General features: G+C 42.2%; 4 protein-coding genes across 4 annotated transcripts in view; all 4 read left to right on the top strand.

Moving 5' to 3' along the window:
- Positions 1-8,923: 8,923 nt before the first annotated feature.
- Positions 8,924-14,062, top strand: LOC115116464 (extracellular calcium-sensing receptor-like). The gene is made up of 7 exons (XM_065000570.1): positions 8,924-9,219; positions 9,663-9,957; positions 10,464-10,753; positions 10,999-11,279; positions 11,541-11,749; positions 12,176-12,521; positions 12,790-14,062. Exons 1-7 carry the CDS (start codon positions 8,936-8,938, stop codon positions 13,704-13,706), a joined length of 2,622 nt encoding a protein of 873 aa, XP_064856642.1. The 5' UTR covers positions 8,924-8,935; the 3' UTR covers positions 13,707-14,062.
- A 12,550-nt stretch (positions 14,063-26,612) lies between these two features.
- Positions 26,613-31,777, top strand: LOC115116462 (extracellular calcium-sensing receptor-like). Its single transcript, XM_065000569.1, has 7 exons — positions 26,613-26,925; positions 27,363-27,657; positions 28,125-28,414; positions 28,660-28,940; positions 29,277-29,485; positions 29,848-30,193; positions 30,460-31,777. Exons 1-7 carry the CDS (start codon positions 26,642-26,644, stop codon positions 31,374-31,376), a joined length of 2,622 nt encoding a protein of 873 aa, XP_064856641.1. The 5' UTR covers positions 26,613-26,641; the 3' UTR covers positions 31,377-31,777.
- A 25,204-nt stretch (positions 31,778-56,981) lies between these two features.
- LOC115116475 (extracellular calcium-sensing receptor-like) lies at positions 56,982-63,620 on the top strand. The gene is made up of 7 exons (XM_029644961.2): positions 56,982-57,282; positions 57,662-57,956; positions 58,522-58,811; positions 59,040-59,320; positions 59,445-59,653; positions 59,995-60,340; positions 60,593-63,620. The coding sequence occupies exons 1-7, from the start codon at positions 56,999-57,001 to the stop codon at positions 61,507-61,509; spliced, it is 2,622 nt and encodes an 873-aa protein (XP_029500821.1). The 5' UTR covers positions 56,982-56,998; the 3' UTR covers positions 61,510-63,620.
- A 1,414-nt stretch (positions 63,621-65,034) lies between these two features.
- The window catches only part of LOC135559705 (extracellular calcium-sensing receptor-like), a 4,728-nt gene continuing 380 nt past the window's right edge, over positions 65,035-69,382 (top strand). The window contains exons 1-5 of the mRNA XM_065000573.1: positions 65,035-65,295; positions 66,003-66,292; positions 66,718-67,420; positions 67,780-68,125; positions 68,277-69,382. The exon at positions 68,277-69,382 is cut by the window's right edge and continues 380 nt beyond it. Of these exons, the coding sequence (XP_064856645.1) occupies positions 65,035-65,295; positions 66,003-66,292; positions 66,718-67,420; positions 67,780-68,125; positions 68,277-69,193 (2,517 nt within the window). The 3' untranslated portion in view covers positions 69,194-69,382. The remainder of the gene's footprint in view (positions 65,296-66,002; positions 66,293-66,717; positions 67,421-67,779; positions 68,126-68,276) is intronic.

Below are 69,382 nucleotides of genomic sequence, written 5' to 3'. Positions count from 1 at the left end.
CTACGCACCACACTGTGTCCCTCCGTCCAAGCTGTGTGTGTGTGTGAGTTTTCTTGGAAATTTTATGGGAGACATGACTGATTTACAGTTCATGAGGGTTGCCTAATCACACATATGAAGTTTTGGAAAGATCAGACTTTTTTAACCCTTCGAAACAGCCCCTATGACACCAGTTATGGCACTTCCGGTTGGCACAGGAAGCTATACGTAAACACATATCCTGACTGGGGTATGCTGCTACAGAATCCTGAGTTTTAATTCTTTACGTTAAGAACTGACTGATTTACACAGGGTTGAATGCACTATTTCTATCAAACATCAGGTTGAGTATGGAAAAACACTTTTAGGGTGATTTTAACCACTTCCAGTTGCTCCAGGAAGCTTAAAATCAACACAGGTAGACCTCAGAGTGGCCTGATGGACTGTCATGGAAAACAGGTTCATAAGACATTCATAACCCACATAGGCTTCAGGTTGAATTTAGAGGTGCAGGCAATGTATTCCTATGGGGAGAGAAATCATTGAAAACTGTTTGATGTAAACACCTTCTTTTAACTGTTGAGGGTTAATGCCACATGGTCAAAGTTAGGCTTGCACAGATCGGGAGGACCTCAGGGACGTACCTGAGGTCTCATTGTGCATTATCACCCTAACTGTTCTCCCACTGTCACCCAAAAGCACCTGCAATTTAGGGCCAGGCTTCATTATGAGCTCAGACCGAGCAAGCTACGGTCTAGCGGGGCATCTTGTTGAACTCGGCACGGCCTAGATATTATGGTAATGCCCTTGCAGGCTCTGAGTGTCTTTAAGCACCGCACTTTGTCACTCCATCCTTGCTGTGTGTGTGTGAGAGCTTTTCTTTGACATCTGTTGGCAGAAATGACTGATTTACAGTTCATGAGGGTTGCCAATAACACATTTTGAAAAGATCAGACCCTTTTTTTTTTTTTTTGAATTTTCCCCTTTTTCTCCCCAATTTCATGGTATCCAATTGTTTAGTAGGAACTATCTTGTCTCATCGCTACAACTCCTGTACGGGCTCAGGAGAGACGAAGGTTGAAAGTCATGCGTCCTCTGATACAGACAACCCAACCAAGCCGCACTGCTTCTTAACACAGCGCCATCCAACCCAGAAGCCAACCGCACCAATGTGTCGGAGGAAACACCTGCACCTGGCAACCTTGGTTAGCGTGCACTGCGCACGGCCCGCGACAGGAGTCGCTGGTGTGCGATTAGACAAGGATTTCCCTACCGGCCAAACCCTCCCTAACCCGGACGATGCTAGGCCAATTTTGCGTCGCCCCACAGACCTCCCGGTCGCAGCCGGTTACGACAGAGCCTGGGCGCGAACCCAGAGTCTCTGGTGGCGCAGCTGGCGCTGCAGTACAGCGCCCCTAGCCACTGTGCCACCCGGGAGGCCCTAAGCTCAGACCTTTTTAACCCTGCGAAACAGCACCATTTTAAGTGCACCATTTTAAAATGACACCATTTTAAGGCACTTCCGGTTTACTCAGGATGCTGAAAGTGAACACATATCCTCCTTGGGGTAGGCAATTATAGAATATTGAGTTTTAAGTCTTTAGGTTAAGAACTGACTTATTTACAGAGGGTTGAATGAGTGTGTGTTATTTCAGAAAATCACAGAAAATCGCATAGTTCGGAAACACAATTCAAAAAGATTTGTCTGAACACGCTGCAAGTGGATCTGTAACTTAAAAATAAAAATTAACTTATTTTCCACCATAATTTGCAAATAAATTCATAAAAAATCCTACAATGTGATTTTCTGAAGAAAAAAAATCTAATTTTGTCTGTCATAGTTGAAGTGTACCTATGATGAAAATTACAGGCCTCTCTCATCTTTTTAAGTGGGAGAACTTGCACAATTGGTGGCTGACTAAATAGTTTTTTGCCCCACTGTATATACTGTATTCTATACCATCTACTGCATCTTGCCTATGCTGCAGGGCCATCGCTCATCCATATATTTATAGGTACATATTCTTATTCATCACTTTACATTTGTGTAAATAAGGTAGATGTTGTGAATATGTTAGATTACTTGTTAGATTTTACTGCATAGTCGGAACTAGAAGCACAAGCATTTCGCTACAATTGCATTAACCTGTTGCTTCTACCCTCTACTTTTTTGAACATTCTGTTAAAAATCGCGCAACATTTCAGCGCCCTGCTACTCATGCCAGGAATATAGTATATGCATTTGCTTAGTCTGTGTGGATAGAAAACACTCAGACGTTTAAAAAACTGGTTAAATCACTGCTGTGGCTTTACCAGAACGGCATTTACATCGAAAAGCACAGGAAAAACTGATCACTGAAAATGGGAAAATATATCCATGCGCTACTTGAACCCATTGATAAACGTGAAACACAATTAATTGACTGAGGTTGCAGTACCTACAGCTTCCACACGGTGTCTAGAGTCTTGTCATTTCCCTTCAAGTTTTTTCTTGGTCAAACACATACAGGACACCGTATCTCCTCCGGTCTAGGACCGGATATTTTCGTTGAGTTTCTAGCCGGACATTTTTCCAGACGGACAGCTAATGATCTTTACATCGCCTCCTGATTAATTTTTTCGCTTATTAACGTTTACTAATACCTAAAGTTGCATTACAAACGTATTTCGAAGTGTTTTGTGAAAGTTTATCGTCGACTTTTTGAATTTTAAAAAATGACGTTACGTTTTGAAACAATGTTTTTTTCGTTTATCACACAGTCTACATATAACGATATCTAGGCTTTATATGGACCGATTTAATCGAAATAAAGACCCAAATAGTGTTTATGGGACATCTAGGAGTGCCAACAAAGAAGATGGTGAATGGTAATGAATATTTTCTATTTTATTGTGCGGTTTGTGTAACGCCGAAATGCTAATTATTTTGTTTACGTCCCCTGTGGGTCTTTTGGGGTGTTGCATGCTATCAGATAATAGCTTCTCATGCTTTCGCCGAAAAGCATTTAAAAAATCTGACTTGTTGCCTGGATTCACAACGAGTGTAGCTTTAATTCGATACCCTGCATGTGTATTTTAATGAACGTTTGAGTTTTAACTAATACTATTAGCATTTAGCGTAGCACATTTGCATTTCCAGAGCTCTAGTTGGGACGCAAGCGTCCCGAGTAGAGGGAAGAGGTTAACTTCTTGCGTCGAGCCATCCCGGATCCGGGATCATGACTACAGCCTCAAGTCCATTACCATAACGCAACGTTAACTATTCATGAAAATCGCAAATTAAATGAAATAAATATGCTAGCTCTCAAGCTTAGCCTTTTGTTAACAACACTGTCATCTCAGATTTTCAAAAATATGCTTCTCAACCATAGCAAAACAAGCATTTGTGTAACAGCATTGATAGTTATAGCATAGCATTTAGCGTTAGCATTCAGCAGGCAACATTTTCACAAAAACCAGAAAACCATTCAAATAAAATAATTTACCTTTGAAGAACTTCTGATGCTTTCAATGAGGAGACTCTCAGTTAGATAGCAAATGTTCAGTTTTTCCTGAAGGATTACTTGTTTAGGAAAAATCGCTCCATTTTGTGCGTCACGTTTAGCTAAGAAAAAAATCTGTATCCAGGATTGTGTAAATCTATCCGCAAGCTTATTAGCATAACACAAAGTTAACTATTCATGAAAATCGCAAATGAAATGAAATCAATATGCTAGCTCTCAAGCTTAGCCTTTTGTTAACAACACTGTCATCTCAGATTTTCAAAAATATGCTTCTCAACCATAGCAAAACAAGCATTTGTGTAACAGTATTGATAGCTAGCATTAGCATTTAGTGTTAGCATTCAGCAGGCAACATTTTCACAAAAAACAGAAAACCATTCAAATAAAATCATTTACCTTTGAAGAACTTCGGATGTTTTCAATGAGGAGACTCTCAGTTAGATAGCAAATGTTCCGTTTTTTCTGAAAGATTATTTGTGCAGGAGAAATCGGTCCGTTTTCTGCGTCATGTTTGGCTACCAAAAAAACCCGAAAATTCATTCATCAAAACGCCAAACTTTTTTCCACATTAACTCCATAATATCGACTGAAACATGGTAAACGTTGTTTAGAATCAATCCTCAATGTGTTTTTCACATATCTCTTCATGACATATCGTTCCTGTAAGTCTCCTCTCTGTCTCAATCACATGGATGAATGCGAGCAGCTTGGAGATTACGCAGCAATTTCAACAAAGGACACCGGATGGACACCTGGTAAATGTAGTCTCTTATGGCCAATCTTCCAATGATATGCCTACAAATACGTCACAATGCTGCAGAAAACTTGGATAAACGATAGAAAGGGCAGGCTCATTCCTGGCGCTTTCACAGCCATATAAGGAGACAATGAAAAACAGAGCCTCAAAAATCCTGCTCATTTCCTGTTTGAAGTTTCATCTAAGGTTTCGCCTGTAGCATCAGTTCTGGGGCACTCACAGATAATATCTTTGCAGTTTTGGAAACGTCAGAGTGTTTTCTTTCCAAAGCTGTCAATTATGCATAGTCGAGCATCTTTTTGTGACAAAATATTGCGCTTAAAACGGGCACGTTTTTTTTATCCAATAATGAAATAGCGCCCCCATAGGTTGAAGAGGTTAACATCTGCTAACCATGTGTATGTGACCAATACAATTTGATTTTATTTAATTTGATTTGACATACACAATCCATGTCCCAATTGTCTCACGGCTTAAAACTATTCCTCTTCATCTACACTGATTGAAATGGATTTAACTAGTGACATAAATAACGGATCGTATCTTTCACCCTGATTCACCTGGTGAATCCTCATGGAAAAAACATGTATTCTTAATATTCTTAGTATTCTAAGTATCGAAGATCCCTCACTGCTGCTCGATCATCCTATTTTTCCAACTTAATTGAGGAGAGTAAGAACAATCCAACATTTATTTTTGATACTGTCGCAAAGCTAACTAAAAAGCAGCATTCCCCAAGAGAGGATGGATTTTACATCAGAAGTGATACATTCATGAACTTATTTGATGAAAAGATCATGATCATTAGAAAACAAATTATGGACATTGCTTTAAATATGCGTATTTCTCCAAAGCTCAGTTGTCCTGAGTCTGCGCAACACTGACCTAGGATCAAGGGAGACACTCAAGTTTTTTAATCTCTTGACACATTGATGAAAATAGCAATGGCCTCTAAACCTTCAAGCTGCATACTGGACCTAATTCCAACTAAACTACTGAAAGAGCTGCTTCCAGACCCCATCATAGGACTGAGACTGCACTAGTGAAGGTGGTCAATTACCTTTTAATGGCGTCAGACCAAGGCTCTACATCTGTTCTCGTGCTCCTAGTCCTTAGTGCTGCTTTTGATACCATCAATCACAGCATTCTTTTGTAGAGATTTGAAACGCAAATTAGTCTACATGGACAAGTTCTGGCCTGGTTGGTTTAGATCTTATCTGTTAGAAAGATATCCGTTTTTCTGTGGGGGGTGGTTTGTCCTCTGACAAATCAACTCTATTGTTTTCACTATTTATTTTACATCTTGGTTGATTTTCACTGCTATGCGGATGATACACAGCTATACATTTCGATGAAACATGGTGAAGCCCCAAATTTGCCCTCCCTGGAAGCCTGTGTTTCAGACATAAGGAAGTGGATGGCGGCACAGGTTTTACTTTTTAACTCAGAAATGCTAGTTCTAAGTCTCAAGAAACAAAGAGATCTTCTGTTGGATCTGACAATTAATCTTGATGGTGGTACAGTTGTCTCAAATAAAACTGTGAAGCGCCTCGGCGTCAATCTGGACCCTGATCTCTCTCTTTTTTTTCTTTTTTTTTACCTTTATTTTACTAGGCAAGTCAGTTAAGAACAAATTCTTATTTACAATGACGGCCTAGGAACAGTGGGTTAACTGCCTGTTCAGGGGCAGAACGACAGATTTGTACCTTGTCAGCTCGGGGGTTTGTACTTCCAACCTTCCGGTTACTAGTCCAATGCTCTAACCATTAGAACCACTAGAACAGCTTTTTCCATAACATAACATTGCAAAAATCTGAAACTTTCTATCCAAAAATGATGCAGAAATATGTTTTTGCCACTTCTAGATTAGACTACTGCAATGCTCTACTTTCCGGCTACCCGGATAAAGCACTAAATAAACTTCAGTTAGTGTTAAAACCGCTGCTAGATATGTTGGACGGTAGCGTCAACAACAAAAATCTCATAATTAAAATTCCTCAAGAATACAAGTATTTTACACCATTTTAAAGATAAAATTCTCGTTAATCCAGCCACAGTGTCTGATATCAAAAATGCTTTACAGCGAAAGCAACACAAACGATTATGTTAGGTCACCACCAAGTCACTGAAAAACCCAGCCATTTTTCCAGCCAAAGAGAGGATTCACAAAAAGCACAAATAGAGATAAAAATGAATCATTAACCTTTGATGATCTTCATCAGATGACGCTCATAGGACTTCATGTTACACAATACATGTATGTTTCGGTTGATAAAGTGCATATTTATATCCAAAAATCTAATTTTACATTGGCCTGTTATGTTCAGTAGTTCCAAAACATGCAGTGATTTTGCAGAGAGCCACATCAATTCACAGAAATACTCATAATAAACTTTGATGAAAGACACAACTGTTATACATGGAACTTTAGATAAACCTCTCCTTAATTCAACAGCTGTGTCAGATTTCAAAAACACTTTACGGAAAAAGAACACCATGCAATAATCTGAGTACGGCACTCAGAGACCAAAACAGCCAAAGAGATATCCGCCATGTTGTGTAGTGAACATTAGTCAGAAATAGCATTATAAATATTCACTTACCTTTGATGATCTTCATCAGAATGCACTCCCAGGAATCCCAGTTACACAATAGATGTTTGATTTGTTCGATAAAGTTTATCATTTATGTCCAAATACCTTCCTTTGTTAGATCGTTTGGTAAACAAATCCAAACACGCGTGCAAGTCCAGCCGAAAGGTCAGACGAAAAGTCCAAAAAGTTCCGTTACAATCCGTAGAAACATGTCAAACTAAGTATAGAATCAATCTTTAGGATGTTTTTAACATAAATCTTCAACAATGTTCCAACCGGACAATTCCTTTGTCTATAGAAAAGCAATGAAACGCGAGCTATCTCACATGACAGCGCGTCACGAGCACAAAGCATTCTGCCAGACCTCTGACCCATTCCCCTCTCATTCAGCCCCACCTCACAGTAGAAGCATCAAACTAGGTTCTAAAGACTGTTGACATCTAGTGGAAGCCCTAGGAAGTGCAACATGACCCATATCCCACTGTATCTTCTATAGGGAATGAGTTGAAAAACAACCAACCTCAAATTTTCCCCTTCCTGGTTGGATTTCTTCTCAGATTTCTGCCTGCCAAATGAGTTATGTTTTACTCAGAGACATCATTCAAACAGTTTTAGAAACTTCAGAGTGTTTTCTATCCAAATATACTAATAATATGCATATATTAGCAACTGGGCCTGAGTAGCAGGCAGTTTACTCTGGGCACCTTATTCATCCAAGCTACTCAATACTGCACCCCAGTCACCAAGAAATTAAAACTTTATTGAATACTCATCTCTTCAGTAGGGACTATGATTGAGTGTAGTCTGGCCCAGTGGTGTGAAGGTGAATGGAAAGATACTGGAGCGATGAACCGCCCTTGCTGTCTCTGCCTGTCCGGTTCCCCTCTCTACACAGGGATTCTCTGCCTCCAACCCTAAGTCACTGGCTTACTTGTGCTCTTCCATGCCTTCCCTAGGAGGGGTGCGTCTCTTGAGTGGGTTGAGTCTCTGACGTGATCTTCCTGTCCGGGTTGCCTGGGACCATCCCTCCGGACTACCTGGCCTGATGACTCCATGCTGTCCTCAATACACCTGGTCGTGCTGCTGTTCCAGTTTCAACTGAACCCTGACCTGGTCACCGGAAGTGCTCCCTTGTCTCGGACCTGCTGTTTTTAACTCTCTCACTCTACCACACCTTCTGTCTCTTAACGTTTGAACATCTTGGCCATGTACTGTTATAATCTCCACCTGGCACAGCCAGAAGAGGACTGACCTCCCCTCAGAGCCTGGTTCCTCTCCAGGTTTCGTTCTAGGTTCCAGTGTAGAGCCAGCGTGCCAAGAGGACTAGACTGTCGGGGAAATACTGTGTAGAGCCAGCGTGCCAAGAGGACTAGACTGTAGAGGAAATACTGTGTAGAGCCAGCGTGCCAAGAGGACTAGACTGTCTGGGAAATACTGTGTAGAGCCAGCGTGCCAAGAGGACTAGACTGTAGAGGAAACACTGTGTAGAGCCAGTGTGCCAAGAGGACTAGACTGTAGAGGAAACACTGTGTAGAGCCAGTGTGCCAAGAGGACTAGACTGTCTGGGAAATACTCTGTAGAGCCAGCGTGCCAAGAGGACTAGACTGTCTGGGAAATACTGTGTAGAGCCAGCGTGCCAAGAGGACTAGACTGTCTTGGAAATACTGTGTAGAGCCAGCGTGCCAAGAGGACTAGACTGTCTGGGAAATACTGTGTAGAGCCAGCGTGCCAAGAGGACTAGACTGTCGGGGAAATACTGTGTAGAGCGAGCGTGCCTAGAGGACTAGACAGTAGGGGAAATGTAAGAGAACCAGATGGTTATAGTGTGTCTACTGTATGTTTATGTCTATATAAACCATTACAGTCTACTTAGGGCTTACGCTGGTGCATGCAGTCTCTATATCTGAAAGAAGCAGGACCTGACTGAGTGAGCAGAGCAGCTTCTAACCCCTCCCTCCCTGGCATGGCCATACCCACAGTGTGGCCCCCAGAGGAATCCCCACAGAGGTACGGTGGGTATTTAACCCAGAGAAGAGAGTTATCCTGACCTATATGGGTCTGTGTGGCGCTATATTACTCCATACCTTCCACACATCAGGGGAATGAGGCTCTCTCCGTCTCCTGCTCTGGATCCAAGTCTGGCTGGTAGTCTGGTTCTACTACATCTAGCTGTGGTGGCTGGTGGGCTTGCCTTGCTCTCGTCTGCCTCTGTCTCTGCCCCTGGGCTGGAGTCTATCAGATGCAGGCTCCAAGGCACCCCTCGTCCTCCAGCGTTCTCCCAGGACGGGGACTTTGTCATCGGGGGTGTTTTCTCCATCCATTACTATATGCACACTGTGGATCACAGCTACACCAGCCTGCCTGAGCCCCTGAAGTGCACAGGGAGGTCAGTGAGTGCTAGAGGGAACAGGGGACAGGACTGCGGCTGTGTGGGTAGACAGATTAATTGTGTTTTAAAGACAGAGAAACAGTTTGTTTAAACACAGGTAAACAGTGTGTTTAAAGACCGATAAACAGTGTGTTTAAAGACAGATAAACAGTGTTTTCAAGACAGGTTAACAGTGTTTTTAAAGACAGATAAACAGTGTTTTTAAAGACCATAATCAGTGTGTTTGTGTCTCAGAGAGTAGGTAAAGACTACTGTTACAAAGGATCACATTTTCAAATGCAGGCTATTCTACAATGTCCTCAATTACAAACAACAAAAGTGTAGTCATATACACGGTATGGAAAATAATACTAGATATTAGGCTGTTTGCCATGGAAACATTCTATAGGCTAGTTTATGATTTGTCAGGAGGTGCTCACTGACCTATCTTCTATTTACAGTATGGATTCCCGTGAGTTACGCTTCTCGCGCGCCATGATCTTCGCAGTTGAGGAGATAAACAACAGTTCTTACCTTCTACCGGGTGTCACGCTTGGTTATCAAGTGCACGACTCCTGCGCCTCGGTCCCTATAGCCGTGAAAGTGGCCTTCCAGCTGGCTAACGGCCTGGACCCCATGTTTGATACCGGAGAACAGTGCTCAGGGTCGGCTACAGTGACAGCTATCGTTGGCGAGTCTGCTTCCACACCTACCATCAGCATGTTGCGCGTCATCGGCCCTTTCGGCATTCCTCAGGTAACTCCTGTGAAAATAAATCATTCAGCTTCTTTTAATTTACTGTATTCCTAATGTATATTCTCCTCTCTTTCAGGAATATACATTTCTGTGTGAAATTATGTGGAGAACACCATTTGAACATAGACTGAGGACTATGAGTCTGGAGAACTTCTCCAGGCATTTGAACATAGACTGAGGATGATGAGTCTGGAGAACTTCTATAGGCATTTGAACATAGACCGATGATTATGAGTCTGGAGATCTTCTGTCGCCATTAAAACATGATCTGAGGACTATCTTTCATAGGCTAGGTTGTTATGGGAGACCAGGGATTTGTGTCACAGTTTTGTGTACCTTTTTCACTCTGGCACAATGAAAAACAATGAGTTGGCTTATTATTATTAATGTCTCCCTAACATCAAACTACATAGCAAAATAAAAAAGCAGAAAGTAGCCAATAACTGAGACTCGTTTGGTCAACATGATGTTCTTTCTCATGTTTTCGACTGTCTGTTTTTACCAAGGTGAGCCACTCTTCCACCTGTGCGTGTCTGAGTGATAAGAAACAGTATCCAACCTTCTTCAGAACCATCCCCAGTGATCAGTTCCAGGCTGCCGCTCTGGCAAACCTCATCAGGCACTTCGGCTGGACCTGGATTGGGGCGGTCCGTTCCGACTCTGACTACGGTAATAACGGGATGGCTACTTTCCTACAGGCAGCACAAGAGGAGGGTATCTGTGTGGAGTATTCTGAAGCGTTCTCCCGTACCAGCCCACTCAGCAGAGTGCAACGGGTGGCCGACGTGATCCGCAGGTGATCCGTGATTACTTGTGAACTTTTCATTCATACAAATGCAAGACCATAATTATAAAAAATACAATTGTTTTTAATTTCTCTCTTCTCCCAAAGCTGACCTGTGAGACCAACATGATTTGCATATCTTAAGCATGTCAAAAGTGTTGATTAATACTAATGTTCATGTTGACTTCACTGAGACATTCCAATGGATGACAAACATGACCAGCATATTAAGCATATGATATAATCATGTTCCCCAGCTCCACAGCCCGGGTGGTGGTTGCATTCGTATCTTCTGGAGACATGAGAATCCTGTTGAGGGAGATGGAACGCCTGCCCTCTCCGCCCCGCCAGTGGATCGGGAGCGAGACCTGGGTCACTGACCCAGATATGCTGCGTTTCGGTCTGTGTGCCGGGGCCATTGGATTTGGCATCCAACGCTCTGTCATCCCCGGTCTTAGGGACTTCCTCCTGGACCTCTCCCCACAGAAGGTGTCCAACTCTCCCACACTCACTGAGTTCTGGGAGGGAGCCTTTGGCTGTCGGCTGGAGACAGGTATCTATGTATCTATCTGTCCATCCATCCATGCATCCATCCATCCATCAGTCTATTTACATGTCTGTCTGTCTGTCTGTCTGTCTGTCTGTCTGTCTGTCTGTCTGTCTGTCTGTCTGTCTGTCTGTCTGTCTGTCTGTCTGTCTGTCTGTCTGTCTGTCTGTCTGTCTGTCTGTCTGTCTGTCTGTCTGTCTGTCTGTCTGTCTGTCTGTCTGTCTGTCTGTCTCTCTGTAGGGACCTCTACAGGTGTTGGGGTTGAAGAGAAGGTGTGTGATGGCAGTGAGGATATACAGCAGCTACAGGCCCCCTACACAGATACATCCCAGCTGCGTGTCACTAACATGGTGTATAAAGCTGTTTATGCCATAGCACACGCCATCCACAGCATCGTTTGTGAAGAGAGAGAAAACTCCACTGTGAACTGTGACAAAAACCTTAATGTGAAGCCAACACAGGTGAATGACAAGTCTGTAGTATCATTTCCTGATAAATATGTTCATTTAGACTACATGTATGAAGGCCTAGGAGTTCTCATTATACTTTACAACTTCTTCTGAAGTAACACATCTGATAAAAATGTGTTGAATTAATTTAATTTTTCTCTCTGCATCTTTCTTCGATTCTCTCCATTTCTCTCTTTCCATCTTTCTTCCCCTTTCTCCATCTCTCAACTCTCTCTTCCCCTCTGTCCATCTATCTCTCCATCTCTCATCCCTTCTCTCATCTCTCTCTTCCCCTCTCTCCATCTATCTCTCCATCTCTCATCCCTTCACTCATCTCTCTCTTCCCTTATCTCCATCTCTCCTCACCTCTGTCCTTCTCTCACATCCTCTCTCTCTCGCTCTCTCTCTCTCTCTCTCCCTTGCCCTTCCAAACCCCAGGTCCTGGAGAGATTGAGGAGGGTGAACTTCTCTCGTAACGGGTACCAGGTGTCTTTCGATGCCAACGGGGACCCAGTGGCCACCTATGAGCTGGTCAACTGGCAGAGACGGGAGAGTGGGAAGATGGAGTTTGTGACAGTGGGGCGCTATGATGCGTCCCTGCCTCCTGACCAGAGGCTTGACATGGAGAAGGAAATCACCTGGGTAAAGAACAGTACACAAGTACCTGTGTCAGTGTGCAGTGAGAGCTGTCCCCCAGGCACTCGTAAGGCTATACAGAAAGGAAAGCCTGTATGCTGTTATGACTGTATCCAATGTGCAGAGGGAGAGATCAGTAATAACACAGGTAGGACTATAGCAATAGTTAGCATAGAATGTGTAGTAAATTCTATCACGGTTTACTAAGTAGTGGTTTATTCATTATACCAGCACTACAAAGGTAGTGTCTGTAAATCATGTTCCTGTTCATATTATCTGATGTAAGCTGCATATTAATTCAACTTTCTTTATTGTAAACTGACAAAGTGCAGCATTGTGGGACACGTATTTGTAAATAAATAAAACCTGAACCTATTATTATTAACATTTGATGTTTGTTGTTTTGTCCTGGTCAGATTCTTCAGACTGTCTGATCTGTCCCGAGGAGTACTGGCCCAACGCCGAGAGAGACCTCTGTATCCTTAAGCCTGTGGAGTTCCTATCCTTCCACGAGGTCCTCGGAATCATCCTGACCGCCTGCTCTGTGGGCGGGGCTTGTCTGGCCATCGCCACGTCAACTGTCTTCTACCACCACCGAACGTCAGCCATCGTCAGGGCCAACAACTCTGAGCTGAGCTTCCTGCTGCTCTTCTCCTTGACTCTGTGTTTTCTGTGTTCTCTTACTTTCATTGGCCGGCCCTCTGAATGGTCCTGTATGCTGCGTCACACAGCGTTTGGGATCACCTTCGTCCTCTGCATCTCTTGTGTTCTGGGGAAAACAATAGTGGTGTTGATGGCCTTCAGGGCTACGCTTCCAGGCAGTAATGTCATGAAATGGTTTGGTCCTCCACAGCAGAGATTGACTGTAGTGTCCTTCACGTTTGTCCAGGCTTTGATATGCACTCTGTGGTTGGTCCTGTCCCCTCCCTTCCCCATTAAAAACCTCACTACCTACAAGGAAAAGATCATTCTAGAGTGTGATGTTGGTTCAGCTATTGGTTTCTGGGCTGTGTTGGGCTATATAGGTCTCCTGTCTCTCTTGTGCTTTGTGCTGGCTTTTCTGGCTCGGAAGCTACCTGATAACTTCAATGAGGCCAAATTCATCACCTTCAGCATGCTCATATTCTGTGCAGTCTGGATCACCTTTATCCCAGCTTATTTCAGCTCTCCAGGGAAGTTGACTGTAGCTGTGGAGATCTTTGCCATCATCACCTCTAGCTTTGGGTTGTTCTTTCTATTATTTGTTCCTAAATGCTTTATTATTCTGTTCCGGCCGGAGAAGAACACCAAGAAACACCTCATGGAGAAGACATCCAATGATATACATTATTAAGAAAATATTGACGGGAACAGACATTGTAACGTACAGTTATATGGTTTTTCATACAGTTAGGGAGGACTACTCTGACAGAGATAACCAACATTTAAGCAGATAATCATTAGTAACATTGTAACTGGTAACATGACACAGGTTCACTTTAGATATTCCAATGTTATGAGAGATTGTTCAAATCTAGAGTGTTAAAATCTAATTAGTCCTGCTAAATGATGTGATTAGCAGTAGCCTACAGAGTGGAACCACTTCCATGTTGTTGGAGAAAAGCTTTATTCCTATATGAATTGATATAACATTGAAGTGCATGTGTTTAATTGATATTGTAATTCATCATATTATGTATTATTATAATATAATAAACATTTTCAGATACAGTTGAAGTCGGAAGTTTACATACACTTAGTTTATAGTCATTGCAACTCGTTAGGATGGAGTAATTAAAACTCGTTTTTCAACAACTCCACACATTTCTTGTTAACTTCTTGGATATAGGGGGCGCTCTTTTAATTTATGGATAAAAAACGTTCCCGTTTTAAACAAGATATTTTGTCACGAGAAGATGCTCGACCATGCATATAATTGACAGCTTTGGAAAGAAAACACTGACGTTTCCAAAACTACAAAGATATTGTCTGTGAGTGCCACAGAACTAATGCTACAGGCGAAACCAAGATGAAATTTCATACAGGAAGTGCCCCAGATTTTGAATGCGCTGTGTTCCAATGTCTCCTTATATGGCTGTGTATGGGTCACGAATGAGCTTAGACTTTCTGTCGTTTCCCCAAGGTGTCGACAGCATTGTGACGTATTTGTAGGCAAATCACTGGAAGATTGACCTTAAGAGACTACATCTATCAGGTGGCCGCTTGGTGTCCTCCGTTGCAATTATTGCGAAATCTCCAGCTGCGTGTATTTTTCGTTTGCTTTGAGGAGAAACACAGCTGCCACGAATGATTTATTATCGAATAGATGTGAAAAACACCTTGAGGATTGATTCTAAACAACATGTTTCTGTCGATATTATGGAGTTATTTTGGTAAAACATTCGGCGTTGTAGAGACTGCATTTTCAGATTTTTTTCTTAGTCAAACGTGATGAACAAAACGGAGCGATTTCTCCTACACAAATAATCTTTCAGGAAAAAATGAACATTTGCTATCTAACTGAGAGTCTCCTGATTGAAAACATCCGAAGTTCTTCAAAGGTAAATTATTTTATTTGAATGCTTTTCTTGTTTTTGTGAAAATGTTGCCTGCTGAATGCTAGCGCTAAATGCTACGCTAAATGCTACTCTAGCAATCAATACTGTTACACAAATGCTTGTTTTGCAATGGTTGAGAAGCATATTTTGAAAATCTGAGATGACAGTGTTGTTAACAAAAGGCTAAGCTTGAGAGCAAATAGATTAAAAAAAAAATCATTTGCGATTTTCATGAATAGTTAACGTTGCGTTATGGTAATGAGCTTGAGGCTGTAGTCACGATACCGGATCCGGGATGGCTCGACGCAAGAAGTTAACAACACTGTCATCTCAGATTTTCAAAATATGCTTTTGAACCATAGCTAAACAAGCATTTGTGTAACAGTATTGATAGCCTAGCATAGGATTTATGCCTGTCTTTCAGCATGCAACATTTTCACAAAAACCAGAAAATGATTCAAATAAAATCATTTACCTTTGAAGAACTTCAGATGTTTTCAATGAGGAGACTCTCAGTTAGATAGCAAATGATCCGTTTTTACAAAAAATATCATTTGTGTTGACAAATCGGTCCGTTTTCTTCATCATTCTTCATCACGTTTGGGTAAGAAAAAAAACAAAAATTAAGTTATTAAAACGCTAACTTTTTTCCAAAATAACTCCATAATATCGACAGAAACATGGCAAACCGATGTTTAGAATCAATCCTCAAGGTGTTTTTCACATATCTATCGACGATAAAATCCTTCGTGGCAGTTGACTTTCTCTTCTGAAGAAATGGAACGCGCATGGACCTACAGATTACGCAATAATTTCAACACAGGACACCGGGCGGGACACCATGTAAATGTAGTCTCTTATGGTCAATCTTCCAATGATATGCCTACAAACACGTCACAATGCTGCAGACACCTTGGAGAAACGACACAAAGGGCAGGCTCATTCCTGTCGCATTGACAGCCATATAAGGAGACATTGGAACACAGCTCCTTCAGAATCTGGGGCATTTCCTGTATGAAACTTCATCTTGGTTTCGCCTGTAGCATTAGTTCTGGGGCACTCACAGATAATATCTTTGCAGTTTTGGAAACGTCAGAGTTTTGTCTTTCCAAGGCTGTCAATTCCATGCATAGTTGAGCATCTTTTTGTGACAAAATATTGCGCTTAAAACGGGCACGTCTTTTTATCCAATAATGACATAGCGCCCCCATAGGTTGAAGAGGTTAACAAAAGGCTAAGCTTGAGAGCTAGCATATTTATTTCATTTCATTTGCGATTTTCATGAATAGTTAACGTTGCGTTATGGTAATGGGCTTGAGGCTGTAGTCACGATCCCAGATCCGGGATGGCTCGACGCAAGAAGTAAAAAAAAGTGCTTCTGGACCGTTTTTTGAAATTCTTTTGATTTCTTATGTCAATTACACATGTGTAAGAACTTTATGAATATACTTTAGTCCAATTTTAGTATCATTCTTATTTTTTTATACATTTTTTAAAACTTGTGCATAAAGCATATGTTTTGTCCATTTGCAATATGATTTCATAGGAAATCAAAAGTCAAAAGTCAAAAATAGCAAAACATTTGAAAAAACTTAGCACCCCCTTAAAAAAAGTGCTTTCTGGACCGTTTTTCGAAATTCTTGCAATTTTTGTGTCAATTACACATGTATAAGAACTGTATCAACATACATTAGTCATATTTTATTATCATCATTTTATAATTTTTTTTACTTGTGCATAAGGCATATGTTTTGTCCATTTGCAATATGATTTTATAGGAAGTCAACTCTGCCAGGACCTAGGATCAAGAGAGACGCTCAAGTGTTTTAGTACTATATGTCTTGACACAATGATGAAAATAATCATGGCCTCTAAAACTTCAAGCTGCATACTGGACCCTATTCCAACTAAACTACTGAAAGAGCTGCATCCTGTGCTTGGCCCTCCTATGTTGAACATAATAAACGGCTCTCTATCCACCGGATGTGTACCAAACTCACTAAAAGTGGCAGTAATAAAGCCTCTCTTGAAAAAGCCAAACCTTGACCCAGAAAATATAAAAAACTATCAGCCTATATCTAATCTTCCATTCCTCTAAAATTTTTTAGAGAAGGCTGTTGCACAGAAACTCACTGCCTTCCTGAAGACAAACAATGTATACGAAATGCTTCAGTCTGGTTTTAGACCCCATCATAGCACTGAGACGGCACTTGTGAAGGTGGTAAATTACATTTTAATGGCATCGGACCGAGGCTCTGCATCTGTCCTCGTGCTCCTAGACCTTAGTGCTGCTTTTGATACCATCGATCACCACATTCTTTTGGAGAGATTGGAAACTCAAATTGGTCTACACGGACAAGTTCTGGCCTGGTTTAGATCTTATCTGTCGGAAAGATATCAGTTTGTCTCTGTGAATGGTTTGTCCTCTGACAAATCAACTGTAAATTTTGGTGTTCCTCAAGGTTCCGTTTTAGGACCACTATTGTTTTCACTATATATTTGACCTCTTGGGGATGTTCTTCGAAAACATAATGTTAACTTTCACTGCTATGCGGATGACACACAGCTGTACATTTCAATGAAACATGGTGAAGCCCCAAAATTGCCCTCGCTAGAAGCATGTGTTTCAGACATAAGGAAGTGGATGGCTGCAAACTTTCTACTATTAAACTCGGACAAAACAGAGATGCTTGTTCTAGGTCCCAAGAAACAAAGAGATCTTCTGTTGAATCTGACAATTAATCTTAATGGTTGTACAGTCGTCTCAAATAAAACTGTGAAGGACCTCGGCGTTACTCTGGACCCTGATCTCTCTTTTGAAGAACATATCAAGACCATTTCGAGGACAGCTTTTTTCCATCTACGTAACATTGCAAAAATCAGAAACTTTCTGTCCAAAAATGATGCAGAAAAATTAATCCATGCTTTTGCCACTTCTAGGTTAGACTACTGCAATGCTCTACTGTCCGGCTACCCGGATAAAGCACTAAATAAACTTCAGTTAGTGCTAAATACGGCTGCTAGAATCCTGACTAGAACCAAAAAAATTGATCATATTACTCCAGTGCTAGCCTCTCTACACTGGCTTCCTGTCAAAGCAAGGGCTGATTTCAAGGTTTTACTGCTAACCTACAAAGCATTACATGGGCTTGCTCCTACCTATCTCTCTGATTTGGTCCTGCCGTACATACCTACACGTACAAGACGCAGGCCTCCTAATTGTCCCTAGAATTTCTAAGCAAACTGCTGGAGGCAGGGCTTTCTCCTATAGAGCTCCATTTTTATGGAACGGTCTGCCTATCCATGTCAGAGACGCAAACTCGGTCTCAACCTTTAACCTCTTGCCTCTACTTGGGATGCTTGCGTCCCAACTAGAGCTCTGGAAATGCAAATGTGCTACGCTAAATGCTAATAGTATTAGTTAAAACTCAAAAGTTCATTAAAATACACATGCAGGGTATCGAATTAAAGCTACACTCGTTGTGAATCCAGGCAACAAGTCAGATTTTTAAAATGCTTTTCGGCGACAGCATGAGAAGCTATTATCTGATAGCATGCACCAATACACTACAACACAAAAGCACAGCAGGGGACATAAACAAAATAATTAGCATTTCGGCGTTACACAAACCGCACAATAAAATAGAAAACAGTCATTACCTTTCACCATCTTCTTTGTTGGCACTCCTAGATGTCCCATAAACACTATTGGGTCTTTATTTCGATTAAATCGGGCCATATAAAGCCAAGATATCGTTATATGTAGACTGTGTGATAAACGAAAAAAACAGCGATTTCACAACGTAACGTCATTTTTAAAATTCAAAAAGTAGACGATAAACTTTCACAAAACACTTCGAAATACGTTTGTAATGCTACTTTAGGTATTAGTAAACGTTAATAAGCGATAAAAATCATCCATAGGCGATGTAAAAATCATTAGCTGTCGTCTTGGAAAAAATTTCACGAGAGAGCTCTTCCGGAATGATCTGGGCGGAGACCGGAGGTAAGTGGTGCCCCTGTTTCGGTTCAACCAAGAATCAAAGATGATTCAATTCACAAGACTCTAGACAACATGGGGATGCTGTGGGAGTTGAATGCTCGGTCTTATCTAATTCGGCTCACTGTTAACAATTGCTGGAAGTGGCGCAAGGATATTTATTTCCATTTTCTGTGATCAGGTTTTCCTGCGCTTTCCGATGTAACGCACGTTATGTAATAGCCACAGTCGTGATTTAACAAGTTTTAAAAACGTCCGAGGGTTTCCTATCCACACATTCTAACCATATGAACGTACTATATTCCTGGCATGAGTAGCAGGGCGCTGAAATGCGATTTTTAACAAAATGTTCAAAAAAGTAGAGGGTCGACTGAAGAGGTTAAGTCTTTACTGAAGACTTATCTCTTCAGTGGGTCATATGATTGAGTGTAGTCTGGCCCAGGAGTGGGAAGGTGAACGGAAAGGCTCTGGAGCAACGAACCGCCCTTGCTGTCTCTGCCTGGCCGGTTCCCCTCTTTCCACTGGGATTCTCTGCCTCTAACCCTATTACAGGGGCTGAGTCACTGGCTTACTGGGGCTCTCTCATGCCGTCCCTGGAAGGGGTGCGTCACCTGAGTCGGTTGATTCACTGTTGTGGTCATCCTGTCTGGGTTGGCGCCCCCCCCTTGGGTTGTGCCGTGGCGGAGGTCTTTGTGGGCTATACTCAGCCTCGTCTCAGGATGGTAAGTTGGTGGTTGAAGATATCCCTCTAGTGGTGTGGGGGCTGTGCTTTGGCAAAGTGGGTGGGGTTATATCCTTCCTGTTTGGCCCTGTACGGGGGTGTCCTCGGATGGGGCCACAGTGTCTCCTGACCCCTCCTGTCTCAGCCTCCAGTATTTATGCTGCAGTAGTTTGTGTCGGGGGGCTAGGGTCAGTTTGATATATCTGGAGTACTTCTCCTGTCCTATTCGGTGTCCTGTGTGAATCTAAGTGTGCGTTCTCTAATTGTCTCCTTCTCTCTTTCTTTCTCTCTCTCGGAGGACCTGAGCCCTAGGACCATGCCCCAGGACTACCTGACATGATGACTCCTTGCTGTCCCCAGTCCACCTGGCCATGCTGCTGCTCCAGTTTCAACTGTTCTGCCTTATTATTATTCGACCATGCTGGTCATTTATGAACATTTGAACATCTTGGCCATGTTCTGTTATAATCTCCACCCGGCACAGCCAGAAGAGGACTGGCCACCCCACATATGCTCTCTCTAATTCTCTCTTTCTTTCTCTCTCTCGGAGGACCTGAGCCCTAGGACCGTGCCCCAGGACTACCTGACATGATGAATCCTTGCTGTCCCCAGTCCACCTGACTGTGCTGCTGCTCCAGTTTCAACTGCTCTGCCTTATTATTATTCGACCATGCTGGTCATTTATGAACATTTGAACATCTTGGCCATGTTCTGTTATAATCTCCACCCGGCACAGCCAGAAGAGGACTGGCCACCCCACATAGCCTGGTTCCTCTCTAGGTTTCTTCCTAGGTTTTGGCCTTTCTAGGGAGTTTTTCCTAGCCACCGTGCTTCTACACCTGCATTGCTTGCTGTTTGGGGTTTTAGGCTGGGTTTCTGTACAGCACTTTGAGATATCAGCTGATGTACGAAGGGCTATATAAATAAATTTGATTTGATTTGATTTGGTTTGCCATGTTTCTGTCGATATTATGGAGTTAATTTGGAAAAAATTTGGCGTTGTAATGACTGAATTTTCGTTTTTTTTTCTTAGCCAAGCGTGATGAACAAAATGGAGTAATTTCTCCTACACAAATAATATTTTTGGAAAAAATGAACATTTGCTATTTAACTGAGAGTCTCCTCATTGAAAACATCCGAAGTTCTTCAAAGGTAAATTATTTTATTTGAATGCTTTTCTTGTTTTTGTGAAAATGTTGCCTGCTGAATGCTAGGCTTAATGCTATGCTAGCTATCAATACTCTTACACAAATGCTTGTGTAGCTATGGTTGAAAAGCATATTTTGAAAATCTAAGATGACAGTGTTGTTAACAAAAGGCTAAGCTTGTGAGTGTATATATTTATTTCATTTCATTTGCGATTTTCATGAATAGTTAACGTTGCGTTATGGTAATGAGCTTGAGGCTATGATTATGCTCCCGGATACGGGTTTGCGCGACGCAAGAAGTTAAGGAGAAGTTTATCTAAAGTTCCATGTATAACAGTTGTGTCTTTTATCAATGTTTATTATGAGTATTTCTGCGAATTGATGTGGCTCTCTACAAAATCACTGCATGTTTTGGAACTACTGAACATAACACGCCAATGTAAAATGAGATTTTTGGATATAAATATGCACTTTATCAACCGAAACATACAGGTATTGTGTAACATGAAGTCCTATGAGCGTCATCTGATGAAGATCATCAAAGGTTAATGATTAATTTGATCTCTATTTGTGCTTTTTGTGAATCATCGCTTTGGCTGGAAAAATGGCTGGGTTTGTCAGTGACTTGGTGGTGACCTAACATAATCGTTTGTGGTGCTTTCGCTATAAAGCCTTTTTGAAATCAGACACCGTGGCTGGATTAACGAGAATTTTCTCTTTAAAATTGTGTAAAATACTTGTATGCTTGAGGAATTTTAATTATGAGATTTTTGTCGTTTTTAATTTGGCGCCCTGCACTTTCACTGGCTTGTTGGCTGGGTGGGACGCTACCGTCCAACATATCCCAGAGAGGTTAAAGGTTGAGACCGAGTCTGCGTCTCTCAAAATGGATAGGCAGACCATTCCATGACATTTAAGCTCTATAGGAGAAAGCCCTGCCTCCAGCTGTTTGCTTAGAAATTCTAGGGACAATAAGGAGGCCTGCGTCTTGTGACCGTAGCGTACGTGTAGGTATGCACGGCAGGACCAAATCAGGTTAGCAGTAAATCCTTGAAATCAGCACTAGCCAGGAAGCCAGTGTAGAGAGGCTAGCACTGGAGTAATATGATCAAATTCTTTGGTTCTAGTCAGGATTATAGCAGCCGTATTTAGCACTAACTGAAGTTTATTTAGTGCTTTATCCCAGTAGCCGGAAAGTAGAGCATTGCAGTAGTCTAATCTTTGAAGTGGCAAAAACATTTTTCTGCATCATTTTTGTATAGAAAGTTTCTGATTTTTGCAATGTTATGTTATGGAAAAAAGCTGTCCTTGAAACAGTCTTGATATGTTCATCAATAGAGAGATCATGGTCCAGATTTACGCCGAGGCGCTTCACAGTTTTATTTGAGACAACTGTACCACCATCAAGATTAATTGTCAGATCCAACAGAAGATCTCTTTGTTTCTTGAGACTTAGAACTAGCATTTCTGAGTTAATAAGTCAAATCTGTGCCGCCATCCACTTCCTTATGTCTGAAACACAGGCTTCCAGGGAGGGCAAATTTGGGGCTTCACCATGTTTCATCGAAATGTATAGCTGTGTATCATCCGCATAGCAGTGAAAATTAACCAAGATGTAAAATAAATAGTGAAAACAATAGAGTTGATTTGTCAGAGGACAAACCATCCACAGAGAAAAACTGATATCTTTCTGACAGATAAGATCTAAACCAGGCCAGAACTTGTCCATGTAGACTAATTTGGGTTTCAAATCTATACAAAAGAATGCTGTGATTGATGGTATCAAAAGCAGCACTAAGGTCTAGGAGCACGAGGACAGATGCAGAGCCTTGGTCTGACGTCATTAAAAGGTAATTGACCACCTTCACTAGTGCAGTCTCAGTGCTATGATGGGGTCTAAAACCAGACTGAAGCATTTCATATACATTGTTTGTCTTCAGGAAGGCAGTGAGTTGCTGCGCAACAGCAACATTTTTGAGAGGAATGGAAGATTCGATATAGGCCGATAGTTTTTTATATTTTCTGGGTCAAGGTTTGGCTTTTTCAAGAGAGGCTTTATTACTGCCACTTTTAGTGAGTTTGGTACACATCCAGTGGATAGAGAGCTGTTTATTATGTTCAACATAGGAGGGCCAAGCACAGGAAGCAGCTCTTTCAGTAGTTTAGTTGGAATAGGGTCCAGTATGCAGCTTGAAGGTTTACAGGCTATGATTATTTTAGAATCGTTGTTTAGAATCAATCCTCAAGGTGTTTTCACATATCTATTCGATGATAAATCATTTGTGGCAGTTGGGTTTCTCCTCGGAAGCAAACAGAAAAATACATGCAGCGGGAGATTACGCAATATTTGCGACGGAGGACACTAAGCGACCACCTGGTATATGCAGTGTAAAATGGTCAATATTCCAATGATATGCCTACAAATACGTCACAATGCTGTCGACACTATGGGGAAACGACAGAAAGTCTAAGCTCATTGGTTTCGCCTGTAGCATCAGTTCTGTGGCACTCACAGACAATATCTTTTCAGATTTGGAAATGTCAGTGTTTCCTTTCCAAAGCTGTCAATTATATGCATAGTCGAGCATCTTTTCGTGACAAAATATCGCGCTTAAAACGGGAACGTTTTTTTATCCAATAATGAAATACCGCCACCAGAGTTCCAAGAAGTTAATGCAACAGCTGTGTCAGATTTCAAAAAAACTTTACGGAAAAAGCACACCATGCAATAATCTGAGTACGGCACTCAGAGACCAAAACAGCCAAAGAGATATCCACCATGTTGTGTAGTCAATATTAGTCAGAAATAGCATTATAAATATTAACTTACTTTTGATGATCTTCATCAGAATGCACTCCCAGGAATCCCAGTTACACAATAAATGTTTGATTTGTTCGATAAAGTTCATCATTTATGTCCAAATACCTTCCTTTGTTAGATCGTTTGATAAACAAATCCAAACGCGCGTGCAATTCCAGCCGAAAGGTCGGACGAAAAGTCCAAAAAGTTCCGTTACAGTCCGTAGAAACATGTCAAACTAAGTATAGAATCAATCTTTAGGATGTTTTTAACATAAATCTTCAACAATGTTCCAACCGGAGAATTCCATTGTCTATAGAAAAGCAATGGAACGCGAGCTATCTCACATGACAGCGCGTCACGAGCTCAAAGCATTCTGCCAGACCTCTGACTCATTCCCCTCTCATTCAGACCCACTTCACGGTAGAAGCATCAAACTATGTTCTAAAGACTGTTGACATCTAGTGGAAGCCTTAGGAAGTGCAACATGACCCATATCCCACTGTATCTTCAATAGGGAATGAGTTGAAAAACAACCAACCTCAGATTTCCCACTTCCTGGTGGATTTCTTCTCAGATTTCTGCCTGCCAAATGAGTTATGTTTTATTCACAGACATCATTAAAACAGTTTTAGAAACTTCAGAGTGTTTTCTATCCAAATGTACTAATAATTGGCATATATTAGCAACTGGGTCTGAGTATCAGGCAGTTTACTCTGGGCACCTTATTCATCCAAGCTACTCAATACTGCCCCCCAGTCACCAAGAAGTTAAAACTTTATTGAATACTCATCTCTTCAGTAGGGACTATGATTGAGTGTAGTCTGGCCCAGTGGTGTGAAGGTGAACGGAAAGATACTGGAGCGACAAACCGCCCTTGCTGTCTCTGCCTGTCCGGTTCCCCTCTCTACACAGGGATTCTCTGCCTCCAACCCTATTACGGGGGCTAAGTCACTGGCTTACTTGTGCTCTTCCATGCTGTCCCTAGGAGGGGTGCGTCTCTTGAGTGGGTTGAGTCTCTGACGTGATCTTCCTGTCCGGGTTGGCGCCCCTTTGGGTTTGTGCCATGGAGGAGATCTTCGTGGGCTATACTCTGTCTTGTCTCAGGGTAGTAAATTGGTGGTATTTAGTGGTGTGGGGCTGTGCTTTGGCACACTGGGTGGTGTTATATCTACCTGATTGGCCCTGTCCGGGGGTATAGGCGGATGGGGCCACAGTGTCTCCCTACCCCTCCTGTCTCAGTCTCCAGTAATTATGCTACAATAGATTATGTGTCCGGGGGCTAGGTTCACTGTTATGTCTGGAGTATTTCTCCTGTCTTATCCAGTGTCCTGTGTGAATTTAAGTATGCTCCCTCCTATTCTCTCTCCCTTTCTCTCTTTGTCTTTCTCTTCTCTCGGACCATGCCTCAGGACTACCTGGCCTGATGACTCCTTGCTGTCCTCAATGCATCTGGTCGTGCTGCTGTTCCAGTTTCAACTGAACCCTGACCTGGTCACCGGAAGTGCTCCCTTGTCTCGGACCTGCTGTTTTTGACTCTCTCACTCTACCACACCTGCTGTCTCTTAACGTTTGAACATCTTGGCCATGTACTGTTATAATCTCCACCTGGCACAGCCAGAAGAGGACTGGCCTCCCCTCAAAGCCTTGTTCCTCTCCAGGTTTTGTTCTAGGCTCCAGTGTAGAGCCAGCATACCAGAGGACTAGACTGTATGGAAATATAAGAGAAGCAGCGTGCCAAGAGGACTAGACTGCATGGAAATATAAGAGAGCCAGAGTGCAAAGAGGACTAGACTGCAGTGGAAAGATAAGAGAGCCAGAGTGCAAAGAGGACTAGACAGAAGTGGAAATATAAGAAAAGCAGCGTGCCAAGAGGACTAGACTGTAGGGGGAAAACGTTGTAGAGTCAGCGAGCCAAGAAGACTAGACTGTAGAGAAAATACTGTGTAGAGCCAGCGTGGAGAGAGGACTAGACTGTCTGGGAAATACTGTGAAGAGCCAGCGTGCCAAGAGGACTAGACTGTCTGGGAAATACAGTAGAGCCAGCGTAACAAGAGGACTAGACTGTCGGGGAAATATTTGTAGAGCCAGCGTGCCAAGAGGACTAGACTGTCTGGGAAATACTGTGTAGAGCCAGCGTGGAGAGAGGACTAGACTGTCTGGGAAATACTGTGTAGAGCCAGCGTGCCAAGAGGACTAGACTGTCTGGGAAATACTGTGTAGAGCGAGCGTAACAAGAGGACTAGACTGTCGGGGAAATATTTGTAGAGCCAGCGCGCCAAGAGGACTAGACTGTCTGGGAAATACTGTGTAGAGCCAGCGTGGAGAGAGGACTAGACTGTCTGGGAAACACTGTGTAGAGCCAGCATGGAGAGAGGACTAGACTGTCTGGGAAATACTGTGTAGAGCCAGCGTGCCAAGAGGACTAGACTGTCTGGGAAATACTGTGTAGAGCCAGCGTAACAAGAGGACTAGACTGTCGGGGAAATATTTGTAGAGCCAGCGTGCCAAGAGGACTAGACTGTCTGGGAAATACTGTGTAGAGCCAGCGTGCCAAGAGGACTAGACTGTCTGGGAAATACTTTGTAGAGCCAGCGTGCCAAGAGGACTAGACTGTCGGGGAAATATTTGTAGAGCCAGCGTGCCAAGAGGACTAGACTGTAGAGGAAACACTGTGTAGAGCCAGCGTGCCTAGAGGACTAGACTGCAGAGGAAATATAAGAGAGCCAGCTTGCCAAGAGAACTAGACAGTAGGGGCAATATAAGAGAACCAGGTGGTTATAGTGTGTATACTGTATGTTTATGTCTATATAAACCATTACAGTCTACTTAGGGCTTACGCTGGTGCATGCAGTCTCTATATCTGAAAGAAGCAGGACCTGACTGAGTGAGCAGAGCAGCTTCTAACCCCTCCCTTCCTGGCATGGCCATACCCACAGTGTGGCCCCCAGAGGAATCCCCACAGAGGTATGGTGGGTATTTAACCCAGAGTAGAGAGGTAACCTGACCTATATGGGTCTGTGTGGCGTTGTATTACTCCATACCTTCTACACATCAGAGGAATGAGGCGCTCTCCGTCTCCTGCTCTGGATCCAAGTCTGGCTGGTAGTCTGGTTCTACTACATCTAGCTGTGGTGGCTGGTGGGCTTGCCTTGCTCTCGTCTGCCTCTGTCTCTGCCTCTGGGCTGGAGTCTGTCAGATGCAGGCTCCAAGGCACCCCTCGTCCTCCGGCGTTCTCCCAGGACGGGGACTTTGTCATCGGGGGTGTTTTCTCCATGCACTACTACATGCACACTGTGGATCACAGCTACACCAGCCTGCCTGAGCCCCTGCAGTGCACAGGGAGGTCAGTGAGCGCAAGAGGGAACAGGGGACAGGACTGTGGCTGTGTGGGTAGACAGATGAATTGTGTTTTAAAGACCGGTAAACAGTGTGTTTAAAGACAGAGAGACAGTTTTAATCACAGATAAACAGTGTTGTTAAAGACGATAAACTGTTTTCAAGAGACAAACAGTACGTTTAGAGACAAATGAACTGTGTTTAAAGAGACAAACAGTGTTTTAAAGACAGATAAAAAGAGTAGGTAAAGCCTACTGTTGCAAAGGATCACATTTTCAAAAGCCGGCTATCCTACAATGTCCTCAATTACAAACAACAAAAGTGTAGTCATATAGACGGTAATAGAAAATAATACTAGATATTAGGCTGTTTGCCATGGAAACATTCTATAGGCTAGTTTATGATTTGTCAGGAGGTGCTCACTGATCCATCTTCTATTTACAGTATGGATTCCCGTGAGTTTCGCTTCTCCCGAGCCATGATCTTCGCAGTTGAGGAGATAAACAACAGTTCTTACCTTCTACCGGGTATCATGCTTGGTTATCAAGTGCACGACTCCTGCGCCTCGGTCCCCATGGCTGTGAAAGTGGCCTTCCAGCTGGCTAATGGCCTGGATCCCATGTTTGATACCGGAGAACAGTGCTCGGGGTCGGCTACAGTGACAGCTATAGTGGGCGAGTCTGGCTCCACGCCAACCATCAGCATGTTGCGCGTCATCGGCCCTTTCGGCATTCCTCAGGTAACTCCTGTGAAAATAAATCATTCAGCTTCTTTTAATTTACTGTATTCCTAATGTATATTCTACTCTCTTTCAGGAATGAGTTCAACTTTTAAATTACCGTATTTCAACTGTATTCTCCTCTCTTTCAAGAATATACATTTCTGTGTGAAATTATGTGGAGAAAGGCATTTGAACATAGACCGAGGATTATGAGTCTGGAGATCTTCTGTCGCCATTAAAACATGATCTGAGGACTATCTTTCATAGGCTAGGTTGTTATGGGAGACCAGAGATTTGTGTCACAGTTTTGTGTACCTTTTTCACTCTGGCACAATGAAAAACAATGAGTTGGCTTATTATTATTAATGTCTCCCTAACATCAAACTACATAGCAAAATAAAAAAGCAGAAAGTAGCCAATAACTGAGACTCGTTTGGTCAACATGATGTTCTTTCTCATGTTTTCGACTGTCTGTTTTTACCAAGGTGAGCCACTCTTCCACCTGTGCGTGTCTGAGTGATAAGAAACAGTATCCAACCTTCTTCAGAACCATCCCCAGTGATCAGTTCCAGGCTGCCGCTCTGGCCCAACTCATCAGGCACTTCGGCTGGACCTGGATTGGGGCGGTCCGTTCCGACTCTGACTACGGTAATAACGGGATGGCTGCTTTCCTACAGGCAGCACAAGAGGAAGGCATCTGTGTAGAGTATTCTGAAGCCTTCTCCCGTACCAGCCCACTCAGCAGAGTGCAACGGGTGGCCGACGTGATCCGCAGGTGATCCGTGATTACTGGTGAACTTTTCATTCATACAAATGCAAGACCATAATTATAAAAAATACAATTGTTTTTAATTTCTCTCTTCTCCCAAAGCTGATCTGTGAGACCAACATGATTTGCATATCTTAAGCATGTCAAAAGTGTTGATTAATACTAATGTTCATGTTCACTTCACTGAGACATTCCAGTAAATGACAAACATGACCAGCATATTAAGCATATGATATAATCATGTTCCCCAGCTCCACAGCCCGGGTGGTGGTTGCATTCGTATCTTCTGGGGACATGAGAATCCTGCTGATGGAGATGGAACGCCTGCCCTCTCCGCCCCGCCAGTGGATCGGGAGCGATCCCTGGGTCACTGACCCAGATATGTTGCGTTTCGGTCTGTGTGCCGGGGCCATTGGATTTGGCATCCAACGCTCTGTCATCCCCGGTCTTAGGGACTTCCTCCTGGACCTCTCCCCACAGAAGGTGTCCAAGTCTCCCACGCTCACTGAGTTCTGGGAGGGAGCCTTTGGCTGTAGGCTGGGCATAGGTATCTATCTATCAATATATCTATCTATCATCTATCTATCATTTATCTATCAATCCATCCATCCGTCCGTCCGTCCGTCCGTCTGTTGGTCTGTCTGTCTGTCTGGTCTGTCTGTCTGTCTGTCTGTCTGTCTGTCTGTCTGTCTGTCTGTCTGTCTGTCTGTCTGTCTGTCTGTCTGTCTGTCTGTCTGTCTGTCTGTCTGTCTGTCTGTCTGTCTGTCTGTCTGTCTGTCTGTCTGTCTGTCTGTCTGTCTGTCTGTCTGTCTGTCTGTCTGTCTGTCTGTCTGTCTGTCTGTCTGTCTCTCTGTAGGGACCTCTACAGGTGTTGGGGTTGAAGAGAAGGTGTGTGATGGCAGTGAGGATATACAGCAGCTACAGGCCCCCTACACAGATACATCCCAGCTGCGTGTCACTAACATGGTGTATAAAGCTGTTTATGCCATAGCACACGCCATCCACAGCATCGTTTGTGAAGAGAGAGAAAACTCCACTGTGAACTGTGACAAAAACCTTAATGTGAAGCCAACACAGGTGAATGACAAGTCTATATTATCATTTCCTGGTGAATATGTTTATTTATACTACATGTATGAAGGCCTAGGAGTTCTCATTATACTTTACAACTTCTTCTGAAGTAACACATCTGATAAATATGAGTTGAATTAATGTTCTGTTTCTCTAACTCCCTCTCTCCATCTCTCTTCCCTTCTCTGCATTTCTTTTTTTACATATTTCTTCCCCTTTCTCCATCTCTCATCTCTCTCTTGCCCTCTCTCCATCTCTCATCCTCTCACTCATCTATCTCTTCCCCTCTCTCCATCTATCTCTCCATCTCTCATCCTCTCACTCATCTCTCTCTCTCTCTCTCTCTCCCTTGCCCTTCCAACCCCCAGGTCCTGGAGAGGTTGAGGAGGGTGAACTTCTCTCGTAACGGGTACCAGGTGTCTTTCGATGCCAACGGGGACCCAGTGGCCACCTATGAGCTGGTCAACTGGCAGAGACGGGAGAGTGGGAAGATGGAGTTTGTGACAGTGGGGCGCTACGATGCATCCCTGCCTCCTGACCAGAGGTTTGACATCAACAGGGAAATCACCTGGGTAAAGAACAGTACACAAGCACCTGTGTCAGTGTGCAGTGAGAGCTGTCCCCCAGGCACTCGTAAGGCTATACAGAAAGGAAAGCCTATATGCTGTTATGACTGTATCCAATGTGCAGAGGGAGAGATCAGTAATAACACAGGTAGGACTATACGAATAGTTGGCAGAAAATGTGTAGTAATTTCTAAATAAAAAAAAAAGAGTGATTTATTCATATTACCAGCACTATAAAGGTAGTATCTGTCAATCATGTTCCTGTTCTTATTATCTCATGTAAGCTGCACATTAATTCAACATTCTTTATTGTAAACTGACAAAGTGCATCATTGTGGGACATGTATTTGTAAATAAATAAAACCTGAATCTATTATTATTAACATTTGATGTCTGTTACATTGTCTTGGTCAGATTCTTCAGACTGTCTGATCTGTCCCGAGGAGTACTGGCCCAACGCTGAGAGAGACCTCTGTATCCTTAAGCCTGTGGAGTTCCTGTCCTTCCACGAGGTCCTTGGAATCATCCTGACTGCCTGCTCTATGGGCGGGGTTTGTCTGGCCATCGCCACGGCAACCGTCTTCTACCACCACCGAACTTCGGCCATCGTCAGGGCCAACAACTCTGAGCTGAGCTTCCTGCTGCTCTTCTCCTTGGCTCTGTGTTTTCTGTGTTCTCTTACTTTCATTGGCCGGCCCTCTGAATGGTCCTGTATGCTGCGTCACACAGCGTTTGGGATCACCTTCGTTCTCTGCATCTCTTGTGTTCTGGGGAAAACAATAGTGGTGTTGATGGCATTCAGGGCTACACTTCCAGGCAGTAATGTCATGAAATGGTTTGGTCCTCCACAGCAGAGATTGACTGTAGTGTCCTTCACGTTTGTCCAGGCTTTGATATGCACTCTGTGGTTGGTCCTGTCCCCTCCCTTCCCCATTAAAAACCTCACTACCTACAAGGAAAAGATCATTCTAGAGTGTGATGTGGGTTCAGCTATTGGTTTCTGGGCTGTGTTGGGCTATATAGGACTCCTGTCTCTCTTGTGCTTTGTGCTGGCTTTTCTGGCTCGGAAGCTGCCTGATAACTTCAATGAGGCCAAATTCATCACCTTCAGCATGCTCATATTCTGTGCAGTCTGGATCACCTTTATCCCAGCTTATGTCAGCTCTCCAGGGAAGTTGACTGTAGCTGTGGAGATCTTTGCCATCATCACCTCTAGCTTTGGGTTGTTCTTTCTATTATTTGTTCCTAAATGCTTTATTATTCTGTTCAGGCCGGAGAAGAACACCAAGAAACACCTCATGGAGAAGACATCCAATGATATACATTATTAAGAAAATATTAACGGGAACAGACATTGTAACGTTCAGTTATATGGTTTATCATATAGTTAGGTAGGACGACTCTGACAGAGATTAACAACAATTTAGCAGATAATCATTGGTAACATTGTAACTAGTAACATGACACAGGTTCACTTTAGATATTCCAATGTTATGTGAGATTGTTCAAATCTAGAGTGTTAAAATCTAATTAGACATGCTACATGATGTGATTAGCAGTAGCCTACAGAGTGGAACCACTTCCATGTTGTTGGAGAAAAGCTTTATTCCTATATGAATTGATATAACATTGAAGTGCATGTGTTCAATTCATATTGTAATTCATCATATTATGCATTATAATAATATAATAAACATTTTCAGATACAGTTGAAGTCGGAAGTTTACATACACTTAGGTTGGAGTAATTAAAACTTGTTTTTCAACAACTCCACACATTTCTTGTTAACAAATTATAGTTTTGGCAAGTCTGCTAGGACATCTACTTTGTGCATGACACAAGTCATTTTTCCAACAATTGTTTACAGACAAGAGTATTTCACTTATAACTCACTGTTTCACAATTCCGGTGGGTGAGAAGTGTTTATACACTAAGTTCACTGTGCATCTGTCTGCACTCCGTCCAGACAAAAACTCAAAATGTTCCGTCACAGTCCTTTAGAAACATGTCAAGCGATGTATGGAATCAATCTTTAGGATATTTTTAACATAAAACATCAATAATGTTCTAACCGGAGAATTCCTTTGTCTGAAGAAAAAGCACTGGAACGGGAGGTAACTCTGTCGGGAGCGCGCGTAATGAGACAAAGGCACTCTGCCAGACCACTAACTCAAAAAGGTCTCATGAGCCCCTCCTTTGTAGTAGAATCCTCATTCAAGTTTCTAAAGACAGTTGACATCTAGTGGAAGACGTAGGAAATGTAACTTTATCCATATCTCAAAGTGTATTCGGTAGGCCAAGCTTTGAAAAACTACAACCCTCAGTTGTCCCACTTCCTGGTTGGATTTTTCTCAGGTTTTCGCCTGCCATATGAGTTCTGTTATACTCACAGACACCATTCAAACAGTTTTAGAAACTACAGAGTGTTTTCTATCCAATACTAATAATTACATGCATATGTTAGCATCTGGGACAGAGTAGGAGGCAGTTCACTCTGGGCACGCTATTCATCCAAAAGTGAAAATGCTGCCCCCTATCCCAAAAGAGTTAAACTCTTAGACTATTGATCCTGACAGAATAAGAACAAGTCTTTGATATTAATTACTAGTCTGCAGCTATGAATTTGGTATCATTGAATGCGAAGACCGACAACCGCCGAAATGTCTATTCTATAACGACATGAATGAATGTCACTCTGAACTATCTATCTAACCACGACAGAGAGAGAGAGAGAGGACAAACTCTCCACCAGAAATAAACTTTTCAACAGGGATCCCGATGATACACTGAGCGTAAATATATATATTGAATGCAATTATTCCCGAATGAGTGAGCGTTCATGTGCAAAGGATTAGCATTTCAATTGTTATAATTATCAACTGTGTGATGTCTTATCTCAGTCGACCTCCCCTTCCCTTTTGTACACCAAGCCGCGATGCCGGTTTATTCCACTAGGGAAACTCCGCTATCATTTCCTTTTAACTATCTATTGTTTGCGTGATGCATTTCTGTGAATTACTTAGGTAGTAAATAAATGATTTTAAGAAAATTGATGTATGGAATGACTCATTTTGAAGACTGGGTTTGTGCAGATAACCAAGAATTTACGACGTTTGGAATGAGAGTGACTTGAGATAAATAATAATGAATTATGTCTAAGGCTAATTGATCAGATATGAAAATATCTGAAAAGTTATATTAGGAAAATTATAACTTTATAATCTGAATATTTTCCTTGTTGTCCCTACTTCCTTGTTAATTACAGTTACATGAATAATCAGTTTCATCGCGTAATAATAATTACAGAGAGTTATTTAATAAATAGGTCTTCAGGGTTAATGATGCCAACGACACAGATGACAGAGAGAATCAAGTAGCGCCAAACGTCTGATTTATGACCCTATGTCCGGATGACGCTTACATTCCCATGTTATTTGATATATATATTGCATCTATTCCTTTGAAGTTGTCATGATGATTGATGTGTAGGGACCTGGTTGAACTGGGGGGGGTTGAACATTTCAAAGAGGATGACCCCACACCCACCCTATTTTATTGCCCTTAGGGTTGTTGTCATTGAAGGAGGAATGTCCGAGATTTTAAAAATAAAACCCAGAACATTAAACAGAAAATGATGTCTTCTAGGCCAATTCTTGGGGTGCTATGCATCTCTTTTCATGAACCCAATGATAAAAGCATTGAGGACATTTTGTATTAGGCCCCTGAAAGTTTTAAAGGAGTTTTGGATACGAGTGATGGACACATGTCTTACATATTCCAACCTGAGGATTCTACTGTTAAGATAATCACAGACAGCGGACCCAATCCTCTTTATCATGCAAAAGCCGGGAGTTTTTCTCCTGCGCTGTGTATGAGAGAATGGCTTAAAAGATAAGGCTAGCGCTCTGTGAAATTGAACAGGCCCTGAGTGGTACAACCCTGCCAGGATATGCAATGGAAGAACTTGTGTGCGGGTGCAGTGATTTGAAGGCCCTAAGAATCGCTTCAATGGTGTCAGGACCCGGTTACGAACCCGGGTCTCCGGAGTGAGAAACAGTCACTTAACCAACTGAGCCACGAATAGTTGGCAGAACCCAGAAGATGAGGCAGACACAGCAGTACTTGAGACGATGTATTTAATGAAGTAAAAAATGAAGTTCTTCAGGAAAACATGTAACTCCACAACCTCAAAAGGAATTCCACAAGAACAAAGGTAATCCTCCAAGACAAAAAGGTAAATCCACAAGGTGGAAGGTATAGCACAAAAAGCCTCAAAAAATACTCAAAAACAAACAAACAAGAACAAAAAACAGAATTCCACAAGAGAGTCCACCGGGATCAACAAGAGTACACAGAGTACTAGGGCTGGGTGCTAACATACAAACACAGAGCAAAGGACTGAGGAAAACAAAGGGTTTAAATACAATCAGGGGAAACGAGGCACAGGTGCAAATAATAATGGGGATCAAGGGAAAACAAAAGGTCAAAAGGCACAATGGGGGCATCTAGTGACCAAAAACCGGAACAACCCTGGCCAAATCCTGACAAATGGCGTATAGCCCCGATTCCAAAGTGACAATTTTAGCATGTGAACAATTTGATAGTACAAATAAAATGAAGTCTGTCAGTTCATATGTATTTTCCAAAGCCTGCAAGAATGTAAACTTTTTTATCCCAGTATTTAGCTTTAAATGGATTAATTACCCTTATTCATAACCTTGATGAAAAAGCAGGACAGTTTTTTCCAAAATAGTGAACAATTATGTCGCTGGCCGCGTCAATCCTTAAGACATACCCAGGATCTACATGCACGACGTTTGATCTATCCCTGGAGTGAAAACTTACGGAGCCTTGATGGAGCATGTGTGGGATATCCTGCGAGCAAGAGAGTATGTCTTGACGCTGGTGAATTGGAGACGGATGCCAGTCAGGGCTAACCTGCCCCTTTATCTGTAAAAAAGGAATAGTAAAAATGCTTTAAATAATTATAACATGTTTTAAATGGTCTGTACTAAAGATTTAGAATTAACCTCTTGCTTCTACTCGGGACGCTTGCGTCCCAACTAGAGCTCTGGAAATGCAAATGCGCTACGCTAAATGCTAATAGTATTAGTTAAAACTCAAACGTTCATTAAAATACACATGCAGGGTATCGAATTAAAGCTACACTCGTTGTGAATCCAGGCAACAAGTCAGATTTTTAAAATGCTTTTCGGGGACAGCATGAGAAGCTATTATCTGATAGCATGCACCAATACACTACAACACAAAGGCCACGCAGGGGACGTAAACAAAATAATTAGCATTTCGGCGTTACACAAACCGCACAATAAAATAGAAAACAGTCATTACCTTTCACCATCTTCTTTGTTGGCACTCCTAGATGTCCCATAAACACTATTGGGTCTTTATTTCGATTAAATCGGGCCATATAAAGCCAAGATATCGTTATATGTAGAAAAAAACAGCGTTTTCACAACGTAACGTCATTTTTTAAAATTCAAAAAGTAGACGATAAACTTTCACAAAACACTTTGAAATACGTTTGTAATGCTACTTTAGGTATTAGTAAACGTTAATAAGCGATCAAATTCATCAGGAGGCGATGTAAAAATCATTAGCTGTCGTCTTGGAAAAAATTTCACGAGAGAGCTCTTCCAAATGATCTGGGCGGAGACTGGAGGTAAGTGGTTCCCCTGATTCGGTTCAACCAAGAATCAAAGATGATTCAATTCACAAGACTCTAGACAACATGGGGATGCTGTGGGAGTTGAATCCTCGGTCTTATCTAATTCGGCTCACTGTGAACAATTGCTGGAAGTGGCGCAAGGATATTTATTTCCATTTTCTGTGATCAGGTTTTCCTGCGCTTTCCGATGTAACGCACGTTATGTTATAGCCACAGTCGTGATTTAACCAGTTTTAAAAACGTCCGAGTGTTTTCTATCCACACATTCTAACCATATGAACGTACTATATTCCTGGCATGAGTAGCAGGGCGCTGAAATGTTGCGCGATTTTTAACAAAATGTTCAAAAAAGTAGAGGGTAGGAGCAACAGGTTAAAGGGGATTAATGCTATATCTCAACCCTTAACGAACGGTAATCTCTCGTTTTTTCTCGTACGGTCTGTCGCGGAGAAATGCAATGTCTTATTTTATACGAATTCAGTCTTTCCTACAACGGTATGTTATAAACATTAAAGGTTATTAAAAGTTTAGTACTGTCTGGTAATGATGTATAACTGTTGTACAACCACTGTTTATAAATTAAACATTCGTGCATGTTTCAATATTGCGCAGTAAAAATGTTTTGGATGAATTATAAGATGTTTTAAAAAGGTCTGTACTAAATATTATACAAAGGTCTGTACTAAATATTATACATTGTTTTAAAGAGGTACCTCACATTTAACGATGGGGCTCTGTCTTTTAGATCTATCATTATGCATGTTTCGGAGAAAAAGTATTTCGGAAAAGACGTGTGCGTGCACGTGCGCGGGTGTGTGTGTGCAGGGCCAGGAGGTGTGTGTGTTTCAAAACAAAAGGGGGGTGTGGGGTGTGTGTCTCTGCATGGGGCGTTTGAAACCAAAAATATGTGTGAGGACTGTTTAGGATTGGGTGGGCGTCTCTTAAAATGGGCACTTTCGATTCATTAACACACGCCTTTCAAATACGTTTTTATCTCACCCCCAAGGACGTGGGAGGCTAAAAAGTCAAACAACCACGGCAGAATATATCTTGTCGAGACAACTTCTTACGGTTTAAAACAAATGTTATTTGCAATCAGCCCATATACAAACGGTCCCCCACCCAGGTCTATAAATTTATAATGGACACTCCCCCCAAGCTGCTAACCATGATGTTGTCGGAAGTGAAAAGGAAATACCGGCAGACAGAATATGTCGAGACAACCACCTGTGGTTTTGGGGTCTCTAAACATTCAGGGGTCCTGCCGCCTGAAAAAACATCACCCCCGTTCTGTAAGATCATTACAGAATATCTCTCCTTTGAGCCAAGACCGCGGAGCGAGGCTAGTTAAACAGATACTATCCCCTCTGATCGAACAACCAAAATCGCAACTCCAGATATCAACCCAGAACAGCTGTCACGTTCTGACCTTAGTTCCTTTGTTTTGTCTTTGTTTTAGTATGGTCAGGGCCTGAGTTGGGGTGGGCAGTCTATGTTCTTTTTTCTATAATTTGGGATTTCTGTGTTTTGTGTATTCACCGTACAGTACTGTTTCGTTTCGTTCGTTGTCACTTTATTGTTCTGTTCTTTAGTGTTCAGAGTTATAATAAATATCATGAACACTTACCACGCTGCGCATTGGTCCTCCGATCTTTCCTACTACTCCTCGTCAGAGGAGGAAGAAGAAACCTGTTACAACAGCTGAAAGACCATTCGTGAATCCGTCCTAATGGAGCTTTCTGAAGGTGAGTTAGTGAAAATAATATATTAGGTATTTTTTCAGGGAATGGTATGGATATTATTGATATTATTGGAATATTAAAAAGGAGTTATATGTTTTTTAAATGGGGGGATAATGATTTTTTTAGGTAATATGTCAAATGCACGTATTCTTGTAATTTAAAAAAGTATATATATATATATATATCGGATAAATATATGTTAATATTATCTAACGTTTGTAGGGTTTCCTTCATTTACGCAGTTGCTCCGGGGGATAAATGATCTGGAACAGCCTTCGTTAGAAGGGGGTTCAGAGGAGAAAAATGCATGCAGCCAGTCCCCATCACATTATTGTAGACATAAGTCCAATAATAAAATTCATAAGAATATTTATACATTAAAAACAAAAAGTGTGCACCCTATATTAAAAGCTATTTTTGTGTTTACAGCTGACAGACCGCCAAGAAGGATAACGGCCTCCTTATGGACCCTGAACAACATCGGAGGAGCAGATGACACAGATGCTATTCTCCCGTTCTGTACGAATGTTTTTTCAAACACACCGAGAATTTGAACGACCCATCAATTATCCCGGGAACCCACACCCGCTCGCTCCATATTCCAGACTCAAACAAGCAACGCACAACTCGGGCGCAAGTACATTGCACAGAATCACCCACTCCTTGAAAGTGCTACTGGGCAGGGAACTTACCGCTTCAAGAAACTACTTGTACATGGTATGAAGCCATTATATATATTTATATTATTAGTTATACATATTTTATTATTTATATATTTTTATGATTGAATATGTTTATTCAGACTCCAACGAGACAGGCCCGGCAGAATCTGGAATACCTGGTGCAAAAAGTCAAGAGCCCCCAGTTTCCGCCCCCGGTTTCCGCGATTCGTCAGAACAGCCTGCGTCAAAAAAGCAGAGGTAATTTAATTATGTATTGTTAATATATAGTATTATACCTGAAATATATTTGACATTTTTTATCTAAAATATTTTATGTTTAATAACCTATTTTGTATATATTATTTTCTTTCAGACTCCTCCCCGGCGTATAACTAGAGATTTCGGCTCACCGGACATTCACAAAGAATCAACGAAACCGGAGGATTTCATCGTTTTAAATGACATTTCAGAGGTAGACAACCTGCTATTATGGAGGCGGCCAACCTTCTTGATTCCTCCGAACCTGAAATAGAACAAGTTAGGTTTTTCACAGCCTTTTCCAGGGGGGTCCAAAATCCCAAAAGGTTTTGCTCCACACGTATGGGGCTTTACTCGAGTGACAAAACCATCAGGATCTGTCCCCTGGCATAGAACAATGCAATATTTGTTAAACAGCAATCGGATTCAAAAACGCAAATACGTGCGCTAAAAATATATACAGTATGTAACATGTATCCGCCCAGAATACCACAAGAACACACATCATTAATTATTCAAATGGCTGAGCCAAGAGACATAATTGAGACAGTTGAAACCCTGTTATCCCAGATACCGCCCGAACTCCAAGCTATAATTAACCTGTCACGCCCTGACCTTGGATATCCTTTTTATGTCTCTATTTTGGTTTAGTCAGGGCGTGAGTTGGGGTGGGCATTTCTATGTGTTGTGTTTCTATGATTTTCTATCTCTATGTTTTGTGCGGGTATGGTTCTCAATCAGGGACAGCTGTCTATCGTTGTCTCTGATTGGGAACCATACTTTGGTGCCTTTTTCCCACCTGTCTTGGTGGGAAGTTGACATTCTTTATGGCACTTTGCCTTTGAGCTTCGCGGTTTGTTTTTGTATTCTTTATTGTTTTGTCGGTGATAATGTACGCTCACAACGCTGCATCTTTGTCCTTTCCTTCAAACAGCCGTGACATAACCATATGAATGAGGCTGGAGTAACAGACATAATACCGATAGATGAAAACACATAATCCCAGATTCCCGCCAAACTCAAATAAATAAATAATTGTATGAATGAGTCAGGGGCCACCGATGAAAACCTGTTATCCCAGATTCCTGAAGCCCTCATATCGTTAATTAACCAGATGAATGAGAGCCTAAGATCTTCCTCACCGGACCCCCCACAAACCCCGCCATTAACACCCATGTCCGAAGAATCTGAAATGCAATACAATGTTTTTGAGGATTTGGAAAGGAGGGAGATGGTATTGATAGAAGTGTCCGGGTTGTGTACCGAAATCAATTCTGCAATACAGAGATTCAACAGTTTTTCAATTTCACATGAGTGAATCAGAATCTTGACTATGCAGTGTTTTATGTGATGACACTGGATACCCTGAATGAACTGTTAGACAGGGCAAGAGATTATGGCGAACCTCGTGATGTCTTACAGTTGGAAATTTGTGGAGAAATCCTGCATAACACTGTATCTCTTATTTTACCCAATGGTGAAGCAGATCTTGAACAATTTATAGCCCTGCTGGAACGATTTGTTCAATCAAATTTATCCATCATAGCCGATAGGACCCTCGAGCTTGTAGGGCAAATAATACGTCAACCCCTGGGTGGCGGGGGTCAGAGAAAGAAACTAGATAGCCTAATGCCATCAGAAATCATAAGCAATAAAAGGGCCTACCTCATAAACGTTCACAATCCAGGTAATAAGCTATGCTTTGCAATAGGTCTAGCACATTTACTTAACTCTGAATGTACGGATCTAGAGGAGTTACACAAGGCTAGAGAGCTCCAAACGGCCGTGGGTCTAGGTATACAGGATGCGGTGGCTTTCTCGGACATAGTCAAATTTGAAAACTTTCTGAATATCAAGATTGTGGTTTTGTACCACAGTAGAGCTAATGCAGCTCTCTTGAAATTCTAAAACATCTCCCAACCTCATCCTCAGATTCTGTACTTTTATGTGCAAAACGCCAACTGTTATGCTATTACCAACATCACAGCAAAACGAACATTACTATGCCGTTACTAACATCACAGCGTTTTTAGGCGCACCATATGTGTGTCCATCCTGCCATACCAGCTACACCCGAAAGGGGGGGGGACACTCGTGCCTTTATAACTGTTCAGTATGTCTGGATGAAAATTGTCCGATGCAGCCCTTAAACCTGACACCCTGTGCGGATTGTCACCTCAAAAGTCGTTCGGCCTACTGTTAAGAAAAACGCAAAATTGAAACATGGCACCCCAAGGCCTGTAAATCTGTAAGCAGTTGTGATATTAACAAGAAATGTCCAATATGCCATTGCAATTACAACCTTAAAATATACATCCCTTAACCTCATGTGTGTGGAATCATACATTGCCCAATCTGTAAAGTGCCTTTGAAAAGCAGAGACGCTGAAGTGGTTCAAGAAGTGCCACACGAGTGTAATATTCAGCCCTTGGCTGAAGATGAACATTCAGAGAAATATGTTTTTTTATGATTTTGAGACTAAACAGCAATCAGGGGTTAATTTGCCTATTTTTGTATCTACCATGACTTTCAAGGGTGAAAAGTGGTCGGCAGAGGGGCCCAATTGTGAAATACTCTTTCTAAAAAACTTTTTTTTTACAGAAACTTCACGTTTATAAAAAAAATGCTTTTTTTTGAGAACTCTGAAAGACTGGTTTCCCCACAGAAACTTCACGTTTATATCGTTAAACTTCTTACCCATGAGATTGGCTCAAATGCCAGAGGCTTTGGGTTTTGAGAACTCTGAAAGACTGGTTTCCCCAATTCTTCACATCTGGGGAGAATCTACATTATATTGGATCTTATCCCAGCCCTGAAATGTATGGGTGTGATCAAATGTCTCCCAAAGAGCGAGAGAGATTCATGGCGTGGTACGAGACAGTAAGACATAGCACCTTTGATTTCCATAAAGAGATGGAATCATACTCAACTGACAATTTTTATGTGGTTATACAAAAAAAAGTGCAAAAATGAAGGATGCCTGAGATTCAGAGAAGAGGTAATCAAAGATGCAGGCATTGACCCCTGGAGTTGTACAACTATTGCATTGGCATGCATGAAAACCTATCGTACACACTTTCTGCCTACATCATCTATAGCAATCCCCTACGCCTGACACCTACCGCCGCCAATTCAAGTCATACTCTAGTGGGTCCATTTAATGGTTGGATTACTTGGCCCAGGATAAAGACATTTGTATTCAACATGCTTTGAATAGGGGTGAGAAGGCGTTTGGGGCATGTAGATGGATAAACACAGATGGATGGTGTTGAGACCATGTTTGAGTACAACGGTTGTTTCTTCCTCGGTTGTACATTTTGCTTTGTGCCCCAGGACATGTGTGTGCTAACCCAAAATACTTTTGGGGAAATGTAGCAAGAGTTTCAAGACAAATTAGATTCTATACAGGCTACTTACGGGTTAAAAGTGAATGTGATTTGGGAGCATGAATGGAGTGCACTCAAGAAGTCTGATCCTCATGTTCGAGCCTTCCTTTCCAGCTATGACACACCAGAACCCTTGAAACCACGACAGGCCTTGTATGGAGGCCGTACCAATGCTTTGACATTGAGGTATGTAGCGCAACCCGACAAGACAATAGGATATGTCGATTTTACATCCCTTCATCCTCATGTAATGAGTTCCTCATGCTATCCTATGGGGCATCCTGAAATGATTTACTGCTACTTTGACTGACCCCAAAACCATTTTGGTCTGATCAAAGCAACTGTCTACCATTCTAGGGGTTTGTTTATACCAGTGTTGCCTTACAAGTGACCTCAAGGAAAACTTTTATTTCCCCTTTGTCGCACCTGCAGTGAAAACAACAACTAGGAAAAGCCTTGTGATCACTCAGATCAAGAAAGAGCCCTGACAGGTGTATGGGTCACAGTTGAATTCTCTAAGGCTCTAGAGATGGGGTATCGTGTGGCCAAAATCTTTGAAGTGTGGAACTTTTCCAGGAAATCAGACACTCTTTTTAAAGAGTACATCAAGACATTCTTGAGATACAAGCAAATGGCTTCAGGCAATCCTGCATCGGTCACAGATCAAGAGAGCAAAGACAAGTACATTCAAGACTATCACGACAGAGAAGGCATACTTCTTGACCCTAACAGAATAGAGGTCAACAAAACCAAAAGGAATGTGTCGAAATTGTACTTAAAGACCCCAAAGAATTTTGGGAATTTGTGTTTTCGGACCAATAAGTGGGTTCTACCCTCGGGTAATGTGGGTTCTACCCCAGGGTAAATGTGTTTCTTGCAGCATTTACCATGGCCTACGGCCGACTTGAACTGTACACCCTCATGGAGCAGCTTCAGAGGCGGGTTCTTTACCACGACACAGACTCTCTGGTCTATGTAAGCAAACAGGGTGATTGGAACCCCCCACCTAGCAACTATCTGGGTGGTTTAAGGCCCTGGCAATCCTCAACATTCAACTCTCGGGTGTACCCAACTATAAGCTTCATCAACAGATTCAAGCTTTTAAACAAAAACCTTCAACGAGATACAGCACCCCTAAAGATGCCCCAACAACCCCCCCTCCCTATGAAAGCGATGATGATAACTAATTTACCCCCCTGAAAGTTTCCAGACCTTTTCCTAATCCCGATCTCTCAGGGTGGTTAGACGTTTGGATTAATTTTGAATGACTATGATTAAATTCAATACATTTTATTTGAAAAATTAAGCAATTTAACATTTGTGGCATTCTTGAAACATTTGACGTGAGCATACGCCTTGATTACACGGTCTTAAAGGACACATATTTGAACACTTGATATTTTCTAACAAAACAAGCTACAACGTTGTCATTACTTCTTAAATCATCATTATAAAGATACATAACATCTTCAAAAGAAACTCCCGGGCTATTTGGCATAGGTAGAATACAAAGTGGTGAGCACATGTAGTGGAAAGGTTATCTTGCACTTGTTTGATGCTGTAGTATAGCTTTGGTCAAAAATTCTTTAATAGATTTGGGGAAATGTGAAAAACTGGGTGGAAAGCCGTAGGAATCAAAAAAAGGTGAGATTTTTCTTCCTCCTTCGTCTTCTAATGTCACAGCTAGCCAATGTTCACCCGACATGTGTTTAGGATGGGTATTGACAATAAACATGGCCGGCCGCTCTGGCCATTTCTCAATAGGAAATTCATCACAAGCCAACATTCCACAAAATTGTTTTCCAATCAATCGGCTCATGAGCCCTTCCAACTCTTGGGTATTCATGTCTTTGCTCAACGATCCTTAATAATAATCCACTAAGACCTGTCTACGGGCATTCACTTCCAAGATTGAATCAGAGCAGGCATAAACAATCATGCTACCTGTACAGGCTAAAGGTGTACGGAAACGCATTCCCAGCCTGAGGTTACCTTGGGACACCACAGACAGATTTCCTGAGGTGTCTTCATCAGGTGATAAATTGAAAGCATACTGCAAAATAATTTCTGTCAATAGGTAAAGAGAGATCTTTAAGATGCCTCTCGGTAGCCAGGAATAGATTGTAAAATTCTGTGTTATTAAATTGTGGTTGGAAAGCCTTAGCAGGGACCTGACGTCCATCCTGACAGAGAGCTACATACTCTGCATTGAAGTGTTGAAAATTAGATGGGTTTTTATGTAAGCTGCCCGTTTTAGAGGCGTGATCAACCAAACCTATAACAATGTATCGGGGTAAAGGGCCTAGAAAAAGGTTGTCTTGACTACAGATTCTACTGTCCACAGGTATGCTAAAGGTTTTCATGGTAATTCTTTGGAGAGGGTAAAGGGCATTTCCTTTCAGCAAAGCCTGTGAGTGACCCAGACGAACTGCCGGAGATACCGATACTTTTTTTAATAAAAAAGCGTTGCTCCCAACACTTTTAAACTAAAGTCCCCGTCCTGGGCAGACATCAAGCAAAACTCATCCTTGGCCCTAGTTCATTTTAGTCTTAAATCAACCAAATTTAAGAGTAAACGTTTTTGAAAGAAAATGTCAGAGTTTATAGGCCCTAGCAGATGAAAGTCTCGAGATTCAGCACAGTAGCTAGCGCATGCCTCCAGTCCTTTGTTTGCACCGGTGGATACGGTCTGTCGATTCCATAGAGACTCCTGCAGTATCCTTGCCAAACAGCCCGGCGCTGAATGGTTTCTTGAGAGTGTCTTCGGAGTAGTTGAGTAAACACTCCATGATGGCCCTATAAGGGTATGTGGCACTGCTTTGACTGATTAGGCATTCACCCAAAGTCACATCCACTTGGGAGAAGATGGTGGCCACTGGGTAATTAATGAAACTCACTTTGGCATCGTCTGCAATATTAGCACCATCTCCTTTGGTCACGTTTAGACGTAAATGCACCAAGGTGTTGTTGAGGTCCAGATAGTTGTCACCCTGGCCTGGTATGAAACATTCTATAGGACCGTTGTCTGTAATGGCAGAGAGTGGGGCTATCTCCGCATAACTGGACATCTCTATTGAATGTTGGGTTAATTTGGCGCACCGATCCCTTTAGCGGAATCATTTAGCGGGGTCAACGTCCATTGAATTGCAGAGCGCCAAATTCAAATTAAATTACTAAACATATTTACTTGTCATGAAATCACAAGTGCAATATACCAAAACACAGCTTAGCTTGTTGTTAATTCACATGGCATGCCAGATTTCAAAAAATCTTTACAGCGAAAGCAAACCAAGCGTTTATGTTAGGACAGCTCTCTCAGCAGATGATGGTAAGCATTACAAACAGCTAGCAGCAAAGTAGATTGGTCACGAAAGTCAGAAAAGCAATACAATTAATCGCTTACCTTTGATGATCTTTGGATGTTTGCACTCACGAGACTCCCAGTTACACAATAAATGTTTGTTTTGTTCGATAAAGATTATTTTTATATTCAAAAACCTCCATTTGGTTGGCGCGTTATGTTGAATAATCCACAGGCTCGTGCAGGTCAAGAAGGGCAGATGGAAATTCCAAATAGTATCTGTAAAGTTTGTAGAAACATGTCAAACGTTTTTTATAATCCATCCTCAGGTTGTTTTTACAATAAATAATAAATAATATTTTAACCGGATGGTAGCTTGTTCAATAGGAGAGAGAGAGAAAAGGTCTGCTCCAAGCTGCTTGCGCATGAAAAAAATCTAAGGACACCCACTGACGCGATGGGATCATTCTCGCTCATTTTTCAGAATAAAAGCCTGAAACTATGTCTAAAGACTGTTCACACCATGTGGAAGCCATAGGGAAAGGAATCTGGTTGATATCCCTTTAAATGGAGGGAAGGCATGCAGTGGAACCGAGAGGTTTCAGAAAAACAGTACTTCCTGGTTGGATTTTCCTCAGGTTTTCGCCTGCAATATCAATTCTGTTATACTCACATACAATTTTTTGACAGTTTTGGAAACTTTAGAATGTTTTCTATCCTAATCTGCCAATTGCATGCATATTCTAGCTTTTGGGCCTGAGAAATAGGCAGTTTCATTTGGGTAAATTTTTCATCCAAACATCAAAATAATGCCCCCTAGTCTCAAGAGTTAAGGGGCCGTGAAAGATTGAGCTCTGTCTTTATAGCTTCACAGGACATGTGGTGTAAAAGAGCCATGTTGCTTGTTCTTTTATAAAATACTTAGTATTATTTTTGTTGTTTTTGGTCCAGGCCTCCTCACTTTACCACGTCTTTGACTTACTGAGTTTCTTTTAACGGTTAACCTCTGCTTTTTAGGGGCAGGCCTGAGCCTTATACCCGGAGGTCTCTTTTTTGGTTTTCGAGACAACATCATAAGCCCCGAGCCTTCTTGATGCTCGGCATCTGGTGACGCCATTCTGGTCATAGCATTGGCTACAACCTCATTTACCATATTTTTAGCCGCTGATTTTAAATGTGGTTTTCTATGCTGAGGCCTCTCTACATAAACAGTAAAACCATCCTAAAGAGGAAATATACCTCCTATCCCCGAACCGTACATGGTCGGGGATCCATAATTGCCGGGTAAACCATTAACCACTTGAGCATCATAGTATGAGACATAGCGGTTAGGGTCGAGATGTTGGTGGTCCATAACCCATTTAATTTATTTGTTTTATGTTTCTATAAATATATATAATACTAATATTATATTATATATGTAGAGAGGTTTTTGTGGGTCTAAAGTGGAGTTTTACAATCGTTTTACGATAAGTAAATTTGATGTTTTCGTTCTGATCCGTTTTAAGCTCAACCAGAATGTTTTCAATATATTTCTTGTTTATACGTCATAGTTGACAGTGACTATATCGCCATCCTTTCCGTCTATATGAACTGCTCTCAGGAGGGACACACAACTGTCTCCGACCATTTGATAGGATATGATGTCGGTATACACAAATATGTTGTAAAATCCTGCATGTATATCCGCAGGGAATGGGAATAATTTGTCTTTCACATACGTCCATTTATTGGGACCCATCCCCAACATGTAGGCTAAATTACGCTGTTTTTTTACCCCCACCAGCATCCCCTGAGATGTGTACATGTTTATGTATAGGGTTGTAGATCAAGAGTATTTCCATATTGTTCTGGGTTAGGAGTTCATTCAATTCTGAGACGATCCTGTCGATGGTTCTATAGAACCCTTTTTTAAGCTTAATAAGTTTTGCAGGTTCCGATATCTTTTTGCAATAATAATCACGGTCCTTATCCTTGATATTATACCAACTATGGGGGTATGTAATCTCACTGAGACCTACTTCCCAGGCCTCTGATAACTATATAGGCTTTGGAAAATTGGTTGTATATTTCGAACTTTAGTTATTACGATATATGTGCAGACGCATTACTGGGGAGAGTCAGGTAGAAGCCGCTGTGTTCCGTGATGCACTCCTGTGTACATGCGAATGATGCTGTATTTATCATGCATGAGGGTATAAAAACTTCTTATGGTATAAGGGACGCTTGGCCAAAAGCCAGGAAAAATGCTGCGCGGCAAATTCAAGTAAAATTATATAAAAATCTAACTTTCATTAACTTCTTGCGTCGAGCCATCTCGGATCCAGGATCGTGAATACAGCCTCAAGCCCATTACCATAACGCAACGTTAACTATTCATGAAAATCGCAAATGAAATGAAATCAATATGCTACATTTACATTTTACATTTAAGTCATTTAGCAGACGCTCTTATCCAGAGCGACTTACAAATTGGTGCGTTCACCTTATGACATCCAGTGGAACTGCCAGCTAGCTCTCAAGCTTAGCCTTTTGTTAACAACACTGTCATCTCAGATTTTCAAAAATATGCTTCTCAACCATAGCAAAACAAGCATTTGTGTAACAGTATTGATAGCTATTGATAGCTAGCGTTAGCATTTAGTGTTAGCATTCAGCAGGCAACATTTTCACAAAAACCAGAAAACCATTCAAATAAAATCATTTACCTTTGAAGAACTTCGGATGTTTTCAATGAGGAGACTCTCAGTTAGATAGCAAATGTTCAGTTTTTCCTGAAAGATGATTTGTGCAGGAGAAATCGGTCCGTTTTCTGCGTCATGTTTGGCTACCAAAAAAACCTGAAAATTCATTCATCAAAACGCCAAACTTTTTTCCACATTAACTCCATAATATCGACTGAAACATGGTAAACGTTGTTTAGAATCAATCCTCAATGTGTTTTTCACATATCTCTTCATGACATATCGTTCCTGGAAGTCTCCTCTCTGTCTCAATCACATGGATGAATGCGAGCAGCTTGGAGATTACGCAGCAATTTCAACAAAGGACACCTGGTAAATGTAGTCTCTTATGGCCAATCTTCCAATGATATTCCTACAAATACGTCACAATGCTGCAGACAACTTGGAGAAACGATAGAAAGGGCAGGCTCATTCCTGGTGCTTTCACAGCCATATAATGAGACAATGAAAAACAGAGCCTCAAAAATCCTGCTCATTTCCTGTTTGAAGTTTCATCTTGGTTTCGCCTGTAGCATCAGTTCTGGGGCACTCACAGATAATATCTTTGCAGTTTTGGAAACGTCAGAGTGTTTTCTTTCCAAAGCTGTCAATTATATGCATAGTCGAGCATCTTTTTGTGACAAAATATTGCGCTTAAAACGGGCACGTTTTTTTATCCAATAATGAAATAGCGCCCCCATAGGTTGAAGAGGTTAAATCACACATGTAAGACACATGTAAGATACTAAATTAAAGCTACACTCGTTGTGAATCCAGCCAACATGTCAGATTTTTAAAAGGCTTTTCGGCGAAAGCACAATAAGCTATTATCTGATGATAGCACAACAGTAAACAAAGAGATTAGCATATTTCAACCCTGCAGGCGCTACACAAAACGCAGAAATAAAATATAAAACATGCCTTAGCTTCAACGAGCTTCTTTTGTTGGCACTCCAATATGTCCCATAAACATCACAATTGGTCCCTTTGTTTGATTAATTCCGTCCATATATATCCAAAATGTCCATGATCCAGAAAAAACTATACTCACAGACATGATTCAAACTGTTTTAGAAACTTCAGTGTGCTTTATATCCAAATCTACTAATAATATGCATATCTTATATTCTTGGCCTGAGTAGCAGGAAGTTGAAATTGGGCACGCTATTTATCCAAAAGTGAAAATGCTGCACCTTATACCTTAAGAAGTTAAGGGCACTCCTCTTATTGTTGAAGCAGTCCTTTGGGTATCAGGGCGTGGTTGGCACTCCTCTTATTGTTGAAGCAGTCCTCTGGGTATCAGGGCGTGGTTGACCCTCCTCTTATTGTTGAAGCAGTCCTTTGGGTATCAGGACGTGGTTGACCCTCCTCTTATTGTTGAACCAGTCCTTTGGGTATCAGGGCGTGGTTGACCCTCCTCTTATTGTTGAAGCAGTCCTTTGGGTATCAGGGCGTGGTTGACACTGCTCTTATTGTTGAACCAGTCCTTTGGGTATCAGGGCGTGGTTGGCACTCCTCTTATTGTTGAACCAGTCCTTTGGGTATCAGGGCGTGGTTGACACTCCTCTTATTGTTGAACCAGTCCTTTGGGTATCAGGGCGTGGTTGACACTCCTCTTATATTTGAAGCAGTTCTTTGGATATTAGGGCGTGGTTGACACTCCTCTTATTGTTGAAGCAGTCCTTTGGGTATCAGGGTGTGGTTGACCCTCCTCTTATTGTTGAACCAGTCCTTTGGGTATCAGGGCGTGGTTGACCCTCCTCTTATTGTTGAACCAGTCCTTTGGGTATCAGGGCGTGGTTGACACTCCTCTTATTGTTGAAGCAGTCCTTTGGGTATCAGTGCGTGGTTGACACTCCTCTTATTGTTGAAGCAGAAAAAAGAACGTCCAACAACTCTAACATTTTCAATTCCATTAGATCCCAACATACCGTAAGGGAAGATTTCGGCAGTACCTGTATGGTTAGTGAGAAAGTCCATATTGCAAATGTACGGTCCCTTACTAGACGTCCGAAATCGTTTGTAAAATTCGCGGACAGCGTCGGGCCGAGCGGCAGGGCCGGACCTACCAGGAAGTCATCAAATGAACTTTGTCGGACATTCGGTTTCCGTTTTACAAAAATAATAAGATTTAGGTCATTTTTCCGTTGTCCCGGAAATTCCCACAAGAGGGCATAAGCAATCGTATTGCTATTGGACAAAACATCACGATTCACGACGGGGCCTTATCTCGAAAACTGAAAATATTTAGAAGCCGAAACTCGGTGAGCGTAGGGGCGGCATAATGGGCAGTTGGCCCCGAACAAGATGACGTCTAGGCCTCAACGGTTTTTGAGTTATGGCCATTTCTCTGGGATTAAAGGTCCAAAATGAAAATAGAGAAATGATTTTTCCACTTCACGTCAAAGTCAAGGAGCCTCCGGTGTCAATAAAAAAAGAACCAGCCATTTATCTATCGTCATTTAAGAGAAATCGTACAACGACACCTTGGTGATGTTCACGGATTTTTCAACGGTTACAGATCCAGTTGCAGGGTGTTCTTACGAATCTGCGAGATTTCTGTGATTTTCTATGATTTTCTGAAATAACACACACTCACTAAACCCTCCGTAAATAACTCAGTTCTTAACGTAAAGACTTAAAACTCAGGATTCTGTAAAGGCATACCCCAATCATGATATGAGTTTATTCATAGCTTCCTGTGCCAACCGGAAGTGCCTTAAATGGTGTCACAGTGGCAGTTTCCAAGGGTTAAAAAGGTCAGATCTTTTCAAAACCCAAAATTAAGCCTGCCCCACCACGTTTGAATTTTGGGTGACAGTGAGAGAACCTTTAGGGTGAGAAGCACAATTTGACCTCAGGTACGTTCCTAAGGTCCTTCCGATCCGTGCAAGCCTAACCTTGACCGTGTGGCATTAACCCTTAATAGTTAAAAGAAGGTGTTTACTTCAAAGAGTTTGCATTGACTTCTCTCCCCATAGGAATACATTGCCTGCACCTCTAAATTCAACCTGAAGCCTATGTGGGTTATGAATGCCTTATGAACCTGTCTTCTATGACAGTCCATCAGACCACTATGAGGTCTACCTGTGCCAATTCTAAGCTTCCTGAAGCAACCGGAAGTGGTTGAAATCACCTTATCAGTGTTGATCCATACACTGCCTGCAGTTTGATAGACATAGTGCATTCAACCCTGTGTAGATCAGTCAATTCTTAACTTAAAGACTTAAAACTCAGGATTCTGTAAGTGGCTATGTCAATCAAGACATGTGTTTACTTATAGCTTCCTGTGCCAACCGGAAGTGCCTTTAATTGGGTCACACTATCTGTTTTGAAGGGTTAAAAAAGTCACATCTTTCCAAAACTTCATATGTGTGACTAGGTAAACCTCATGAACTGTAAATCAGTCATTTCCCCCAACAGATGTCAAAGAAAAGCTGTAACACACACACACAGCAAGGATAGAGTTAAAAAGTGCAGTGCTCAAAGACACAGAGAGCAGGGAATGGCATAAACATAATCTCTAGGCCGTGCCGAGTTCAACGAGATATCCCGCTTGACCGTAGCTCGCTCGGTCTGAGCGCAGCGACCATGAGAAAAGTAGGCCCAAAATTAAGCCTGCCCCACCACGTCATTTGCTTTTGGGTGACAGTGAGAGAACCTTTAGGGTGAGAAGCACAATTTGACCTCAGGTACGTTCCTAAGGTCCTTCCGATCCGTGCAAGCCTAACGTTGACCGTGTGGCATTAACCCTTAATAGTTAAAAGAAGGTGTTTACTTCAAAGAGTTTGCATTGACTTCTCTCCACATAGGAATACATTGCCTGCACCCCTAAATTCAACCTGAAGTCTATATGGGTTATGAATGCCGTATGAACCTGTCTTTGGTAACAGTCCATCAGGGCAGTATGAGGTCTACCTGTGTTGATTCTAAGCTTCCTGGACCAACCGGAAGTGGTTAAAATCACCCTAAAAGTGTTTTTCCATACCCTGCCTGCAGTTTGATAGACATAGTGCATTCAACCCTGTGTAAATCAGTCAATTCTTAATGTAAGGACTTAAAACTCAGGATTCTGTAAAAGCATACCCCAGTGAGGATATGTGTTGACTTATAGCTTCCTGTGCCAACCGGAAGTGCCATAATTGGTGTCTCTTGGGCTGTTTCGAGGGGTTAAAAAAGTCAGATCTTTCCAAAACTTCATATATGTGATTAGGCAACCCCCATGAACTGTAAATCAGTCATTTTTCCCATAAAATTTCAAAGGAAAACTAAATCACACACACACACAACTTGGAAGGAGGGACCCATTGGGGTGCGTAGAGACATACACTGCCTGCATTAGTTAACCTTGTTGGAACTTTTAAAGAACCGTCAGACCTAGAGTTCCGAAACTTTAGAATCCTGTTCTAGACCTCAGGTCAATAGTGCGTGGTGAGTTACGTGGCTCTAGACGGTTCTCGGACCGAGAAACAGCTTCGTACATTTGCAATGACTTCAATTCATTTTGACCATTATGAAAATGGCGACATTTAGAAATGTCTCAGAGACACAAGACTAGGTGCATTGCGACCGTCTCGGTCCATATAGACAGACCCCAACGTTTCGGTCCGATAGCTCATTCAAGGACCCCGTAGCAAGTCATAGAAAAAAGTTGATTTTCAGCACCAATTACGGTTTTGCTCGGACACCAAATTACCGATCGAGCCGAAACTTGGGATTCCGGGTCGTCTCAGCTAGGCCTACACGTAACATAAGAAATGGACCCGCAGCTAGAACGTAACTATGTGTTTTATGTTTTTTTTATGGTTTGAACCGAAGGCGTTGTGAATTTTGGGCCAGCTCTGAAGTATGTGATAGTTGGCTACTAAACGAGTTGGAAAAAGTGGGTTTAGTGTCAGTTTGTATCAGTTTGTTGTCAGAATGATATCTAATTGACTGATGGACGGTGACTTGCTGGTGACTCTTGTCCATTTGCAATATGTTTAAACAGTGAGGTACCATCACCAAAAGTGACATTCTGAAATCAACCCTAACGAGCCATTGAGATGAACCAGAATCACTGCCCAGCCATCCCGAGTTCATCGGGCCAGTCAATTTCACATTCCTGCAGGGTTTTTATAGCATGACAAATTCGTGATGGTACCTGCCCATTGAACCATATTGCAAATGCACAGTGACTTTGCAAAAGTGAGAAAACATCACCAAATGGACATGATGAAATCAACACAACGAGTGATGGAAAGGTACAACTATCACTGCTCGGCCATCCTGTGTTCATCAGGCCAGTCAATTTTGCATTTTTTAGCATTTCAAATTTCATATGGTAAATGCCAATTGAACCATATTGCAAATGCACGTGCATTTGCAATATGATTCTATAGTGAAAAAACATCACCTAATGGACATGATGAAATCAACACAACGAGTGATGGAAAGGTACAACTATCACTGCTCGGCCATCCTGTGTTCATCAGGCCAGTCAATTTTGCATTTTTGAGCATGTCAAATTTCATATGGTAAATGCCAATTGAACCATATTGCAAATGCACGTGCACTTGCAATATGATTGTATAGTGAAAAAACATCACCAAATGGACATGATGAAATCAACACAACGAGTGATGGAAAGGTACAACTATCACTGCTCGGCCATCCTGTGTTCATCAGGCCAGTCGATTTTGCATTTTTGAGCATGTCAAATTTCATATGGCATTTGGCCCCCAAAAAAGTGACTTTTGACTTTGACTTTTGACTTCCTATGAAATCATATTGTAAATGGACAAATCATATTCCTTATGCACAAGTAAAAAAAATAATAATAATATGATATTAAAATACAACTAAAGTATGTTGATACAGTTCTTATACGTGTGTAATTGACACAAAATTGGAAACAATTTCGAAAAACGGTCCAGAAAGCACTTTTTAAGGGTGTGTGAAGTTTTTTACAAAATTTTGACATTTTTGACTTTTGACTTCCTATGAAATCATATTGAAATTGGACAAAACATATTACTTATGCGCATGTAAAAAATAAATAAAAAAAAGATAATATAATTGGACAAAAGTGTATTCATACAGTTCTTACACATGTGTAATTGACAAAAAATTCGAAAGAATTTTGAAAAACGGTCCAGAAAGCACTTTTTAAGGGTGTGTGAAGTTTTTTCCAAAATTTTGACATTTTTGACTTTTGACTTTTGACTTCGTATGAAATCATATTGAAAATGGACAAAACATATTCCTTATGCGCATGTAAAAAAAAAAAAATTATCATAATAAAATTGGACAAAAGTATATTCATACAGTTCTTACACATGTGTAATTGACAAAAAAATCGAAAGAATTTCGAAAAACGGTCCAGAAAGCACTTTTTTAAGGGGTGATAAGTTTTTTACAAAAAATTCATTTTTTCAAAATTTTGCTTTTGGACGTTGACTTGGGTTACATATCCAATATGAAAAACCACGGTGGAGCGGATTCGCCACCTGTTGAATTTTTAAAGTGTTACAACTGGCAATTGCCATATGGCATTTGCAATATGCTTTACATGAATCAACGCCGAATTGGGTGGTATTGGACAATGTGTATATGGTTTGTCCGATGCCAATGACTTACCATTCATTTTTGTCCAATACAGGGGGGTCTTCCCTTACTTTAATAAGTTCAACCTAAAATCCCAAGTCAGGCCACCATCACAAATGTTTTGGCTGCGGGTTTCCTCGTTGCTGATATGGAACTCCACGCATCCACATGGAAGTCCATTCTTTCTTTATAATTTCACCCTGTGAAATACTTTTCAGAGTCAGGGGTACCTTCCCAACGGGTCTCGTAGCCCGTGAACAACCTATACCCCTTTGTGATAACTCTCAGTTCGGGACACACAACCTTGCAAAAAACCGGCCAGTCTTCAAGCCCGTAGTCCACTCCTAAAGTCTGGTCTGTATATTCTTCTCCTTCGGCTACCGTATAGACGTTTGGAATGAGACTAACGTGAGGTAAAGAATAATTAATTAATTGGAAGACTAATTGATCAGATATTAAAATATCTGAAAGTTATATTAGGAAAATTATAAATTTGTAATCTGAATATTTTCCTTGGTGCCCCGACTTCCTAGTTAATTACAGTAACATGATTCATTTGTTTAATCGTGTAATAATAATTTAGAGAGTTATTTGATCAAATTTAGTCTTCAGTATTAATGATGCCAAAGACACGACAATAGCTTGGAAAATTCAGGAAAAATATGTAATGGCTTTAGAAGCTTCTGATAAGCTGATTGACATCATTTGAGTCAATTGGAGGTGTACCTGTGGATGTATTTCAAGGCCTACCTTCAAACTCAGTCCCTCTTTGCTTGACATCATAGGAAAATCAAATGAAATCAGCCAAAACCTCAGGAAAAAAACTTGTAGACCTCCACAAGTCTGGTTCATCCTTGGGAGCCATTTCCAAATGAATGAAGGTACCACGTTCATCTATACAAACAATAGTACGCAAGTATAAACACCATGGTAACACGCAGGCGTCATACTGCTCAGGAAGAAGATGCGTTCTGTCTCCTAGAGATTAGTGTGCTTTGGTGCGAAAAGTGCAAATCAAACCCAGAACAACAGCAAAGGACCTTGTGAATATACTGGAGGAAACAGGTCTGAAAGTATATCTGTTTCCACAGTAAAACAAGTCCTATACCGAAATAACCTGAAAGGCCGCTCAGCAAGGAAGAAGCCACTGCTCCAAAATCGCCATAAAATGCCAGACTACGGTTTGCAACTGCATATGGGGACAAGATTGTGACTATCGTTATGTTTGGAGGAAAAAGGAGGAGGCTTGCATCCGTGAAGCACAGGGGTGGCAGCAACTGCACATGGGGACAAAGTGACCATCGTTATGTTTGGAGGAAAAAGGAGGAGGCTTGCATCCGTGAAGCACAGGGGTGGCAGCAACTGCACATGGGGACAAAGTGACCATCGTTATGTTTGGAGGAAAAAGGAGGAGGCTTGCATCCGTGAAGCACAGGGGTGGCAGCAACTGCACATGGGGACAAAGTGACCATCGTTATGTTTGGAGGAAAAGGGGGAGTCTTGCAAGCCAAATAACACCATCCCCACCATGAAGCACGGGGTGGCAGCATCATGTTGTGGGGTTGCTTGCTGCAGGAGGGCCTGGTGCACTTCACAAAATAGATGGCATCATGAGGAGAAAAAATTATGTGGATATATTGAAGCAACATCTCAAGACATCAGTCAGGAAGTTAAAGCTTGGTCGCAAATGGGTCTTCCAAATGGACAGTGACACCAAGCATACTTCCAAAGTTGTGGCTATATTGGCCTAAGGACAAAAAATCAAGGTTTTGTAGTGGCCAGCTCTGTCAGGAGGAATGGGCCAAAATTCACCTAATTTACTGTGGGAAGCTTGTGGAAGGCTACCCAAAATGTTTGACACAAATTAAACAATTTAAAGACAATGCTACCAAATACTAATTGAGTGTTTGTAAACTTCTGACCCACTGGGAATGTGATGAAAGAAATAAAACCTGAAATAAATAATTTTCTCTACTATTATTCGGCCTTATCACATTCTCAAAATAAAGTGGTGATCCTAAATGAGCTAAAACAGGGAATTTTTACTTGGATTAAATGTCAGGAATTTTGAAAAACTGTTTTTAAATGGATTTGGCTAAGGCAAATGTAAAATTTGACTGTAGGGGAAATATAAGAGAGGAAGCTTACCAAGAGGACTAGACTGTAGAATAAATCCTGTGTATTGCCAGTGTGCCAAGAGGACTAACTGTAGAGGATTAACTGTATAGAGCCAGCATACCAAGTAGACAAGACTGTTGGGTAAATACTGTGTAGATCCAGCTTGCCAAGAGGTCTAGACTGTAGAGGGAATATAAGAGAGGCTCATGGTTATTGTGTGTCTAATGTATGTTTATGTCTATCTAAACCATTACAGTCAACGTAGTTCTGATGCTGGTGCATCTCTATAGCTGAAAGAAGCAGGACCTGACTGGGTGAGCAGAGCAGCTTCTAGCCCCTCCCTCCTTGGCATGGCCATACCCACAGTGTGGCCCCCAGAGGAATCCCCACAGAGGTACGGTGGTTATTTAACCCAGAGAAGAGAGGTATCCTGACATATATGGGTCTGTGTGGCGCTGTATTACTCCATACCTTCTACACATCAGGGGAATGAGGCTATCTCTGGCTCCTGCTCTGGATCCAAGTCTGGCTGGTAGTCTGGTTCTACTACATCTAGCTGTGGTGGCTGGTGGGCTTGCCTTGCTCTCGTCTGCCTCTGTCTCTGCCTCTGGGCTGGAGTCTGTCAGATGCAGGCTCCAAGGCACCCCTCGTCCTCCGGCGTTCTCCCAGGACGGGGACTTTGTCATCGGGGGTGTTTTCTCCATTCATTACTATATGCACACTGTGGATCACAGCTACACCAGCCTGCCTGAGCCCCTGCAGTGCACAGGGAGGTCAGTGAGCGCAAGAGGGAACAGGGGACAGGACTGTGGCTAGACAGATAAATTGTGTTTTAAAGACAGAGAAACAGTGTGTTTAAATACCGATAAACAGTGTGTTTAAAGACAGAGATACAGTGTATTTAAAGACAGATAAACAGTGTTTAAAGAGTGTGTTTGTGTCTCAGAGAGTAGGTAAAGACTACTGTTACAAAGGATCACATTTTCAATTGCAGGCTATACTACAATGTCCTCAATTACAGACAACAAAAGTGTAGACATATAGACGGTATGGAAAATAATACTAGATATTACGCTGTTTGCCATGAAAACATTCTATAGGCTAGTTTTTGATTTGTCAGGAGGTGCTCACTGACCCATCATCTATTTACAGTATGGATTCCCGTGAGTTGCGCTTCTCGAGAGCCATGATCTTCGCAGTTGAGGAAATAAACAACAGTTCGTACCTTCTACCGGGTATCATGCTTGGTTATCAAGTGCACGACTCCTGCAACTTGGTCCCTATGGCCGTGAAAGTGGCCTTCCAGCTGGCTAATGGCCTGGACCCCATGTTTGATACCGGAGAACAGTGCTCAGGGTCGGCTACAGTGACAGCTATCGTTGGCGAGTCTGCCTCCACGCCTACAATCAGCATGTTGCGCATCATTGGCCCTTTCGGCATTCCTCAGGTAAACTTCTATGAAAAGAAATCATTCAGACTCTTTTAATTTACTGTATTTCTACTGTATATTCTCCTATCTTTCAGGAATGAGTTAAACTTTTAATTTACTGTATTCCTAGTGTATATCCTCCTCTCTTTCAGGAATATACATTTCTGTTTGAAAATATGGAGAGAAAGGCATTTGAACATAGACTGAGAACTATGAGTCTGGAGAACATCTTGCGGCATTAAAACATGGTCTGAGGACTACCTTTCATAGGCTAGGTTGTTATGGGAGACCAGGGATTGGTGTCACAGTTTTGTGTATCCTTTTCATTCTGGCGTAATGAAAAACAATAGTTTGGCTTATTATTATTAATATCTCCCCTCCCTAACATTTTTTTTATTCCACCTTTATTTAACCAGGTAACCTAGTTGAGAACAAGTTATCATTTGCAACTGCGAACTGGCCAAGATAAGGCCAACAACAAACTACACAGCTAAATAAAATAGCAGGAAGTAGCCAATACATTAGAGTTGTGAGGCCGACATGATGTTCTTTCTCATGTTTTCAATTGTCTGTTTTTACCAAGGTGAGCCACTCTTCCACCTGTGCGTGTCTGAGTGATAAGAAACAGTATCCCACCTTCTTCAGAACCATCCCCAGTGATCAGTTCCAGGCTGCCGCTCTGGCCCAACTCATCAGGCACTTCGGCTGGACCTGGATTGGGGCGGTCCGTTCCGACTCTGACTACGGTAATAACGGGATGGCGGCTTTCCTAAAGGCAGCACAAGAGGAGGGTATCTGTGTGGAGTATTCTGAAGCCTTCTCCCTTACCAACCCACTCAGCAGAGTGCAACGGGTGGCCGACGTGATCCGCAGGTGAACCATGAATACTGGTGAACGTTTCATTCATACAAGTCCAAGACTAGATTTATAAAATATATTGTTGTTGTTATATTCTCTCATTTCCAAAGCTGATCTGTGAGACCAACATGATTTGAAAAAGTGTTGATGAATACTAAGGGTCATGGTCACTTCACTGAGACATTCCAGTGAATGACAAACATGACCAGCATATTAAGCATATGATATAATCATGTTCCCCAGCTCCACAGCCCGGGTGGTGGTTGCATTCGTATCCTCTTGGGACATGAGAATCCTGCTGAGGGAGATGGAACGCCTGCCCTCTCCACCCCGCCAGTGGATCGGGAGCGAGTCCTGGGTCACTGAACCAGAGATGCTGCGTTTCGGCCTGTGTGCCGGGACCATCGGAATTGGCATCCAACGCTCTGTCATCCCCGGCCTCAGGGACTTCCTCCTGGACCTCTCCCCACAAAAGGTGTCCAACTCTCCCCTGCTCACTGAGTTCTGGGAAGCAGCCTTCGGCTGTAGGCTGGGTATAGGTATCTATCTATCTGTCCGCCCGTCCGTCGTCCATCCGTCTGTCTGTCTGTCTCTCTCTCTGTCTCTCTGTCTCTCTCTCTTTCTGTCTGTCTGTAGGGACCTCTACAGGTGTTGGGGTTGAAGAGAAGGTGTGTGATGGCAGTGAGGATATACAGCAGCTACAGACCCCCTACACAGATACATCCCAGCTGCGTGTCACTAACATGGTGTATAAAGCTGTTTATGCCATAGCACACGCCATCCACAGCATCGTTTGTGAAGAGAGAGAAAACTCCACTGTGAACTGTGACAAAAACCTTAATGTGAAGCCAACACAGGTGAATGACAAGTCTGTAGTATCATTTCCTGGTGAATATGTTTATTTATACTATATGTATGAAGGCCTAGGAGTTCTCATTATACTTTACAACTTCTTCTGAAGTAACACATCTGATAAATATGATTTAAATTAATGTTCTGTTTCTCTCTCTCCCTCTCTCTCTCTCTTCCCTTCTCTCCTTATCTCTCTTTCCATATTTCTTCCCCTTTCTCCATCTCTCATCTCTCTCTTCCCCTCTCTCCATCTATCTCTCCATCTCTCATCCTCTCACTCATATATCTCTTCCCTTATCTCCATTTCTCTTCATCTCTCTCCCTTCCTTGCACTTTTAACCCCCAGGTCCTGGAGAGATTGAGGAGGGTGAACTTCTCTCGTAACGGGTACCAGGTGTCTTTCGATGCCAACGGGGACCCAGTGGCCACCTATGAGCTGGTCAACTGGCAGATACAGGAGAGTGGGAAGATGGAGTTTGTGACAGTGGGGCGCTATGATGGGTCTCTGCCTCTTGACCAGAGGCTTGACATCAAGAGGGAAATCACCTGGGTAAAGAACAGTACACAAGTACCTGTGTCAGTGTGCAGTGAGAGCTGTCCCCCCGGCACTCGTAAGGCTATACAGAAAGGAAAGCCTGTATGCTGTTATGACTGTATCCAATGTGCAGAGGGAGAAATAAGTGATAACACAGGTAGGACTATAGGAACAGTTGGGAAAATTGTGTAGTAATTTCTATCACGGTTTGTTCATATTACCAGCACTGCAAAGGTTGTGCCTGTCAATCATGTTCCTATTCTTATTATCTTATGTAAGCTGTACATTAATTAAATATTCTTTATTGTAAACTTACAAAGTGCAGCATTGTGGGACATGTTTTTGTAAATAAATAAAACCTGAATCTATTATTATTAACATTTGATGTCTGTTGTTTTGTCCTGGTCAGATTCTTCAGACTGTCAGATCTGTCCCGAGGAGTACTGGCCCAACGCTGAGAGAGACATCTGTATCCTTAAGCCTGTGGAGTTCCTGTCCTTCCACGAGGTCCTCGGAATCATCCTGACCGCCTGCTCTGTGGGCGGGGCTCTACTGGCCATCGCCACGGCAGCTGTCTTCTACCACCACCGAACGTCAGCCATCGTCAGGGCCAACAACTCTGAGCTGAGCTTCCTGCTGCTCTTCTCCTTGACTCTGTGTTTTCTGTGTTCTCTTACTTTCATTGGCCGGCCCTCTGAATGGTCCTGTATGCTGCGTCACACAGCGTTTGGGATCACCTTCGTCCTCTGCATCTCTTGTGTTCTGGGGAAAACAATAGTGGTGTTGATGGCCTTCAGGGCTACACTTCCAGGCAGTAATGTCATGAAATGGTTTGGTCCCCCACAGCAGAGATTGACTGTAGTGTCCTTCACGTTTGTCCAGGCTATGATATGCACTCTGTGGTTGGTCCTTTCCCCTCCCTTCCCCATTAAAAACATCACTACCTACAAGGAAAAGATCATTCTAGAGTGTGATGTAGGTTCAGCTATTGGTTTCTGGGCTGTGTTGGGCTATATAGGACTCCTGTCTCTCTTGTGCTTTGTGCTGGCTTTTCTGGCTCGGAAGCTGCCTGATAACTTCAATGAGGCCAAATTCATCACCTTCAGCATGCTCATATTCTGTGCAGTCTGGATCACCTTTATCCCAGCTTATTTCAGCTCTCCAGGGAAGTTGACTGTAGCTGTGGAGATCTTTGCCATCATCACCTCTAGCTTTGGGTTGTTCTTTCTATTATTTGTTCCTAAATGCTTTATTATTCTGTTCAGGCCAGAGAAGAACACCAAGAAACACCTCATGGAGAAGACATCCAATGATATACGTTATTAAGAAATGATTGACGGGAACAAACATTGTAACGTTCAGTTATATGGTTTTTCATAGAGTTAGGTTGAACTACTCTGACAGAGATGACCAACAATTTAGCAGATAATCATTGGTAACATTGTAACTAGGAACATGACACAGGTTCACTTTAGATATTCCAATATTATGAAAGATTGTTCAAATCTAGAGTGTTAAAATCTAATTAGACCTGCAACATGATGTGATTAGCAGTAGCCTACAGAGTGGAACCACTTCCATGTTGTTGGAGAAAAGCTTTAACCTATATGAATTGATATAACATTAAAGTGCATGTGTTCATTTTATAATGTAATTCATCATATTATGAATTATAATATAATAAACATTTTCATACACAGTTGAAGTGGGAAGTTTACATACACTTAGTTTATAGTCATTGCAACTCGTTTTTCAACAACTCCACACTTTTCTTGTACACAAATTGTAATCTACTTTGTGCATGACACAAGGAATTTTCCCAACAATTGTTTACAGACAGATTATTTTACTTGTAATTCACTGTTTCACACTTCCAGTGGGTGAGATGTTTACATGCACTTAGTTGACTGTGCCTTTAAACAGCTTGGACAATGCCAGAAATATATGTCATGGCATTAGAAGCTTCCGATAGGCTGATTGACATCATTTGAGTCAATTGGAGGTGTACCTGTGGATGTATTTCAAGGCCTACCTTCAAACTCAGTGCCTCTTTGTTTGACATCATGGTAAAATCAAAAGAAATCGGCCATTACCTCAGAAAAATAATTATAGACCTCCACAGTCTGGTTTATCCTTGGGAGCAATTTCCAAACGCCTGAAGGTACCACGTTCATCTGTACAAACAATAGTACTGTCACGCCCTTGTTTCTCTATGGTGTAGTAAGTCAGTGTGTGACTAGGAGTTATTCTAGTTTATAATTTCTATATTGTGTTCGATATTTTATTTTCTATGTTGGTGTTTTGTTTGATTCCCAATTAGAGGCAGCTGATAATCGTTGTCTCTAATTGGGGATCATATATAGGTAGATATTTGTCCCACCTATGTTTGTGGGATATTATTTTGTGTTTGTGTTCCATGTAGTCACGTTCCGTTGTTCGTTTATTTGATTTATTGTTTTTGGTTTAAGTTTCACTTTGGAATAAATATGTGGAACTCAATATCAGCTGCGCCTTGGTCCAGTTCTTACGACAACCTTAACAAGTACGCAAGTAAAAACACCATGGGACAACGCATGCGTCGTACCGCTCAGGAGGAATATGTGTTCTGTCTCCTAGAGATTAACGTACTTTGGTGCGAAAAGTGCAAATCAATCCTAGAACTACAACAAAGGACCTTGTGAAGATGCTGGATGAAACAGGTACGAAAGTATTTATATCCACAGTAAAACGAGTCCGATATCGACATAACCTGAAAGGCCGCTCAGCAAGGAAGAAGCCACTGCTCCAAAACCACCATAACAATGCCAGACTACTGTTTGCAACTGCACATGGGGAGAAAGTGACCATCGTCATGTTTGGAGGAAAAGGGGGAGTCTTGCAAGCCAAAGAACACCATCCCCACCATGAAGCACGGGGTGGCAGCATCATGTTGTGGGGTTGCTTTGCTGCAGGAGGGACTGGTGCACTTCAAAAATAGATGGCATCATGAGGAGATAAAATTATGTGGATATATTGAAGCAACATCTCAAGACATCAGTCAGGAAGTTAAAGCTTGGATGCTAATGTGTCTTCCAAATGTACAGTGACCCCAAGCATACCTCCAAAGTTGTGACAAAAATGGCCTAAAGACAACAAAGTCATGGTATTGGAGTGGCCATCACAAAGCCCTGACCTCAATGCAATAGAACATATGTGGGCAGAACTGAAAAAGCGTGTGGAGCAAGGAGGCCCACAAACCTGACTCAGTTACACCAGCTCTGTCAGGAGGCCGACAAACCTGACTCAGTTACACCAGCTCTGTCAGGAGGAATGGGCCACAATTCACCCAACTTATTGTGGGAAGCTTGTGGAAGGCTACACAAAACGTTTGACCGAAGTTAAAACATTTAAAGGCAATGCTACCAAATTCTATATGAGTGTATGTAAACTTCTGACCAACTGAGAATTTGCTGAAAGAAATTAAAGCTGAAATAAATAATTTTCTCTACTAGTATTCTGACTTTTCACATTCTTAAAATTAAGTGGTGTTCCTAACTGACCTAAAACAGGGAATTTTTACTTGGATTAAAAGGCAGGAATTTTGAAAAACTGAGTTTAAATGTATTTGGCAAAGGTGAATGTAAAGTTCTGACTTCAACTGTAAGTGAGGCAACTTACCAAGAGGACTATACTGTTGGGGAAATATAAGAGAGGAAGCTTACCAAGAGGACTATACTGTTGGGGAAATATAAGAGAGGAAGCTTACCAAGAGGACTAGACTATAGCAGAAATACTGTGAAGAACTAAAGCGCCTAGAGGACTAGACTGTTGGGTAAATACTGTGCAGTGCCAGCGTGCCAAGAGCACTAGACAGTACGAGACGTGGTTATTGTTTCTAATGTATGTTTATCTAAACCATTACAGTCAGTTCTGATGCTGGTGCATACACTCTCTATAGCTGAAAGAAGCAGAACCTAACTGAGTGAGCAGAGCAGCCTCTAGCCCCTCCCTCCTTGGCATGGCATTACCCACAGTGTGGCCCCCAGAGGAATCCCCACAGAGGTACGGTGGGTATTTAACCCAGAGAAGAGAGGTATCCTGACATATATGGGTCTGTGTGGCGCTGTATTACTCCATACCTTCTACACATCAGGGGAATGAGGCTCTCTACGGCTCCTGCTCTGGATCCAAGTCTGGCTGGTAGTCTGGTTCTACTACATCTAGCTATGGTGGCTGGTGGCCTTGCCTTGCTCTCATCTGCCTCTGTCTCTGCCTCTGGGCTGGAGTCTGTCAGATGCAGGCTCCAAGCCACCCCTCGTCCTCCAGCGTTCTCCCAGGACGGGGACTTTGTCATCGGGGGTGTTTTCTCAATCCACAACTACATGCACACTGTGGAACACAGCTACACCAGCCTGCCTGAGCCCCTGCAGTGCACAGGGAGGTCAGTGAGCGCAAGAGGGAACAGGGGACAGGACTGTGGCTGTGTGGGGAGACAGATAAATTGTGTTTTAAAGACACGGAGACACACTGTTTAAAGACAGATAAACAGTGTGTTTAATGACAGGTAAACAGTGTTTTAAAGACAGGTAAACAGTGTTTTAAAGACAGATAAACAGTGTGTTTGTGTCTGAGAGAGTAGATAAAGCATACTGTTACAAAGTGTCACATTTTCAAATGCAGGCGATACTACAATGTCCTCAATTACAGTTATCAAATGTGTAGGCATGTAGACAGTGTGGAAAATAAGGCTAGATTTTAAGATGTTTATAACCAGATATTCTATAGGCTAATTTACTGTTTAGTCAAGTGGTGCTCACTCACCTACCTTCTATTTACAGTTTGGATTCCCGTGAGTTGCGCTTCTCGCGTACCATGGTCTTTGCAGTTGACGAGATAAACAACAGTTCGGACCTTCTACCGGGTGTCACACTCGGTTATCAAGTGCACGACTCGTGCACCACGGTCCCCATGGCCGTGAAAGTGGCCTTCCAGCTGGCTAACGGCCTGGACCCAATGTTTGATACCGGAGAACAGTGCTCGGGGTCGCCTACAGTGACAGCTATCGTGGGCGAGTCTGGCTCCACGCCAACCATCAGCATGTTGCGCATCATCGGCCCTTTCGGCATTCCTCAGGTAAACTTATGTGGAAAGAAATCATTCAGCATATTTTTAACTTACTGTATTCCTACTGTATATTCTCTTCTCCTTCAGGAAGGAGTTCAACTTTTAACTTACTGTATTCCTACTGTATATTCTCTTCTCCTTCAGGAAGGAGTTCAACTTTTAACTTACTGTATTCCTACTGTATATTCTCTTCTCCTTCAGGAAGGAGTTCAACTTTTAACTTACTGTATTCCTACTGTATATTCTCTTCTCCTTCAGGAAGGAGTTCAACTTTTAACTTACTGTATTCCTACTGTATATTCGCCTCTCTTTCAGGAATATACATTTCTGTGTGAAATTATGTGGAGAAAGGCATTTGAACATAGATTGAGAACTATGAGTCTGGAGAACATCTAGTGGCATTAAAACATGGTCTGAGGCTAGGTTGTTATGGGAGACCAGGGATTAGTTTCACACCTTTTACTCATGTTTTTCACAGCACCAGTATGTCTTATAATACTATTATCAATATGAATAGAACGACATAGGTAGAAACAGGTAGAAATATGTAGCCTTTTCAATCGGGCCCAATGAAAAACAATACATTATTATTATTAATGTCTCCCTAACATCATACAACACAGCTAAACAAAAGAGTAGGAAGTAACCAATATCTGAGACTCGTTTGGCCAACATGATGATCTTTCTCATGTTTTCGACTGTCTGTTTTTAACTAGGTGAGCCACTTTTCCACCTGTGCGTGTCTGAGTGATAAGAAACAGTATCCAACCTTCTTCAGAACCATCCCCAGTGATCAGTTTCAGGCTGCCGCTCTGGCCCACCTCATCAGGCACTTCGGCTGGACCTGGATTGGGGCGGTCCGTTCCGACTCTGACTACGGTAATTATGGGATGGCTGCTTTCCTACAGGCAGCACAAGAGGAGGGCATCTGTGTGGAGTATTCTGAAGCCTTCTCCCGTACCAACCCACTCAGTAGAGTGCAACGGGTGGCCGACGTGATCCGCAGGTGATCCATGATTACTGGTGAACGTTTCATTCATACAAATGCAAGACCATAATTATTTTAAAAATACTATTGTCATTAATTTATCTCTTTTCCAAAAGTTGATTTTATTTTAACTAGGCAAGTCAGTTAAGAACAAATTCTTATTTTCAATGATGGCCTAAGAACAGTGGGTTAACTGCCTGTTCAGGGGCAGATGGACAGAATTGTACCTTGTCAGCTCGGGGGTTTGAACTTGCAACCTTCTGGTTACTAGTCCAACGCTCTAACCACCAGGCTACACTGCCACCCTGTGAGACCAATATGATTTGCATATCTTAAGTATGTCAAAAGTGTTGATTAATACTAATGTTCACTTCACTGAGACATTCCAATGAATGACAAACATGACCAGCATATTAAGCATATGATATAATCATGTTCCCCAGCTCCACAGCCCGGGTGGTGGTTGCATTCGTATCCTCTTGGGACATGAAAATCCTGCTGAGGGAAATGGAACGCCTGCCCTCTCCACCCCGCCAGTGGATCGGGAGTGAGTCCTGGGTCACTGACCCAGACATGCTGCACTTCGGAATGTGTGCCGGGGCCATCGGAATTGGCATCCAACGCTCTGTCATCCCCGGCCTCAGGGACTTCCTCCTGGACCTCTCCCCACAGAAGGTGTCCAAGTCTCCCACGCTCACTGAGTTCTGGGAGGGAGCCTTTGGCTGTCGGCTGGGGACAGGTATCTATCTATCTATCTATCTATCTATCTATCTATCTATCTATCTATCTATCTATCTATCTGTCTGTCTGTCTGTCTGTCTGTCTGTCTGTCTGTCTGTCTGTCTGTCTGTCTGTCTGTCTGTCTGTCTGTCTGTCTGTCTGTCTGTCTGTCTGTCTGTCTGTCTGTCTGTCTGTCTCTCTGTAGGGACCTCTACAGGTGTTGGGGTTGAAGAGAAGGTGTGTGATGGCAGTGAGGATATACAGCAGTTACAGACCCCCTACACAGATACATCCCAGCTGCGTGTCACTAACATGGTGTATAAAGCTGTTTATGCCATAGCACACGCCATCCACAGCATCGTTTGTGAAGAGAGAGAAAACTCCACTGTGAACTGTGACAAAAACCTTAATGTGAAGCCAACACAGGTGAATGACAAGTCTGTAGTATCATTTCCTGATACATATGTTTATATAGACAACATGTATGAAGGCCTAGGAGTTCTCATTATACTTTACAACTTCTTCTGAATTAACACATCTGATAAATTTGAGTTGAATTTATGTTCTGTTTCTCTCTCCATCTATCTTCCCTTTTCTCCATTTCTCTCTTTCCATCTTTCTTCCCCTTTCTCCATCTCTCATCTCTCTCTTCCCCTCTGTCCATCTATCTCTCCATCTCTCTTCCACTCACTCATCTATCTCTTCCCTTATCTCCATCTCTCTTCACCTTTCTCCTTCTCTCTCGTCCCATCTCTCTCTCTCTCTCTTCCCCTTCCAACCCCCAGGTCCTGGAGAGATTGAGGAGGGTGAACTTCTCTCGTAACGGGTACCAGGTGTCTTTCGATGCCAACGGGGACCCAGTGGCCACCTATGAGCTGGTCAACTGGCAGAGACGGGGGAGTGGGAAGATGGAGTTGGTGACAGTGGGGCTCTATGATGGGTCTCTGCCTCTTGACCAGAGGCTTGACATCGAGAGGGAAATCACCTGGGTAAAGAACAGTACGCAAGTACCTGTGTCAGTGTGCAGTGAGAGCTGTCACCCAGGCACTCGTAAGGCTGTACGGAAAGGAAAGCCTGTATGCTGTTATGACTGTATCCAATGTGCAGAGGGAGAGATCAGTAATAACACAGGTAGGACTATAGGAATAGTTGGCATAGAATGTGTAGTAAATTCTATCACGGTTTACTAAGTAGTGGTTTATTCATATTAACAGCACAACAAAGGTATAGTAGTGAATCTATTATTATTAACATTTGATGTCTGTTACATTGTCTTGGTCAGATTCTTCAGACTGTCTGATCTGTCCCGAGGAGTACTGGCCCAACGCTGAGAGAAACCTCTGTATCCTTAAGCCTGTGGAGTTCCTGTCCTTCCACGAGGTCCTCGGAATCATCCTGACCGCCTGCTCTGTGGGCGGCGCTTGTCTGGCCATCGCCACGGCAACTGTCTTCTACCACCATCGAACTTCGGCCATCGTCAGGGCCAACAACTCTGAGCTGAGCTTCCTGCTGCTCTTCTCCTTGACTCTGTGTTTTCTGTGTTCTCTTACTTTCATTGGCCGGCCCTCTGAATGGTCCTGTATGCTGCGTCACACAGCGTTTGGGATCACCTTCGTCCTCTGCATCTCTTGTGTTCTGGGGAAAACAATAGTGGTGTTGATGGCCTTCAGGGCTACGCTTCCAGCCAGTAATGTCATGAAATGGTTTGGTCCTCCACAGCAGAGATTGACAGTAGTGTCTTTCACGTTTGTCCAGGCTATGATATGCACTCTGTGGTTGGTCCTGTCCCCTCCCTTCCCCATTAAAAACCTCACTACCTACAAGGAAAAGATCATTCTAGAGTGTGATGTTGGTTCAGCTATTGGTTTCTGGGCTGTGTTGGGCTATATAGGACTCCTGGCTCTCTTGTGCTTTGTGCTGGCGTTTCTGGCTCGGAAGCTGCCTGATAACTTCAATGAGGCCAAATTCATCACCTTCAGCATGCTCATATTCTGTGCAGTCTGGGTCACCTTTATCCCAGCTTATTTCAGCTCTCCAGGGAAGTTGACTGTAGCTGTGGAGATCTTTGCCATCATCACCTCTAGCTTTGGGTTGTTCTTTCTATTATTTGTTCCTAAATGCTTTATTATTCTGTTCAGGCCGGAGAAGAACACCAAGAAACACCTTATGGAGAAGACATCCAATGATATACGTTATTAAGAAATGATTGAGTGGAAAAAACATTGTAACGTTCAGTTATATTGTTTATCATACAGTTAGGTAGGACTACTCTGACAGAGATTACCAACGTTTTAGCAGGTGATCATTGGTAACATTGTAACTAGTAACATGACACAGGTTCACTGTAGATATTCCAATATTATGAAAGATTGTTCAAATCTAGAGTGT

Source organism: Oncorhynchus nerka, linkage group LG14 (assembly GCF_034236695.1).
Source record: "Oncorhynchus nerka isolate Pitt River linkage group LG14, Oner_Uvic_2.0, whole genome shotgun sequence".
NCBI classification, from domain to species: Eukaryota; Metazoa; Chordata; class Actinopteri; order Salmoniformes; family Salmonidae; genus Oncorhynchus; species Oncorhynchus nerka.
The sequence above is the reverse complement of the archived record's forward strand: the minus strand, read 5'-3'. Positions and strand labels throughout refer to the sequence as shown.

What these genes read in the sequence shown, in the direction of transcription:
- LOC115116464 (XM_065000570.1), top strand. Translation starts at nt 8,936, where the DNA reads ATGAGGCTCTCTCCGTCTCCTGCTCTGGATCCAAGTCTGGCTGGTAGT. An exon ending in CCCCTGAAGTGCACAGGGAG is followed by an intron (nt 9,220 to 9,662) that starts GTCAGTGAGTGC and finishes TTCTATTTACAG; the next exon opens with TATGGATTCCCGTGAGTTAC. An exon ending in TTAATGTGAAGCCAACACAG is followed by an intron (nt 11,750 to 12,175) that starts GTGAATGACAAG and finishes TCCAAACCCCAG; the next exon opens with GTCCTGGAGAGATTGAGGAG.
- LOC115116462 (XM_065000569.1), top strand. Translation starts at nt 26,642, where the DNA reads ATGAGGCGCTCTCCGTCTCCTGCTCTGGATCCAAGTCTGGCTGGTAGT. An exon ending in GTGGCCGACGTGATCCGCAG is followed by an intron (nt 28,415 to 28,659) that starts GTGATCCGTGAT and finishes CATGTTCCCCAG; the next exon opens with CTCCACAGCCCGGGTGGTGG. An exon ending in CTGGGAGGGAGCCTTTGGCT is followed by an intron (nt 28,941 to 29,276) that starts GTAGGCTGGGCA and finishes GGACCTCTACAG; the next exon opens with GTGTTGGGGTTGAAGAGAAG.
- LOC115116475 (XM_029644961.2), top strand. Translation starts at nt 56,999, where the DNA reads ATGAGGCTATCTCTGGCTCCTGCTCTGGATCCAAGTCTGGCTGGTAGT. An exon ending in CCCCTGCAGTGCACAGGGAG is followed by an intron (nt 57,283 to 57,661) that starts GTCAGTGAGCGC and finishes ATCTATTTACAG; the next exon opens with TATGGATTCCCGTGAGTTGC. An exon ending in CTGGGAAGCAGCCTTCGGCT is followed by an intron (nt 59,321 to 59,444) that starts GTAGGCTGGGTA and finishes GGACCTCTACAG; the next exon opens with GTGTTGGGGTTGAAGAGAAG.